This window comes from Lolium rigidum, chromosome 6, assembly GCF_022539505.1.
Source record: "Lolium rigidum isolate FL_2022 chromosome 6, APGP_CSIRO_Lrig_0.1, whole genome shotgun sequence".
Lineage (NCBI taxonomy): Eukaryota > Viridiplantae > Streptophyta > Magnoliopsida > Poales > Poaceae > Lolium > Lolium rigidum.
Genome location: NC_061513.1, coordinates 307,719,174 through 307,791,262, shown reverse-complemented (window position 1 = coordinate 307,791,262; position 72,089 = coordinate 307,719,174). Strand labels below are relative to the sequence as shown.

The 72,089-nt window shown below is 45.8% G+C and overlaps 1 protein-coding gene and 1 pseudogene across 2 annotated transcripts; both read right to left on the bottom strand.

Annotated features, from left to right (window-relative positions):
• Positions 1–25,596: 25,596 nt before the first annotated feature.
• Positions 25,597–35,585, bottom strand: LOC124664560 (annotated as a pseudogene).
• LOC124668162 lies at positions 26,457–28,332 on the bottom strand. 2 transcript variants are annotated; one of them, XM_047205348.1, is made up of 4 exons: positions 28,038–28,332; positions 27,787–27,943; positions 27,166–27,711; positions 26,457–26,747 (listed from the first exon to the last, which is right to left on the bottom strand). In XM_047205348.1, the coding sequence occupies exons 1-3, from the start codon at positions 28,206–28,208 to the stop codon at positions 27,167–27,169; spliced, it is 873 nt and encodes a 290-aa protein (XP_047061304.1). In that variant the 5' UTR covers positions 28,209–28,332; the 3' UTR covers positions 26,457–26,747; position 27,166. The 2 variants fall into 2 exon arrangements, with proteins under 2 accessions (XP_047061304.1, XP_047061303.1); XM_047205347.1 differs by having other exon boundaries at positions 27,166–27,943.
• Positions 35,586–72,089: the final 36,504 nt, after the last annotated feature.

The window sequence follows — 72,089 nt, the reverse complement described above, 5'->3', positions numbered from 1 at the left end:
CAAAACCTATGTTGCGCTACCGCCCCTTTTCCAGAATCAGCAAAAAATAATCCAAACTTTGGCATCGGTGTGCTACGGGGCTTTCTATAGAATCAACATGTGCTACTGGGCCGGCGTAACAAACTGAGACCGGATATGATTCTGATGAAAAGCGTGGTTGTAGTTCCTCCTTCCAATTACCCTAAAAAAAAAGTTCCTCCTTCCAAAAGCAGGATATCACAAATTCATCTAAATTCAGATACATATATAAGTATAACCATGGTGCTTTTAAAAAAATAAGTAAGAAGTCAAAGCGGCATGCAAGGAAAGAAGGGGGAGACGGTCCTCGACGAAAGGAGGAGGACGATGGTGCAACGCCTTGGATTTTCAAATGGAATAGAGGAGTTCCATTCCACCCCAGGGTGTGTGACAAACGCGATAACAACATCATTTATTGAATCAACAAGACACCGCATAAAATTTTAATTGAAAATAATAAACCCGCCGCAACGCGCGGGCATATTTCCTAGTATATCTAAATGCTGAATTCTTTGTCGGCAAGATCTAAACACGTGAAAACACGATTTTTTTTTTTGACCTGGACTACGGCGGGCTTACGCCAGCCTGAACAACTTTATACCAACTCAGAGATCATACAAGGTTCGATTACATAGCTTGAGCGAGAGCAGAGGGACAGAAGCAAGGAGAGGGGGGGACTCGGGGGGATCATAACCATTACACCAGGAATTAAGAAAGGAGGTAGAGGAGGGGGTGGTGCATCTATAGGCCCAGAGCCTAATATCCTCTATACATCTACGGGAAACTGAAGGCAGGTGTTCAGTGACGCCATTGAAGGTTAGGGCGTTCCTCCGCTTCCAGATGTTCCAGGCGATAGCAGTGTTGATGGTGGCTTCCTCATAGGTGCAGTTGCGTTGGAGGCAGAAGTCAGAAAATCCGGTGTAGGCGCCGAGGTCGAAGTCGCGGTGGAAGTGCCCCCAGACTTCCGTTGCTTGAGGGCAGAGGAGCAGCAGGTGGTCAGTGTCTTCATCGAGGGGGCACGAGAGGCAGGCCGCAAAGGTGGAGAGGTGGTGCCGAAACCGCCGTTCATTCGTGGGTAGGCGCTTTTTCCGGGCAAGCCAATAGAAAATCTTGCACTTTAATGGGGCAGCACTCCTCCAAACCATAGGCGCGACGTCATCAATCTGCAAATGCCTGAAAGAATTGACATAGAAACACTTGTTTGAGAGTTTTTTGTTAGAGAGACGAGTGTCGCGTAGGTCCGGAGCGTCGAGGCGGAGTTCCACCAGGTTTAGCTCGATAGCCAAGGCTTGAAGGTCATCCTCCGCGGCAGCAGTGAGGCGCGGTCCAAGAGAGCTGCGAAGCCCCACAGAGAGGGTGGTCTCAACATTAATGTTGGGCCGGGTAGAGTGAGAGAAGAGGTTGGGGAAGCGATCCTAGAGGGTTTGATTTCCCAGCCAACAGTCAAGCCAGAAAGTCGTGGATGAACCATTACCAAAAGAAACTCTAGAGATAGGGCGGAAGGAGGAAAGCCCGGCCACAATGTCCTTCCAGATGGGAGTGTCGAGGTGGTGGCGATCACCCAAGTCCCGAGAGTTGTTCCAACCATACATACGGCGGAACCAGGAGGCCCAGGGTGCTGAAGTGTCGGAGTGTAACTTGGTGAGGAACTTGGACATGAGGGCCGAGTTTTGGGCTGGGAGGGAGATGACTCCAAGCCCCCCAAGAGTCTTGGGGGTGCAGACGTCTTCCCAGGCAACTTTGCATTGGCCGCCATGACAGGTTTCTTCACCGGTCCAGAGAAAAGCACGCCGCCTTTTGTCAATGGCCTCGATAACACCTACGGGGAGGAGTCCAGCAGTCATGGCATGTGAGAGCATAGAGGTGAGGACCGAGTTGACAAGGAGCAAGCGGCCGCCAATAGGGAGACAACGGCCACGCCATCCAGAGAGGCGCATGTCACTTTTGGTCATGATGGGGGCGAAGTCGCCAAAGCGAAGCTTGTAGGGGGAAAGCGGGAGGCCAAGATAGGTTTGAGGAAAGGAGGAGACCTCGCAACCAAAGGTGGCTGCCATGGAAGTGGCAACGGGAATATCAATTTTTATGGGAACAAAGGTGCTTTTGTGGAAGTTGGTGGCAAGGCCGGTAGCAGCAGAGAAATCGTCAAGCACCTTTTTAAGATTGGTGACATGCTCAGGGACCGCACGAATGATAATGAGAGTGTCGTCAGCATATTGGAGGATGGGACAAGAAAGGTCATCCACCAGGGGGTGAAGGAGAAGCCCAGAGAGGGAGGCGAGGCGGAGCATCTGCTGAAGAACGTCAGCAACAATGTTAAACAGGAAAGGAGAGAGAGGGTCCCCTTGTCGGAGTCCTCGCCGGCACTGGATCCATCGTCCAGGGATGCCGTTGAGAAGAACCGCAGTCTGACTGGAATGGTTGAGAAGACTGACCCAAGAGCACCAAAGATCAGGGAGCCCCTTGGCCCGCATGATGCGGTCAAGGGCGTCCCAGCTAATGGAGTCAAACGCTTTCCGTAAGTCAAGCTTAAAAACTGCGGTGGGTGCAGAGCGTCTATGACAGGCCTGAACAATATCAGTAGCATAAACAAAATTTTCTGCGATAGAACGCCCAGAAATGAAGCATGTCTGGTCAGGGTGAACAAGGTAGGGGATGAGCCCCCGGAGGCGAAGGGTGAGGCATTTAGAGTGAACCTTGAGACATCAGTTTTGGAGGGAGATGGGGCGGAAGTTCTCGGGCTTGTTAGCACCTGTTTTTTTTGGGAGGAGGATGATGTGAGACTTATTGATGGGTCGCAGGTCAGTAGTAAGTGAGTGGAAATCAGCGAGAGCAGCAAGCAGATCATGCTTGACAAGGTCCCAATTCCGTTTGAAGAAAGCAGGGCCGAACCCGTCCGGGCCCGGACTGGAGTTGTCATTCATAGAGAAGAGGGCATCTCGAATCTCCTCCAGGGTGAAGGGCGGATGAGGGAGGCGGCTTGGGAGGAGTCGAGAGAGGTGGATTGAACTAAGTGGGAAAGGTTGAGGTTGTCGCTGGCCGGAAGCGGGGTGCCAAGGAGGGACTTGAAGAAGGTGTGGAGAATGGACGCCTTGGCGGTGTGTGAGAAGGTGAGGTTGCCATCATCGGCTTCAAGATTTTTGATTTGATTTTTCTGGAGGCGGCCAGAGGCACAAAGGTGGAAGTAGCGCGAGTTCTCGTCACCGAGGGTGCAGTTTTTGATCTTAGCTCTCTGCCTCCAGTATGTGGCCCGCTCGAAGTTTTTTTGGCTGAGGTGAGTTTTTGCGAGGGAGCGGAGATCGTGTTCCACGGGGGAGAGGTTGCGGTGTTCCTCGAGCCTGTCAAGAAAAGATATGACAGAACGACAGTTAAGCAGGTAGATGGATGGCATCCTTCGCTCTCTGGCCCAAGCGCGAGCAGCAGCCCGAACACGTTTAAGCCGGAGGCAAAGTCGACCAACAGGAGCAAGGTGGGAATGGTTGGGGCCAACACTATCCCAGTTGGTAGTGACGAGATGGGGGAAGAAGGAGTGGGATAGCCAGAAGTTTTCCAGACGGAAGGCAATACTCCTAGGGGCTTTTGAAGAAGCCTCGAGGTGGATGGGCACATGGTCAGAGGTGGGGCGAGTGGACGACGTCAGCGTAGAGTCCGGGAGGGCAAAACTCCACTCAGGGTTGACAAGAACACGGTCAAGGCGGGCGAGGATAGGAGGGTTCTGCTGGTTGGACCAGGTAAACTGGCGGTCTAAGAGGGGGATCTCAAGAAGGCCTAGAGTGTTTATGAAGTCGTTGAAGGAGGCGGCTTCGATGGTGTTGATAGAGACATTTGACTTGTCACGAGGGGATCGGACGAGGTTGAAATCTCCCAGGAAGGCAACAGGTCCCGCAATGGAGGGAAGATCTGTTCGAGGGAGGAAAGGAATCTGGCTTTGAGGGAGTGAGTACACGGCCCGTAGACATTGACAATGGTGAACAGAAGGTCGTTCGAGCGATGGGAGAAGGTGGTAGTGATTGAGAAGTCGTCTATGGAGTGGTGGGTAAGCTCGAGCAACCTGTTGACATAGGCATCCCCAATGGGCTTGCCGAAGAAGGTACCCGGGGTTTACTGAAGGCCCATGACTCGAAGAATATGAAGCCCGGAAGCCCAATTAAGTCTCGGTTTGGAAAGATAGAATTGTATTAGGAATAAGAGCTTGTAACTATTACGGGACGAACTCAAAGAGTTTCCCGATCTTTGCAAACTTGTACATCACGAAACCCTCGGCTCCACCTCCTATATAAAGGGGAGCCAAGGGAGAAAGAGGGGATCGATTTCATTGCCAACATAAACCTAGTTTTCTACCAGTCGAGTACTTTTCCGGCTGAAACCCTCGAGATCTACTTGCCCTCTACTTCCACGAAAACCCTAGTCTACAACTTGTAGGCATTGACAAGTTAATACCTTGTCAATTGGCGCCGTCTGTGGGGATTAGAGGCGACAAGGAGCTGATCTCGATGGCACGTTCAACATCGTCGACATCTTCGGTGGCAAGCAATGCGATGGACTGAGCTAAACAGATCGAAACTGGTCACGTTGATTTTGTTCCTCACCCTCCCGCCCGTTTGGATGCATATGCCTATCTGGAAGAGCCAATGGAGATGAAGTTCGGGAGCTTCTACTTTTGCATCGGGAGAGAAGGATCACATCGTTTAGAGGCACCGATCCGTTCGGGACCGTTAGCGGTTGGTTCTGATTTCTTGGGATCATCATCGTCAACTAAGTCAAGCGGAAAAACCTCGTCGACAAGCAGCGTTACGCCCGCCGTCGGCGGAGATCTCGCCAATCTGTTCGGCGGGATGTCTTTCGGGTCGTTCACGGATTCCGATCTGGACAGCGACTCGGAAAGCATCGACAACTTCAGCTTCATCGACAAATCTACCCTTATTCGGGAGGTCTTCGCCAATCGTTACGACGGTGTCACCGACCCAGAAGATGACCACTCAAGGTCAACATACCATCAAGTCTACGTGATTGGCGAGTCCAGTCATCCGGAGAACGAAACATCAGAGGCTTTCGATGATTTGGGAAATCCATACATCGATCCCGCTAATCTTACGCGAGGTTTAGGCACCAAGTATATCGGGACTACACCACACCAGAGGTTGCAACTACCGCAAGCAGCTTGGGACAGAGCGACAACAGCCTTGAACGGCACAAGTCCGTTGACCACCACCGCTATGGTGGAGGAGTTGCAAGCATACCAATATAGGCTCGCGCGTGCTAGTCGAGAACTGGAGAAGCAAAAGGTGATACTTGAGCAGAGAAAAGCTGCAGCTTCCGCGTCAAGCAGGCGAAGAGCTGAGCTGAGTCGACAATCAGGAACCTCGGGAGATAGTCACAGAGCAGCTCGTAATAGAGGAAGATCTCGGCTGCAGCATATACCTGAGGGCGAGAGGGTGCATCTGGTCCAAAACCTCGACATGTCTTTTATGTCGATAGACACAAGAGGAAACATTATTCCCAAAACACCGAAAGCTGGATACATTGCGACTCAGGCTTACATACTGGCATCCAGGCCACCTCCCGGAGATCCAAGAGAAGCGCTGTATATGGCTATGGCAGGAGTTGGAGTCATGGGAACAGCATTCGCGGGCACAAGTACACCTCCCGAAGGTGCTCCAAGGCAAAATAGTCCACGACCCACGGTGGTAGTGCAAGATCCTCCAAGAACGGGTGATGCGAGAAATACAGCGACACAGGTGCAGATCGATAGAGCGCGGCAAGAAAGGAGAGAACGTCGGCACTCACCAGAGGTAGATGAGGAAGATATGTGCGGGCTCCCTTGCTTCACTCGACGAGTTCGTAAAATTCGGGTCCCGTCTGGGTTTAAATTACCCGACAACTACAAGAAGTTCGATGGTCTGCAAGATCCTGAGGACTGGTTAGTCGACTACCTGGAGATAGTAAAATTGACGGGTGGAACCAAAGCAACTACCATGCAAAGTATTCAGGTACACCTAAGTGGAGCAGCGAGGTCATGGATAAAAAAGTTACCACCTGGATCTATCGAGAGCTGGGAAACTTTCGAGGACATGTTTGTGAAGAACTTCCTATCCACATGCAAGAAACCCGCATCAATAGAGTAGCTGAGGGCCTGCAGACAGAAGTACGATGAGCCAATGAGGACGTACATCCAGAGATGGAGCATCATCAAAAATTTGGCAGAGAACATATCTGACGAAAGAGCAATAGATGCGTCTGTTGCTAGTATCAGAAGGAAAGACCTAATCGAGGATTTGGGCAGGACCAAACCGAAAACAATAGCAACACTCATGGAAATAGCGAATCGCTGGGCAGATGGAGAAGATGCTGTTCAAAATAAATGGCATAGGTCGCCTGAGGATGGCCGCAACCAAAATAATCAAAATAGACGACGCTTTTCTCGACAGTTCTCAGATTATGATGGTCCTGACCAGATATCGGCTGGCTTCCGAGGAAATAACGGAGAAAACCATCGAGATGACTATCAAAGAGGTAATGAACAGCGCAGCGATTACAGGGATGCTCCCCGTTCTAACAGACAAAATAGTGGACCAAGGTTCCAAAGACCGTATGTATCACCCGAGGACCTTTTGAATGGACCGTGCCAGATGCATTTCTTTCTCGACAATACTGGGAAAAGACAGTCGGGTCATCTTCAGAAGGACTGCCGAACTTTCCTAGCATTGCATAGATATGCGGGACATGCCAATGCACAGGCAGCAAACAGAAACCCCCAGGGGCCAAGGAGTGAGATTCACCTTCCACCTCCACCCGCAATTACAGACGAAAATCGACACCAGTTGCAATTAGCGGCAACCCCAGCCAACAACGGCCCTTATATTGACACAACGGGAGCAGTGTCGATGATTCAAAAGGGTAGACCTTCGAATAGGACCCAAAAGGTGATTTCGCGACAAGTTTATATGGCAGAGAAGATGCCTCCACCAACGATTGAGTACCTGAATTGGTCGGGGCAGGACATCGGCTTCACCATAGCGGACCACCCGCAGCAAGTTCCACGACCAGGGACAATCAGCTTTGATCTTGCCGGCGGTGATTGCGGGATTCGACGTTTCACGGGTGTTCATAGATGGAGGCAGCGGCTTAAACCTCATGTACGCGGATACATTGAGGAAGATGAACATATCTTTGGCGAATTTAAAACCAAGCTGACACGCGTTTCCATGGCATCACCCGGAGAAGCCAAGTTATCCATTGGGGAAAGATCAAGTCTCGACGTTCGAGTTCGGATACCGAGAAAATTACAGAAGAGAAAAACTAGAATTCGAAGTTGTGAATTTCCCGTCACAGTATCATGCTCTGCTAGGACGACCCGCTTATGCCAGATTTATGGCGGTACCACACTACACATACTTATTGTGGAGGCTCCCAGGACCCAATGGCCCAATCACAGTAAAAGGCAGTTTCGCGGCGGCGGATAAATGCGACAAAGATTTTCATCGGTCTGTCGAAGACTTTCGGGATGCAAGCGGAATACTTGGCGTCAAGACTAACAACTGACTATGATGTGTTGCCTGATGGAGGGAGGCCACTGAAGGAGCCAACCTTTGATACCACCAAGAACTCGAAGGAAGTACAGATTCATCCGATAGATCCCAAGAAGACGACAGCCATCGCAACAAATATGGATAGCTCATAGGAAAGCGCGCTCGTCGAGTTCCTCCGTGAGCGCTGGGAAATCTTCGCATGGTGTCCAGCTGACATGCCAGGAGTACCCAGGGAACTTGCCGAGCACCCTCTTAATGTGGATCCAATGGCTAGGCCAATTAAACAACCTTTGCGGCGTTTTTTGGAACCAAACCGCAAAGCTATGCTGTCGGAAATTAATCGACTTCGAGAGGCAAACTTCATCAAGGAGCTGCATACAGAAGCCATATGGGTTGCTAACCCAGTCTTGGTCCCGAAGAAAAACACTGACGTCCTTCGCATGTGCGTCGACTTCACGTGTCTCAATAAACATTGTCCAAAGGATCACTTTCCCCTCCCGAGGATCGATCAAATTATCGACTCCACAGCGGGATGCGAACGTCTTTCCTTCCTGGACGCGTATTCTGGTTACAACCAGATCCACTTAAAAGAAGAGGATGAGGTCAAAACAGCTTTCATAACACCTTACGGTGTGTTCTGCTATAAAACGATGCCTTTCGGGTTGAAAAACGCATGAGCTACTTATCAAAGGATGATGCAAAAGTGGCTTACCACGCAGATCGGCAGGAACGTTCAAGTATATATCGATGATGTCGTAATTACAACAAAGCAGGGGTTATCTTTAATCGATGATCTCAAGGAAACCTTTGACAACCTCGACAAGTTTCGCCTCAAGCTAAACCCGACGAAGTGTTCCTTTGGCGTTCCCGCGGGAGAGCTCCTTGGATACTTGGTATCAGCCAGAGGCATTGAGGCGAATCCTGAGAAGATACAAGCAATTGTGACAATGAGAAAGCTGACGAAGCTTAAGGAGATACAACAGCTAACAGGACGTATCGCGGCTCTAAGCAGATTTGTCGCCAGGCTAGGAGAAAAAGCTTTACCCTTTTATGCGCTGATTAAGCAAGGAGAGAAGTTCGAGTGGAACGAAGAAGCAGATAGGGCGTTTGAGCACCTCAAGCGCACAATCTCGACACCTCCAATATTGGTGGCGCCCAAGGAAAAGGAACCTCTACTGTTATATATCGTGGCCACACCTCAGGTGGTCAGCACAGTACTTGTGGTAGAAAGAGAAGAAGAAGGGAAGCTTCAGGGAGTTCAGAGGCCGGTATATTTCATCAGTGAAGTTTTATCGCCTTCAAAACAGAGGTACCCGCATTATCGAAGACTGGCATACGGAGTATTCACAACAGCAAGAAAGTTACGACACTATTTTTCGGCACACCCGATCATAGTAGTCAATGAGGCACCTCTGTCGAACATCTTGAATAATCCAGAAGCTACAGGCCGTGTCTCCCTTTGGGGAATAGAGCTTTCCCCTCGGGACATCACGTATGAAAAAAGAAAAGCAATAAAGTCGCAAATCCTGTCGGAGTTTGTTGCAGAGTGGATGGAGCTGCAAAGTACAGGACCTCCAGATTTATCGAGTACATGGACTATGAACTTTGACGGGTCCAAAAGGGTAGAAGGAGCTGGAGCAGGCGTGATATTAGTATCACCTCAAGGAGACAAAATGAAATATGTGCTGCGGATGACGTTTTCCAATGCATCCAATAATGAGGCGGAGTACGAAGCGCTTTTACATGGGATGAAGATGGCAAAAGCTTGTGGAGCAACCCGACTAAAAAATTTCGGTGACTCCCAATTGGTGGCTCAACAGGTGATGAATCAGTGCGATGCAGTCAATGACAGCATGATAGCATACAAGGAAGTATACAATGAACTCGAGAAACTCTTTGATGGGTGTGAAGTGAACCATATTAGTAGACTCAGCAACGATGAAGCCGATGTTTTGGCAAAACATCGGATCGCAATGTTTAGCAATACCACCTGGCGTATTTTAGGAGGAGATAAGCGAAAGATCAACTAAGGCGAACAAAACATCGAAACAGTCAAAGAAGAAGAAGCTTGAGAAAGACTCGGGGGCTCCAGCAGAATCAGAAGCAAACACATCGGAAGAGGAAGAGGAGTCACATGAGGTGATGATGGTTCAAGTTCCTTGGATGCAGGTTTACGTCGCATACATCCTAAGGAAAGAGATACCCGAAGACCCAGTAGAAGCAAGGCGAGTTATTCGACGATCTAAAGCTTTCACTGTGGTTAAAGGAGAGCTGTACAAGCGAAGTATATCGGGAGTATTGCAGAGATGCGTTACACCCGAAGAAGGAAGAATTATCCTGAAGGAGGTACACGAAGGAGTATGTGGACACCACACAAGCAGTAGAGCAATAGCAGCCAAGGTCTTCAGGGCAGGATTTTATTGGCTCACTACAATAGAAGATGCGAAGGACATAGTGCGTACTTGCGATGCGTGCCAAAGATTTGCGGCAAAACCTCATTCTCCGGCAGCGAGTTGATGCCAATACCTTTGTCATGGCCTTTTGCACAATGGGGTCTCGATATGGTGTGGAAATTACACAAGGCATGGCCAGGAGGATACGTATATATGCTCGTGGCTGTCGACAAGTTTACTAAGTGGATTGAGGCAAAACCAATAACTTCGCCAGATGCAGCATCGGTGGTAAGTTTTGTCAAGGGCATCGTCTTCCGTTTTGGTGTCCCTCACAGCATCGTCACAGACAACGGCAGCAATTTCACCTCCAAGGAATTCAAGGCATATTGCGCAGAGGTAGGCATCAAACTACACTTTGCATCAGTTGCGCACCCGCAAACCAATGGTCAAGTCGAGAAAGCAAACGGTATCATCTGCAATGGTATCAAGAAACGATTGTTGACACCTTTGGAGAAAGCTCGACATACTTGGCCAGAAGAGTTGCCTAGCGTGTTGTGGAGTATACGGACAACACCCAATACAGCGACACAGGAAACTCCGTTCTTTTTGGTCCATGGGGCCGAGGCAGTGCTCCCGATAGAAATAGAGCACAACTCCCCGAGAGTGGTGGAATATGATGAAGAAACTTCAAGAAAAGCACTAGAGGACGATGTCGATGCACTCGATGAAGCTAGAGATGAGGTGCTTGTCAAGAGTTACCAAGTACCGGCAAGACCTGAAAAACTATCATAGTCGACGTTTGCGTCCAAGGTCTTTCCAAGTTGGCGACCTAGTTCTTCGACTCACCCAGGACAGCCATGAAAAGTTCGAGTCACCATGGGTCGGACCATACATCGTCACAGAGGTGATCGCAGGAGGAGCGTACAGAATAAAGGACAAGAAGACAGGGGTCGCAGAGCCAAACCCATGGAACATGGCGCAGCTTCGGCGCTTCTACGCGTAGAAGTCAAAATAGAGATACGCATGTAAACATACAATGTCTCGAAAAGCTCGCGAGTTTTCAGACGCACTCTTTTCCTTTCAGGGCACCGAGTGGGGCTGGAAGGTTTTTAATGAGGCGGGCTCGCGATGCTGCAATATAGTAAAGATATTGGTAACATACATCTTTTCTTCGACAGGCTCGGGGGCTTGCAACCCGCGAGTTGAACAATATATACTCGGTCCTTACAATATAAACTCAATTAAATTGCTTTGGTTTAAAACACCTCGCGAATAACATGCATACATTCGGGGCTAAAGGAGAGAAAACAAGTATACATAGTTCTCGCAACCTACAAGATATTTCTCGCAATATACAAGATATTTCTTTATTTCAGGAAAAACTCGACAGAAGAAAAAGAACTTCAATCATCTCCTATAAGGTCATCTATGTTTACCCTTTCATCTCCCGCAGAAGCACCCATGGAATCAGCATAATGGTTCTCTGTGAAGTACGCAACATCCTTCCGAAGAAGATCTTCAATCATCTTTTCGGCTATAGGTGTCACCGCATCGTTGATCTTGTCGACGTTCCTCCTTCGTTTTCTTAATCGGGCGTGGGAAAGATCAACAACATTGGACATATCAAGTTTTGGGTAGCAGATTTGGAGCATGATCATAGCGAACCTAGCACCAGCCATTAACTGAGCCTTCACAAATCCATGGATTCGACGAACACTCTTAAACTTGTTCATCAATTCGGGAAGAGTTTTGGGCTGAAGATTCCGAGGAAACATGGCATTGTAAACCATGCCAGTGTCTTTGTGTAGAAGTCGAGATATTCCCGAACCTGAGAAGCACGATCCTGAAATCGTACAATTTGTCGGGTCCGGTCCGGGGAAGACCAAAAGCTGGCGTTGTTTTGCTGAGCAAGTTGAATAAGAACCTTGGATCTCGCATCAACACGCTGATCTTCGGCAGTAGCATCCAAGAAGGAACCTAACCGTATCAGGAAATATGATGAGGATCAAAAAACTCATACACGAATAAGAAAAAGAATGCAAAGGGCGAAACTTACCCGCCATATCCAGACTTGCGTCAGTCAGTAGTTCAAGCATATAATTTTCTCGAGAGGTGGCTTGTAAGGCCTCGATAACTGCAGCCTCTTTCAATTCCAAAGCTTCTTGAGCCTGCTGAAGAGTTATTTTCTCCCGTTCGGAAGACTTGCGGGATTGGTCCATGACAGCGATGGTTTGTTTTTTCATGCCTTGAAGTTGTTGTCGAAGTTCAGCCAGTTCTTGCTGAATTAAGTCAGCACACGAAGAATCGTCTAGTAAAACATGGCCAGGAATTCGTTGGGAGCGAGATGCGGCAGGAGAAGTAGAGGATGGTTCACCAGCTTCAGAGTAGTTATCAAATACGAACTAGAAGAAGAAAATATCGACATCAATCATTCAGTAGGAATTTCACTTTTTCATTGATAGTTGAGATATTTACATCAGTTGGGTCCATTACAAAAGATGATTTCTACGATAGTCGCAAACTCATAAGGATGGCAACAACTACAAAAGAGAGAAGAAAATACAAGGAGGTCGGCTGGTCTACTTGACCTCCGGTTTGGCAGTGCTAGTAGATGTAGATGGTTTGTGCCCCAGGAAGGCAAGGATTTTCTTCGAGTGAGGCTTTGCAGCCTTCACCAAAGTCTTCCATTTTTCCTTGTTCATTCCCTTGGGGTCGCTAGCCTTTGCCCAGTCGACGCCTTGGCGGCTGTTGGCAACCAGAGCAATAGTTCCTTCGACTCCGACCTTCAAGTTCTCCTCTCGATAAGCCAGCGCAAGGTCCTCTTCAGGAAGGAAGCGCTTGGCAAGCTCGGAGAAGATTTGCGGCTGCGTCTGCTTGGGGAAGAAATGGGGGAAGAGGCGCGTAAACGCAGCCCATGCATCGGAAATATTGATGCGCGCCAAATCCCCGTGTAGCTCAAGGACTGAGAGGGTGTCGAGAAGACGATTCTCTTCAGCCTCATGCAAGGTGAAATCTTCACCCATTTTTCCTGCTGGAACAAAATTCGAGTTCATCAAAATACGCAGAGAACCTATTTCAGAAGTTTGGGAGATAAGGGTGAAAACTTACTGACAAACCGTCGGTTCTGCGTCTCCAACCGATCTATGATGGTGTTTTCGCGCGCTATTTGTTGAGAGACCTTGTCACTTAAAGCTTCTTCAGCTTTGCGAAGTCTTTGCCGAAGGTCTTCAACAGTAGCGGCTTCTCGTTCAGCCCTCTCGCGAGCCTTCTCGCTTCGCTCAAGCCTAGCGGCGAGATCCTCAGCATGTTTTTTGGCTCGATCAAGGCTCTCTGAGGAGGATCCAAAGAAATCAGTTCCGATACAAAATAATTTGGCCGAGGGAAAAATGAAGCACGCAGAGTATAGTAGACATTACCCCTCAGATCTTCAGCGTTGTCGCAAAACCCAATAAATTGGGTACCGATTTTGATGAGGTGCTTCATCAAAGGCTGCACATAGTGTCGGGTGAAAGTTTAAAAGAGGAAAAACTCGACAGAGGAGCAAAAGAGACTCAAAGCAAAATAGTAGTGAGACTAACAGGAAAACTTACATCTTCTAATACGGAAGTCGAGGGACCTCCCGCAACAATCAGATGGTCATCGCCAGCTTCGATCCTTGCTCACTTCGGCGAGGGGGCTCGGGGGCTGGCTGTAGGAGTCGATGCTTCCACATTTTGTTGGGGAGGAGGCGAAGATTCCTCGGCAGCTCGGCGTTCTTCAGAAAGAACCAAGGTGTGGGATGTACTCGTTAGAGCCGTCCCATGAACCTCGAGTTCCTCTTTTTCCTCTTGTTCGCAATACAGAAAATAAGCGACAATGAAAAAATAAAGTTGAAAAAGAAATAACAGTAAATAAGCTTACGAGCTAACGGAGCCTGCGCCGTCGTAAGGGTTAAATGCACCCTCTTCTTCGGGTGATGTTTCTTCGACAGCAGGTTTCGTGGCCTTGGAGATGCCAGAATCTTCGGTTTCATCCCTCTTCCTCTTGTTTTTGGGAGAAGCAGCGGAAGGAGGGGAGCGCACTGATTCGGAAGCTTCCGATTCAGATCTTTCGGAGGAAGCCGTAGATTTGTGAGATCCTGCGACTTCACTCTCAGAACGAGAGGGAGCCTGCGAATCGTCGGCAACGACGATTCTCTCATCGACCTCCCCACCCTCAGGAAGGGGAGGAAGAGAAGATAGGATTTGATGGTTCTACAGAAGGAAAATCAACAAGAGAAAAGTAAGCAAGACAGCAGTCAAAAAAATAGAAATTTAACTCAAAAGAGAAGTTACTTACTTCGGGGAGGGCGTTGGTGCTGCTGTATGGCTCAACGCGACAAGAGGTTGGAATCTTGTCTTTCTTGCTTAGCGACGAAAAACGTCGGACAAGCTTCTCCAAGTCCTTCACAGAAAGGTCCTTGGATACGCAGTCGACATCTTCTTCGCCAACATACATCCAGAGGGGGTTTTTGCGAGCCTGTAAAGGCTGCACCCTGATCCTAAAGAAGTGTGCAGTGATTTGAACACCCGACAATTCTTTACCGTGGGTGTTCTGAAGCTCATGGATGCGCTTCATCAACGCATTTGTCGCTGTTTTCTCCTCCTCGGTAGCTTCGGTGTCCCATGACCGGCGCCGAAGGATTTTCGCGCCACCATCAAAAGGCGCGATGTTGTGTTCTTGCGAGTCGATGTACTCCTCGCGGATGTATAGCCATCTCCTGTGCCACCCTTGGACGGAGTCGGGGAATTTGACGTCAAAGTAATCGACGTCAGGACGAATGCAGATAACAACACCACCTACATTGTAGGCGATGTTGCGGGAGCTGTTGCGGCGAAGATAGAAGATGCGTTTCCACAGGCCCCAATTAGGATGGGTCCCGAGAAAGCATTCACACAAGGTGATGAAGATGAAGATGTGGAGAATGGAGTTGGGAGTCAGCTGGTGTAGCTGAAGCCCATAGACAAAAAGCAATCCATGGAGGAATTCGTGGATGGGGGTGGAAATGCCGCGGATGAGGTGGTCGATGAATGTTACCCGGTATCCGATGCGAGGCGTAGGGAAACATTCGTCCCCAGGGAAGAGCAGCCCTTCCTCCTTCTTCATCAGCCCAAGTTTCTTGAGCATGCTCACGTCTTGGTTTGAGATCTTGGATCTCTCCCATCCAGAGATCTCAAAATCTTCTGTCGCCATGTTGGTTCCCGGAGCGGCGTGTCTGAGGAGTTTGGTGCGCGGTAGCATGCAAACAAGTGGTGGAGGAAAGTGGAGATGAGAAGAAGCGCAGCGAGCTTGGGGAACGGCAATGGAGTTTTCGCAGAGAGGGGGAAAAGTTGAGCGGCGCAGCGAAGGGGAAGATTGAGGAAGAAGGGGTAGCTTTATAGCAAGCCACCGAACAGTCGCACCGTTGGATAAAAAGGAAATGAATCCGATGCCTTACACGTGTTATCAAGGGTATAATCGTATATTTACTGAGAAGTTACTGGACAGGCGCCGCAGCGCGCGTGCCGGAAAAAGCGGAGGACGTGTGTCCCCCACTCCCACGACGTGTCAAAGGCACAGAGGTTTGGACCCACATATCAGAGACATGACTGGATTCGCGCCTTCCCAATACAGAGTTCGTAGATGTCGTCAGCATCGACGTCGTCATTAAAAAATCTCGAATAAATATTTCAAAATAACGGCAGAAGAACTGTCGAGGTTTCCAATAAGATAACTTCGAGAGCCTTTGATCAAATACAAATATTTGTTCAAATGCTCGGGGGCTACTCTTATCCGAAGTTGAATGATGACTTCTGATAAGAGGATGGCACAAAGGACGTAAGTGTATGGTGATTCAAAAAAGATAAAAATGTGAGCCTACAACCAAGTACAAGCACTTGGCTGTAGCCTCGGGGGCTACTCCCATCGGGAGCGCTGGTCGCGCACCCGATAAAGATGGAAAAATAGGAAAATTGACAATATAGTGACAAGATGGTAAAAAGATGAGCCTACAACCAAGTACAAGCACTTGGCTGTAGCCTCGGGGGCTACTCCCATCGGGAACGCTGGTCGCGTACCCGATGAAATTGAAGGAGTCAAATTGAGTATATTTCGAGTTATGATATAACTATTTATATACTCCCATCGGGAGGTCAAGATAATAAGTCATCATATGACTCGAATAAATGTGCTATTCCAACAGCCGAAAAAGGCACTCGACAATATATTCTCAGAGCGCCTCAGTCGCGGTTAAATCTCTGAATGCCGTAATACTTTACGAAGGTAAGACCCCGGGATCCGTCATGTGTGGCGTGGTAACGCACATGAATACGCTCTACTACTTTTTTCGTATCAACAGATGAGAAGAAAAATCCTAACGGACGCGTTAGGTACCCAATAAAATATGACTGGAGTTCGGCATATGGTAAGACCTTAAGCGGCACATGTCGAATTACGCCAGTATACCGAGATCATATCCAGGGACTTGATCTTGAAGTAGGTTTTTGTGGGATTGCCACGAGAGCAGTTAACTGGTACCTGATCCGTCAGATGAACCAGCCCCATCTACCATTATCCCTGTACAACATATGATTATTTTATGACAATTATTTAGTGACTCGAAGAAGTCATATGTTAATTGTAATAATGGAGATTTTGCTCGATTCTCTGATTCAAGCAAAATCTCGGGGGCTGCTGACATAGGCATCCCCAATGGGTTTGCCGAAGAAGGTACCCGGGGTTTACTGAAGGCCCATGACTCGATGAATATGAAGCCCGGAAGCCCAATTATGTCTCGGTTTGGAAAGATAGAATTGTATTAGGAATAAGAGCTTGTAACTATTACGGGACGAATTCAAAGAGTTTCCCGATCTTTGCAAACTTGTACATCATGAAACCCTCGGCTCCGCCTCCTATATAAAGGGGAGCCGAGGGAGAAAGAGGGGATCGATTTCATTGTCAACATAAACCTAGTTTTCTACCAGTCGAGTACTTTTCCGGCTGAAACCCTCGAGATCTACTTGCCCTCTACTTCCACGAAAACCCTAGTCTACAACTTGTAGGCATTGACAAGTTAATACCTTGTCACCTGTTGTCCCAGGCAGTAATGATCCCGCCTGAAGAACCAACCAACGGTTTGAACACAAAGGATCTGAGGGACTGAGGGAGGAAGGAGGATGCAAAGGAAAGCAGAGATATCGGTAAGTTTAGTTTCCTGTAAGCAAAGAACCGAGGGAGGATTGCAGTCCACGGCCGCACGAACATCGTTCCGCTTTTGACGGCCGCCAAGGCCGCGAATGTTCCAACAATCAAGAAGGAGTTTAACTAACATGGGTACGTAGGAGACACCAAAGAAACAGAGACAAAGAAACGAGACTGAAATAAAGCTAAGTTAACAACCATAGTCAAGGTTACATAGGGTTTCACAGAGGAGACATAAGGGCAACAGCAAAGGCCCGAATTATAACAAAAAAGCCCAGTGCGAAGGGGGGCAAGCGGGGTGCACCCGCACGAAAAGAGAGGCGGGAACCCAAAGTAGTTGAGGCTGGCGCCCTTGCGCCACCGGGTGGTCAGGGAGAGGCGGGCGGCGTCACAGCGGTAGAGGAGCTGCGAGGCACCGAGATCGCCAAGGTAGCCTGGGGGGCCTAACATGGAGAACCATCCAGCGACGGTGGAACCATGGCAAGTCCCAGGCTGCTAGTTGGCAGGTCGCAGGCCCGAGCCAGCGCGTGGACGTCTTCAGAGGCCAGAGGGGCGCCGTCCTCAACAGCAATGGCTAGCAGGTCGTCCGCGGACAGCTCGCCACGGCGAGGCTTTGGTGCAGGCGCAGAGGAGCCCTCATTGAGAGCTTTCTTCCGCTGAATAGCCTTGTCGACGATGGAGACATAGGCCTTGTCTCCGGCCAGCCTAGAGCAGCGGCGAGCAGGCCGAGCCGCAGACGCGGACGGCTCAGCCCAGCACGTGGCACGCACCGGCGAAAGCTCCATGACGAGGGAGGAGATGACCGGCGAGGCAGCGACAGGGCGGCTCGGAGTGGCCGGAGCAGGACTGGAGTCAAGGCTCCCCTCCACCGTCGCCAGTTCGGCATTACTCCCGAGAACGAGAGCGTGAGCAAAAGGCAAAGGCACCTCCATGCCTGGGGCTGGCGCACACACGATTTCAAGACTTGTAAACAACAATACCTTCATAGTTATGCTTGTGGTGCAGAAATTTGACAAATATGTGAACTATCCACATGCAGAGCCAGGTAATTGCAACAATCGGCGCACACAGCCGTTGCCTTTTTTCTTTTTTCGTTCGAACAAGCTAGCATAACATGCAAATCACATAGTTCAGCAAGGTCGATACGTGCAAGCACACACAACCAGCTCAGATGCTTGCTGGTTCAGATACATGGCAAACACTCTCACACAAATCACACCCACACGTAGCCAGCCACGCAGATGCACGCATGCAGACATAGGCAGATGTTATAATTCCAAACGCATAGCAAGGCACTCGTTAAAGCCCCACTCAAAGCACATAGCTGGCCTTATGTACCTGGTCAACGCATGCAGGTATCCTCAGCAAGCCACTGCAACACAAGCCACACACACTACGCAGGCACAGTCGCACAGACCTGCCCTCTTCTTATTTTAAAAGCTACACACACATGTAAGGTGAGAGCCACCATAAGCTCGCACATCACACATTGGCAACAATAGCAGACAACAGCAGGGAGAGGCAATGGATCCATCAATGACCAACGTGCTCACTGAAGGCTCGCAATCCGAGCATGCACATATGCAAACCAAACGAATGATCATCCAGCAGCAGCAACATTAGTGTCATGAGTTCACCTAGGCAATGTGAGAGATGGAGAAAACACATGGTTAATAGCTGAATGCAAACAGGAAACGTGCAGAAATAAAAGCACAAATTTGGATTTAGTAGTATGCATATGTATAGTAAGGATGGCTCCGCTCCGCTCCCCACCCAGCCCTCTAGCCTAGCTTCCACCTAACCCCGCCGCCGACGAGCTCGCCACCGGCAGCCCTCCGTCGAGCCCCTCCCCTCTTCCCCATGGCGTCCCCCTCCGCCTCCGGCGCGTCGGCCACCAGCGACGGCCTCCGCTGCCTCGAATCCACTGATGAGTCCTCCTCCAGCAGTCGCTCCTACCGCGACATCGTGGCCACTGCTTCCCCCGCTGTTGCACCTGCCCCCGCGGCCAGCCAAAGGGCTGCGCCTGCGAGCAGGTCACCGGCAAGGGAGCGAGTTCCGGCCTCCGCTCGGGTCGACCCGCGCTCGGAGATCCACCGCGCCGCCGGCGCCGCCGTCGTGGACGCGGACGGCTTCCAACGCCCGCGCCGCAGGCACCACCAACGACGCACCTCGCCACGGCCCGCGCCCAGCCCTGACCGCCGCCGTAGCATCTCTCCGGCGGGCACGGAGCTGTGCTTCCGCTGCCTCGACCCCGGCCACCTCGTCAGGGATTGCACCAATAAGGTGCGCTGCCGCACCTGCCTCCTCCTGGGCCACTCCTCCCGTGACAGGGAAACCTGCCACCGCGAGCAACGGCTCCGCCGCAGCAGCACCGACCGAGCCCACCGCCAGCAGAACAACGACCAAGGGCGTCCCCGTTCCCCGCAGGCGAGGCCGCCGCCACCACCGCCGCCGCAGGCCGCAGTGTCACCTCTTGCTGCGACGCCACCCCAAGCCACCGCTCCGCCCCAAGTGGCGGCGCCACCGCAGGCCGCTCCCAGCGCGCCGATGCACGTCCTTCTCTCCCGCTCTGTCGAGATGGAGGAGGCAGAGCTCGCGCTGCGCCGCGCCATGGTGGCCACTATCACATGCACCAGGCCGACGGTACTTGCGAGGGACCTGGAGCGTGCGCTCTACGCCATGTTCGACCTCGTCCCCGGTGACTTCACCATCCACCTCCACCACCCCGAGGACTTCCTCATCCTCTTCACCGCCAAAACGACCATGGACCGCCTCGCCGGAGAGCACCTCGTCAACGCCACCGGTTTCTCTTTCCTCCTACGCCCATGGAACAAGCTCGCCCACGCCGGCCAGGGCAGGCAGGATCAACGCGTCGAGCTTGAGCTCCGCGGCATTCCCGCCCAGGCCTGGCATGCAATCTACGGCTGAGCACATTCTGGGGTCAGGATGCTGGATCGAGCGGTTACACCCCGACACGCGGTCTCGCGTGGATATGGCCGTCTTCCGCGCCTCTGGATGAACCAGTGACCCGGCAGCGATTCGCCGCCACGCTATCCTGGAAATCGTCGAGCTGGTGCCATCCAACATCCCGTCCGGCCCCGCAACGCTGCGCACGCTCACCTACCCCATCACCGTCGAGGTGGACACGGGGGGACAGGGCCATGAGCTCTGGCCGCGCTGCCCGGGCTGGCGGCGAAGGACGTGATGGCGCCGATGGTGCCGCCGGCGGCCACACCGGAAACACCGGCCACGGTGGTGCACAAGGCCGCTCCCGGCGTCGAGGCCGCAAGCGGCGCCGAACTGGAGGCGCCCCGGAGGGACATGCCGATGGCATGGCAGTTGACTCCACGGGCTGGACTGCGCCACGAACGGCGTGCGCCGACGGCGTCGCCACTGACACAGCCTGGAGCTCCGGCGAAGCCAGCACGGCGGCGCTCCCATCCCGGGAAAGGCTTGTGGACCCCTGGCCGGACTGTCATGGGCCCAGGCGCCCTCGTCGCCGAGCCAAAAAAGGCAAGTCCAAGCCTGCACGAAAGGCAAAAGTGTGGAGGGCCAAACTGTCCCTTCTGCTATCGAGACCACAGCTGGCGCTAGCGAAGTGGGCGACCAGGCCCTGACCCAGCCATTGGCTGCCACGGCTGCTCCAATCCTGCTGCAGCAAAAGGAAAGTCAAGAAGAGGACAAGGAGTTGGATGGTGCATCCACCAATGAGGAGCGTCGGTATCAGAGCCCGTCCCCGACAAACACGCTTTTGGAAAGCGAGGTGCCTGATTCTCCGATTGCGACCACACGCGCTGCTCCCGACGCAGAACCGTTGTCGGGCCGGGACCATGTCTCTCCTACGCCATCGCCTGGGGACGCTTTGGACGCTTGCACCGTCCAGTCGCCGCTCCACGACGACGCCTGCATGGACCATGCAGAGCCAGTGCCCCCCGCCAATGCTCCAGCTCCACAAGCTTCCAGCTCGTGGACGCCTGACCCTGCCCATGAGCAAGCCCACACGGCCCAGGAGCCCGGCCACGCAGCACCGGCAGCCCAGACTGCGGCCCAAGCACCCAGCACTGTCGCGCAGACAGCCGCCACCGCCGCAACTACCCCCTCGACACCCTCGAGCCGTTTTGCCTCGCCGCCAATCACTCTACGCCGCAGGCCACGACCACCACGGCCAGCGCAGCCTACGGCTGCCTGGACCCTTGGAGATTTCTTGACGGCGGCTACAAAAGAACTCGACGCATCTCTGCCTGCCCCTGGAAGAAGATCGCGACGCCAGCCGCCAAACTTTGCCCCACGCCGGGGTCGCTCCGCATCCGCCACGGCCAATGCGGCTGCTGCGCCGCCAACGGCAGAGCGTCGCGCACACGTGCAGATCCTCCGCACCCTCGGCATCATCGGGACAGATCAAGTCATCACAGCCGAGGCCATGAAGGCCTACGACAATGTCTTTGCGGCGCCGATCCCCCACGTCGTCCTCACGGCGATCGCCGCGCTGGTCGACCGTGAGCTGCCCGCCCAGCTGACGCCCATGCCGATCACCACGACGCCGCCCGGGGGCCGACCGATCGTGGCATAGGCGGCGTGCCAAGTTGCTGTTTTGTCGACCTAGTTCCTATGGATTACGGCCTCAAAATTGTTATTTGGAACATAGTCCGCGCGCGCCGCGTCGCATTGCCATTCGTTCGCTCATTGCAACCACCGATGCATCGATCGTTTGCTTTCAGGAAACAAAGCTTGAGTTGGTCTACTCGTCCATTGTCCTCGAAACCCTTGGCTCAGATTTTGACGACTATGTGTACCTACCGGCCGAAGGCACACGAGGTGGCATCCTCCTGGCGTGGCGTAGCAAGGAGGTCACCATCACTGAGCCAGAGTTTACGGTCAACACGATCACCGCCAAGGTGTCCACCCCTACGAGTACCAACCCATGGTGGATCACGGTCGTTTACGGCCCGCAAGAGGACACCGACAAGATCGCCTTCTTGCAGCAGTTGCGTGACATTCGCGCTAACTGCGATGGCCCATGGATGATCTATGGTGATTTCAACCTGATTTATCGGGACGAAGACAAGAACATCGACGAGTCATCAACGACCTCGCGCTCAAGGAGGTGTACCTCAATGGACGCCGCTATACGTGGTCCAACGAGCAGTCCCCTCCCACCCTCGTCCACCTTGACCGCGTCCTATGCACTGTCGACTGGGAAGAGCACCACTGCCATTGCCACCTCCGCTGCATTGCTTAGGTCGTCTCCGATCATAGCCCGCTACTGCTGGATTGCTCCCCTCTGCCCCCAGTCCACATGCGCTTCCACTTTGAAGACTTCTGGGTGCGGATGCCTGGTTTCTAGGACACGGTTGCTGAAGCCTGGCACTCCATTGAGCCGGCCGATCCCTTCCAGCGCCTTTTTCTGAAGTTACGGGCAACGGCAAGGAAGTTGACTAGCTAGAGCGCGCTCTCGGTGGGCAACATTCGTCACAAACTCGCTATCTCTCGCGAGTTGCTGCTGCGTTTCGATAAAGCGCAAGAAGGGAGGCTCCTGACCACGCACGAGGACTGGCTGCGCAAAGAGATCAAATGGACCTACCTCGGCATGGCCTCGCTTGAACGAACCATGGCACGGCAAAGGGCACGCATTGCATCCCTCAAAGACGGCGACGCCAATACTTCCTTCTTCCACCGCCAATGCTCCTACCGCCGCCAAAAGAACAGGATCAGGAGCCTCACCGATGACGGCCGCGTCCTCACCGAGCACGCAGACATCGCTCAAGCCGCGTTCCACCACTATGACGCCTTGCTTGGAACGGAGGTGCCCAGGGATCGCACGCTCAATTTCGAGAACCGGATGGGGCAGGACCATGATCTGCACGACCTGGACGCCCCCTTCAGCGATGACGAGATCTGGCAGGCCGTGCGACGCCTCCCAGCAAGAAAAGCGCCCGGCCCCGATGGTTTTACCGCTGAGTTCTTGCGCACGTGCTGGCCGCTGATCAAGGGCGACGTGGGCGACATGTTCCGGCAGCTGCACCAGCTCCGAGGGCGCGGATTCGCCAAACTCAATCAAGCGTTCCTCACACTGCTACCCAAGCATGCCGAGGCGGCCAGCCTACGCGAATTCCGGCCAATAAGCCTGATCCACCTCATGGCCAAGCTCTTCGCCAAGGTTTTATCCTTGAGGCTCGCACCGAAGCTTGACGCCATGGTCAGCCCGGCCCAGAACACGTTCATCGGCGGTCGGAGCCTGCACGACAATTTCGTGCTCGTCCGACAATCTGCGAGACTACTGCACCAGCTGGGCGCGCCACGCATCCTCGTCAAGCTCGACCTCGCGCGCGCGTTCGATTCCATTGCCTGGCCCTTCCTATTCGTAGCCCTACGACGCTACGGCTTTGGGAGCCGCTTCCTCGACTGGCTTTCCATCCTGCTCTCCACGGCAAGCACGCGAGTACTGATCAATAGCGACCCAGGCCCACCAATATGGCACCGGTGCGGGCTGCGCCAAGGCGATCCCCTCTCGCCGCAGCTGTTCATCCTCGCCGTTGACACGCTTGGACGACTATTCCGGCATGCGATAGAGCTCGGGGTGCTGCGGGAACTCCACCCCCGCCGCGTGATACCCACGATCTCTCTCTATGCCGACGATGTCATCCTCTTCTGCCACGCCACAGCAGAGGAAGTAAGGGCTGTCAAAGAGATGCTTGAGCTATTTGGGAGGGCTTCCGGCCTCTGCGTTAACTACGCAAAGAGCACGGCCACCCTCATCCGATGCGCGCCGGAGGAGGTGATCACCGCCACTGCTGACTTGGGCTGCCCGCTCGTCGACTTGCCAATCACCTACCTGGGAATACCGCTCACCGTAAGGAAGCCCACCGCAGCCCAGCTGTAGCCAGTCATCAACAGGATCGCGGCCAAGCAGCCAACATGGAAAGCAGGGCTCATGGATCGAGCTGGACGCCTCGTCATGGTGAAATCGGTGCTTGGCGCGATCCCCATCCACCAGCTACTGGTCATTGCGCCAGACAAGCGAACCATCAAGCTGATCACGAAGATTCAAAGGGGTTTCTTATGGGCAGGACGTGCGGCGGCCAACGGCGGACACTGCCACGTTAACTGGCAGCGTGTGGCGCGGCCGCTCAGCCTTGGCGGCCTCGGCGTGCATGACCTGGAACGCATGAGCATGGCGCTTCGCTTGCGCTGGTTATGGCTCAGCCGCACGGACAACCGACGCGCATGGCACGGCCTCGACCTGCAGTTCACTGCAGCCGAGCGTTCCCTGTTCTTCGCCTCCACCACCATGACGGTGGGGAACGGGCTCAGCGCCCTGTTTTGGGAGGACAGATGGCTTGGCGGCCGCTCCATCTGCGAAATCGCGCCACAGCTCTATGCGTGTATCCCTAAGCGAAGAAGAAAAGGAAGGACGGTGGCGGACGGCATGCTCAGACTCAACTGGGCACGCGACATACATGGAGTCGTCGGCCTCCATGAGATCGGCCAGTACCTTGCGCTCTGGCGCATGGTCGAAGCCGTCGTGCTCTCCGAGGCCCAGGACCAGCTAGTCTGGAAGTGGGCGCCCAGCGGCACCTATACAGCCCGCTCCGCCTACCTCGCCACGTTCCAGGGATCCATGCCATGCCCTGCCTGGAAGCACACTTGGAAAGCATGGGCGCCTCCCCGGGTCAAATTCTTCCATTGGCTTGCCTACCAAAATCGCTGCTGGACGGCGGATCGCTTGGCGAACAGAGGCCTGCAACACCATGCTAGATGCCTGCTATGCGACCAAGAACCAGCGACCATGCGCCACCTGCTCATCGAGTGTTCATTCACCAAGCAGATTTGACATGAGGCCTTGGCCTGGCTGCGTATCCCATGCCGGCCTCCGGAGGACGCGGACGCATCAATCTTCGCCTGGCTGGACAATGCCAAGCGCTCAGCTCCGAAACCGATGTGTAAGGGACTGGGGTCTGCTGCGCTGCTGGTGCCATGGATGGTTTGGAAGCACAGGAACAACTGCGTCTTCGAGCGAGGGCGGCCTTCCCCTTGTGCATGACATCCAAAGGCGAGGCTAGGCTATGGGCACAGGCGGGCGCCACCGGGCTTGGCATCGTGTTGCCAACAACCTGGGATGTACACTAGGCTTTCTTGGCTGTCATCTGTAGCCCACCTCCTAGGAGGCTTGTAAACTGGTTTCCCCCTATCTTTTCAATGAAATGAAACGCAAAGAGTCCTTTGCGTTTTCTCGAAAAAAAAGATATGTATAGTACCTGAGGAAGGAGGCCCTGGGAAGTTTCTTCTTAAAACGTTGACCAACGGGGGAAGATTCCCTCCCTTGGCTATACGTTGTTAGATAGATGATGAGACCTCTCCAACAGCGAATTTATACGCGCTAGATAACACCCCGTTTTAATTCGATCCTCTTGGGACTCGAACTCGGGTGGGCTGGCTGCGCACTCGCAAGCCTTACCACTGAGCTAGCACTCAGTTCTCATGGGAAGTTTATTCTTCTTGTAGTAGCGCGAGTGGATTGGCGCCTCGAAGTGGTCCTTGCGGTGGTCAGCCTCCCACTCCAGAGAGTCCCACACGTCCTTCTCGATCTCGAGGGTCGGCTTCGGGCCGCCACGGATGGCAGCCTGCGCAGACTCCAACATCCCCTGATCTTGATGGTCTCGAGCTTGGGGGCCACCATCTTGACCAGGCATATCTTCTGCAGTTTCGGGAGGTCGTGCAGGTGGATGGTGGTCAGATTCGAGCATAGTACACCGAGGGAGATCATTTCCTTGGGGTAATATTCATCCAGCTCAAAGACATGCAGGAGGTTTGCCCCAGTGGATGATGTGGAGGGTCTCCAAGCTTGGGAAGGAAGACACCCACACAGCGAGCACGAACTGGAGCCTAGGACATGATTGCAGGTGTAGATGCTGTAAATTTTTGAAGGAAACGAAGTTGGCTGAGTGCAAATAACCATGGCGTGAACCTTTGCTCCAAATACAACAAGCCATCATGAGATCCGATGCCCACAAGGTCTCCAAATTAGAAAATCCGTAGAAAATCGAAGGAAAGACATTATCCAACTTCGGGCACTTCTCCACGCGGCACCACCTAAGGCCTTGTTCGGTGCCAGTGTATTTTTGTGTTTTGAGGAGTGTTTTATGGAGTGTTTTGGGTGAAAACACTAACCACCCAAAACACTACCCAAAACACTACAAACCCTTTTCACCTAAAACACTTGTCAAAACACTTGTTTGGAATACTGGTTTTAGAAACTAGTGTTTTCTAGTGTTTTTAATATAAATAGATAAAAAGATAATCTTTTTGACTGTAGATGTGTATCACAAATAAAAATCAAATCTTTGTAGCACACTAGAAGATCATAATCTTGCAACCAGTACATAAATGTATTACAGCCATGGTACAATTAGCTCATGGCATCAGATCTCATAATCTATTTTTCGGAGATATGAAACAAATAGAGGAATTCAAAGTGGATAGGCACATGGTTCTGAGCAAAGTACTGAAACTACAATATGTTGAATAAGGCACCAACTCGGCCCGGGACAGTCCTCTTAAAAACATGCTTGTTCCCTTCAATATCACAAGAAAATCAGTCCAAGCAACTTGTTTCCTGCCAGGAAACAAGATGTAAACCATCAAATACTAATATCCAACCACATGCATTAGCTAGTTGTTTCATGGCTACAATACTTTGGTAGTAGAGGTGCATACAAATGATCAATCTAGGCAACAAAGATATACATTAGCATTACACATGCAAGAAGATACATAACAGCTCTTGACTATGAAGATAGATCCATCACACAAATAATTCTCCCTGTCAAAAAGAAAAATATGTCTTCTTTCAACAATACTAGATCTACCACTGTCATATTGTCATACATACAGAAACTTGAAAGCATTTGCAGAATTTCTGAAAGATGCAGTGCCTGTGGAGTGTGGAGAATTTCTGAACTAATCAAGCAAGCAAGCATAGTAAATTTGATGGTTTCTAACAGGCAATTTAGAGCGCAAGAGTAAAAACATACCTCATGGTAACTTGGCTATCTGCGCAAGGAGCCACGTCATGGCGGTGCCATCTTTATCATCTTTATCATCAACAAGGTTGAGAAATATTTCACGATTGTCGGCAATCTTGAAGACATCCAATGCAGGGATTTTAATAGAACCTGTCATACCATCCAATGTCTTCAGTGCATCCATGCATCTGGTAATAGAGAACTTCTGTAGAGGTTGTTCTTGAGTGACTTCCTTTTCACGCACTTGCACCATCCTCTCCATCACTTGCACAATTCCATCGGAATTCCTCTTCTTAGAACTCCTCTTTGGTATCTTTGCAAGCTTGTTCCTTGCAGCAGCAACCCTTTTTCCTTTCACTTGGTGTTCCACCTGAGTCATACTCTGAGCACTTGGAGCCGGATCCATAACTTCGTGTTCATCTTCACTTTCTCTCTCAGCTATATCAGCCTCGGTATCTCCTTCAGGTTCATCATCATCACTTATTACTTGCGTCAGATCCTCCCTTGATGTAGTTGAGGTTGAAGTGAAGTTAAAATTGCCTTCAGCTATGCTCCCTGCAAAAAGAGCCAACAAAGCAGTCAAACAATTGAGTAGCGCCGAACTAAGTACTCGGGCGTCAGTAGCGGAACCTTCCCATCCACACGATATGAAGGTCACATTCAGGTCAAAATCGCAGGCAAACATAACATTCTGGCTTAGTGACCCTTTCCTATTCCTCCACGGAGCTTGAAGTTGAGGAGACCTAGTGACAGGAACATGTGACCCGTCTATGGCACCTAAACAATTCTGCAAATGGGAAGGAATGGTAGTCATTGTTCTTTATATTATCAGAATAAGATAAGAAAAGAAACTTTTGAAGTGACAAAGAAAAAAATGAAACCTCAAAATATGGGAAGAAGCGGTCATCATTTGCGATTTTGGAATGTGGCCCGTCAATGTGTCGAGGCCTCAGAAAACGACTTGCTAGGATGGGAACAACATCAAAAAAACTAGTTGAGGTAATCATGGAATGTTGAGGCGCTATGCTGAAACGCCACATGTAGATCCTCATACGATGCGTTGTGTGATAGCATATACAGGAAAAAGGTCAACTTTTCTTCGACCTTTATGGTGTCGCTATCTGATACAAGACCTTCAGTTCTAAGATAAGATGCAATCCATCTAAAGATTTCTGGTTTCATCCTAAAAGCAGTCAAGCAATCTTTAAGATGACCATTAAGAAGTCTCCTAACTTTCCTTCGCCATAAGTGATGGAGGAATGACGTTTAGTCTTTTCCGTATTTTTCGTGTAGAGGTACAATATGCGGTAGAATGGAGAAGAATAAATAGCTCATCATCATCATCCCTCTTCCTCTTCCTAATCCGTTCTAGGCTTCGTTGATCCATTTAAGACTAACGGAAAGCAATAAGCAGTCACAAACATGCATAAAGCAACAAACATCCATAAAGCAGTAACGAAAAGCAATAAGTAGGTTGTGGACTTACCGAAGTCCGGCGTGCTCACAGGTCCCAGGAGGGCGGCTGCTTGTCAATTCCCGCAAGAATCCGTGAATAGAGACCCTGCAAAAAGATTCAAAACAAACATGCTATGACATCTGACGCCTTCTTGCTATCACGAGCATGCAAGTACATTCACTATAAACTAAGCTATACCACCAACAAGAAATTACAATCACTGTAAACAGGCTGCAGGGGTTTCACCAAGGATTGTACCTATGGTTGTTTGCTTAGTTAGCAGTGAACTAAGCTTAGTATTCTATGCACTCGATCTGCACAACTAAGTAAAGTAACCCAGGCAAGTTAGGAACGAAATAATATAACAGCTATACAAAAACGAAACTACAATCTGGTCATTTTGAAACCACCACCCAATGGCAACGGAGAGTTGCTCCACCACAAGCATGTAAATATATACAGATAATACTGGGACACCACGAATTTTTAAAGGCAACACACTTGAGTCCCCATGTAAACATATACAGATAATAAAACAAGAAGTAGTTGTGCATATGATTTGAGTCAAACATAGTGCATAATTGCTAGCTACTAGTGCAGCAGCTTAGTGCAGCAGCTTCTAACATGTAACTGAAATATAAAAGAAAAGATTCACTTTACACATTATCCTGGTTAACAAATTAAATAGATTTTATTCATGGCACGATTATCTCTGAAGTCTGAACAGTAGTATGCATTGAGGAACTAAGCTACTATGAAGATAGAACTCAATGCTGAATCAAAAACAAATATCCAGATCAAGAAATTGTTGACTACACATCAGAACTAAGCTACTCTTTCTTGAAACCATGTCCATGATGTACTTTTCAACTGCATTGAAATATATTTTGTAATAAGTCACAGCCAAGTATCAACAATTCGCAGAGTACTGTGCAGTTCAAACTCTATGTAAGAATTAGTAAACCGAAAATTCCAGGAATAATTTGAAGCCATTGTACTTATACAGCGTGCACCGCACATGACACGGTTCGATCTCACTAAACCAGCTCATTATAGAATCCTTCTAACCTGGAAACTTAATTGCCCAAAATTCTAGCAGTTCAATAGGATTCTACTACCTGCTCTTTCCATTGTATTCCTCACCTCTCAACCTACAATCTGATTACATGGCTTTATATAACCAGACCAACACTACCTAGGAGCACACACGCACACAGTTTGCATGTAACAACTCACTAGCTAATTGACCCAGTAATATCTCCACTAGTTAACTGCCCACGTACACTTGAGTGAGAGCTAAGTCTGCAGAACGTTGGATTCCACGCACAGGAGCAAGTCTCAACTAATTGCTCCCGTTTCTTGCTCCACGCCGATCTGCACACGACTCAGCTACTCCGTCTCCGCAGTACACCAACATAGATCAACCAGATCAAGAAACACAGACAGTACAAGCAAATCAAGAACCCCAGAATTCAAGAACCCTAGAAATCACAATCAAGAACCCTAGAAATCAAAAGATAAGATGCATCTAGAACTACAGGGAGAGGAGTCGGCGGGGTGGATGGAACTCACAAATGACTCCAGCTTCGGACGAGAAGAGGGGCGGCGGCAGGAGCTCTCGGTCGGCGGCGGCAGGAACGTCGGCGGCGCCGCGGGAGCGTCGGCCTTGCTCTTGCGGCGGGACGGCGTGAGGGAGCGTCGGCGGCGGCGTCGTCTTGGAGCGTCGGCGGCAGTGGCGGCGCCGGCGTGGTCTTCCACCGTCGTCCCCCGCGTCGGCCTCTCGTCGCCCGCGTGGCCTCTCCGCCAGCCCGTAGAAAACGCGAGGTGGGTGACGCGTTTTAGTTCCGCCCCGGCCCGACGGGTTTCGGCGGGTTTCGTCGGGCCTAAACGGGCCGAAACCGGCCTACTGAGCAGCCCAGGCGCGTTTTGAAGTGTTTTGGGGTGTTTTCATCGAGCCCCAAAAAAACACCCCAAAACCGGCCCAAACACTGCTAAAAACACTGGCACCGAATTGGGCCTAATGTGGCTATACCACCAGTGGTCAGGTTTAGGAACAATAGCATGTATCGAGACATCGTGCACATACATGGATTCGGTATAACCTCCCATCAGTACACCTAGTTCTCCCTCCAATCCGTTCTCCACATAGCAGCTCCCTTCACCAATCTCTATATGTCAATCCACCTGTGTAGCTGGAGGTTGCGGGAAAGCCTGCATAGGGGCATCACCAACCATACTAAGGATATCACTGTACTGGCTTACTGGAATACGCTGTTGCGAGCTCCCTTGATCACAGTGGTCAAACTTTTCATTGTTGGTTTCTTCAAACTGAACAAACCCATCAGACACGGGTGAGGAGGTGAGATGAATATTATAATAAATATTCGCAAATGTGCACCTTACTGTATAAGGAGTGAATAATTGCTCAAAAGAGCGGGTAATCCTGGTATCCACAATAACAGCATACACCTGCAACTGAAAGGACTTGGTCTTGTCGATGGATGGCCTAGGACACATGTTTCCAGCTCGCGTGTCTATGCACATCAACTCTAGGTCTGGAATGTTACAAGGAGTATCTCTCTTGTACAAAAAGTTGATCGCACGAAGGTGCTTGCATCCTATTAGAAAGAGCCGCTTGAGCCTTGGGACTTCCACAACCATAGTCTCGAAGTCAAGTATCTTGATTGCGGTTCTAGAGAGGTCCAGTTCCACAAGGTTGTTTAGCCCATGCAAGAACAGATTAACCAATTTTGTGCATCCTTCTAGGGAGATTTTGGAGGTACTGATATCCTTCTCATCTTCTGCAGTAGATGGGCGGAAATGTTTCGGAGGTAGCTCAGCTGTTGGTGTACGCTGGAAAGCTGGCCCATATCCATCAAAGCTAAAAGACTTGAGGGAAGGAGGAAGCCGACCAAGTGCAACAATGTTTTCTAGTCTATCACAGCCATCAAGTATGAGCACCTGCAAGCTACTCGCCTTTGATAGGCTTGTTGGAATATTTTCCATGTCACGGTTCCCCGACAAATCAAGTATTTCCATACATGTCTTATCCATAAAGGAGCTATCAACATCCTCTGACGTCTCCCATGGAAATGGTGGTTTCAATAATTGGAGACTCCGAAGGTTAGGGCATGCCCAATGCACTGCCCTAGAGGTACCGCCTCACACCTTTAACTAGGTTCGGATGGTCCAAAGTAGGTTCGGATGAGGAGGCAGCCTCCTCTTCAGGAAGTGGGATCTTAAGCCTTAAAAATATGGTTTTGGAGAGAGAAAGAGATACATAGTGTCATATTTGTGGGGTCCCTTCTCTCTTTTTTCTAACTAAAGTTGTAGCTTCCATTGGAGAGATAAAATTCACCATGTTGATTTTGACAACTTTTTTGTATGGAGCAGCTAGTTGTGTATGCCACCATTGCTCATGCCCTTAGTTAGCCGCCCTTGTAGGTCAGCAGTGTACTGCCAGCCCCTAACTCCCTCTATATGTAGCTCCCTGATATTTGTCATGAGGTCCATCTTTTTTTGAGATAAGATTTCATTCCAATCAGTATGACGCAAGTCCAACACTATCAGACTATGCAAGCAGGTCCACTCTGTATGGTTCTCTTCTTTACCTGCTTTGCTATGTGCACAGTGTTCTAGACCAAGGAATCTTAGACCATGACACTTCAAGAAAGGAGGTGATGCAAAATTGAAGGCACAAGAACACAGAACTAGCACACCAAGCTTGCTGGAATGTTCAAAAAATCCATTCGGTAAAGTTGGTGGGTAATCAGATTTTTCAAACACCAAGAAAGATGATGCCACTGCAGGTATAGTTTGCATACCATGTACTCCTGTATTCCTTGATGTGACTGAAATCCAACGGTATGGGCCTTCTTCATAGACATCACCATCTTTAATTACCAGAAAAAGAAGCTCCAGATGTTTTTTAAACATGTTAAGAACAACACCATGCAAATATTCATCACACTTCCAATTTATCTTCGATGCAACGCATTACTAATATCACTTGCTTTGTCCCCTTGTATGATTGCATCACACATCCAATAGTTGGAAGCATGAGAAGCAAATTTAGTGGCGGTGTAAAATATACAGTACAGCAATAAGTCATAGAGACAACAATCTTCAACCATCTTTTGGTCAATATCCAGCAAACATGGAATACGAGCAATTATGCCAGCAGCTTCTTGACGCAGCAGTCCACAAAACTCTGAACTTGATAATACCTTAATATCCGCATGATACAATAAAACATCAGTATATGCTAGATTGTTCTTAAGCCAGGAGCAGCCACGACTTGTGGCTAGCCATCTTCTGCTGAAGGTCCATATCATCTTTTTGTTGCAAAATTCAGTGAATTGTGGAATACCAAATCTTGTTACGTCAACTTCATCATCAGATCCATTTAAAAAAATCATCATAAATCTATGACTTGTTAGGGTTTGATAAATCATCAAAGAGACACTTAATATCACATCCCTAGAGCCCTGGTCCACTCCACGGAAGTCATCCTCTTCATCCTGCTTATCAAACATGTCCTTTACTGATCCGTCAAGTTTCCGTTCTTTTGTAATTTCTCTCTGCATTGCCCGTCTATTTTTCCACTCAGAGCAATCTATAAAGATTATTCTATCAAAGCGTAGTTCCGGAGCAGTTTTCCTAGACGGAAGCTCTACTGCAATGGATCTAAGCACAGCGGTTGCTCCAAATTCATTCCAACCATCAACATAGAAAACCTTATACATGTGGAGAAGTCCGTGAAGATCGAATAATATTTCTTCCCTGGCTTTCTCAACATCGTGGGCATAGTAGCTCTGAAGTAAAACTTGTTAATAAGTTATGATGTCTTTGGTAGCTGCAGAACTAATTTAACATATCCCAACAGTGCATCTTAGCACACTGCTGAATCAGTATTTAAGCACTCATTTGAATCAAAACTACTGTTATGAATGGGTTCATGGCAAATTAGTTGCCGTGAGTAATACTTAGGTGTCCAGTTCACCAATGGGCTATCTTCTTGCTAGTTTATGTACGTTATGCTGCGTTTCAAGTTTCTGCTTAGTACACCCCTACAAGTTTAGTTTTATTGTACCAACTAACGTAAAGTACATACTTGATCATGTCAGATATATAGCACATTAGGTTACAAAAGGCTCTGGGTTCATCAGAGCTACCTGGATCTATTATATTATTTTTTCTTCTAGTGCTAGCATAGCCTTTAATTAATGAACCGAGTCTGCTGAGCTATTGCTCCAGTATACTATATGTAAGTACAAGTGTGCAACTACTAACAACAAAATCAACCACGGGATGTAAGACAATTCCTGCATGCACTCCACAAGAATAAAAATAATTAGGTTTAGTCTAAGCCCTTCTGGAATATCTATGACCCCAGAGGGGAAATTTTGTATGAATTATATTTGATGGTGAAGTGATTGTAACACCAGGCATTCCCAGTCATGTAAACATAATGGCATACACATAAATGAAAGGCTCAACATTATTAATGTACAGCTAAAACGCACATGCATGCATGGACTACTCTCTGAACGTAAAAATGCGCAAGCTCGTATTACCAGCTCGTATGGACGATCCATGATGAATCCCTCTGTCCAAGACCAAGAAAGTAAATCAGCGGCAAACTTAATCAATTTTCAACTAGTGAGAACCCATGATGAATATATCCCTCGAAGAATCTCTCTTGCTCCGCCTGCATATATATAGGGTACGAAGTATATAAGATTAATCTGGTAGTACACAAACTACTTTTTAGGTTGTTTGTACAATTATTTTCACATACTATTTTTTGCATACAAGCAAACGATATTTCGAACATATAGTCCAAACTATTACTCAACTTGTATTTTTTTCATGCAACTTGATTTAAAGGACATTAGATATAATATAAGAACATATTCAAACCGACAAAGTATCATATATACTTCTATATGGTAGTATGTGAGATATGGGTGTAACTACACCCAGGAGTAGGAAGTATATTTAACCTATATGTTAACAACATCGAAAACATGTTACACGTCTCTCACCGCAGCTAATTAACCAGCACTGCTGCTTGGTTGCATGCCATTTATTGGCAGAAATATAGTTAAGATGTTACGAAGAAAGTAAGGGGGCAAATGCCAGAGTTTGCCAGTAGCAAATCCTAACTAAGAACTTACTAAATACCTCGGGAGCAGACAAGTGCAGAGTGCCGAAACTGAAGTGTTGATTGAAATTCCTAAAGTAGTCTGATATTCTTCACCTTCAAACTATGAATCCACCCTAAAATCTCAGAGCAGAGACGCGAAGTATGCATATGCACTCAGGAGTATGAGATGAGGATTTGCTTGGTGTCTCCTCTCTACGGCCAAAGAGTGCATACGGATTCCTTGCTTGCTGTCTTCACAGTTCATATATGCACTCTCCCTGGTTTCTCTTTCTCTTTGCAAAAGCATGGAGCCAAACATACATGCTGCTTTGCTTTTTTGCCTTTTTCTTTCTGAAGACGATTCAGATGCTCTCGCAGCAGTAGTATGAGATGTCTTTGCATCCTGGTTTGCGCCAGAGACAGATGAACAGTGAACAGCCAAAGTACGGTGATTCCTTCTCCTCTTTTGCTCAAAGGTAAAGATTAACAACCGGCCGGGATCCAATCTAGCATGGCATGTTGGCCGGACGCCATCCCGTGAGCTGGCTTACCTCCTCTAGTCCGCGCTGCTGCCACGAACTCCAGGTCGTCCGCCACCGCTTCCTCCTGCCCGCTGCTCCCGCGCACAACCGGATCTCCCCTTCTCCCCCACGGCCAGCCAGCAACCCTCTGCGGAATTGCGCCGCGCCGCCGCGTGACGATCCGATGGTTGAGCGACCTGATGAAAGAGGCGCATTTGATTCGTGGGGTGTGGGTGAAACTAGACGGATGGATGAGACGAGCAGATCCATTTTAGTGGTTTCCAAGGGAATAGGGTTCGACCCTTTGTCGATATGAAAAAGAGACGGAAAGAAGAAGAACAAAGCAGTGCCACATGGATATGGTTATTCTACTACCGAGTTCATATGTTCCTACTCCAATAAATAATTTGGAAGAAATAGCAAATAAAATTAAAAAATTACACCCAGCATCTGCAACAACATCATGCCCTAATGGCATAAAGGATGCACACAGCCAAAAAAAAGAGAAAAGAACTACAAAAAAAGAAAAGTCCCGCTGCAGAGATCCATAACCTGAAACAGCAACACTGACACCACCAAGACAACACCAGAAGATCAGCTTCTCCATAAGCGACGTCTTCAAGAAGAAAACAGTGCACAAACGTTGTCATCGCCCGATCATAGATCTTAGGTTTTCACCCTGAAGAAAGTCATCACTCTCAAAATAATGTCTTCAACAAGAACATTGACAGGCACAACCAATTAAGGTCAGACCTTGGATTTTCATCCTGAACCCTAAACCCTAACACCGTCGGCAGCCAACACCGCGGAGAGGACAAGGGTTGAACCGATCTAGGGTTAGTACCCAACCGGCCCAACCTCCTGGACCTCCGCCGCCGGCACATCGCGCCGCCGGTGGCCACCACCACCACCACCCCGACCCGGGACTCCGCCCGGATCGCATCGCCACGGACACGCCACCGCCGCCTCAGCAGCTTGTGCGGCCGACCATGGCTACCAGCGTCCCCAGACCAGTCTACTTGACTTTGGACTGCCGAAACCCGGGACGGGTTGCATGGCCGGCCGGCACGCCATGTACTACTAGACATAGATCAAATATGCCTGGTCATCTTTCTTTCCTCTGATGGATAAGCCGAGCAGATCCATCTTGGTGGTTTCAAAGGGAGCAGGGAACGGCCCTTTGTCGATTTAGGAGAGACGGAAAAGAAGAAGAACAAAGCAGTGCCAGATTTGGGATTGAATATGTGCATAGGGCTTCATTCAGATGAACGGACGAGCCTAAGTAGATGATATTGTGAAGACACCCGGGGAAGAACGTGTTTGAGTCAGAAGCACGGCGGGTGGTGGCCGTGGTGTGGGGAGATCTGGGGGAGCTAGTGGTGGACGCGGAGCTGGTGGTGGCCGTGCCCCTCCAACGACGACTGCGACAACGAGCGCGATTGCGAACTCCCTCGGCACTGCTCCTGATCTGGTTCCTGTCAAGGCGTAGTTCCCACAACCTATGATGCAGCAGATGGGGGGGGGCTGGTCAAGGTATGTACCCAATGATGCAACCCAACATGTGGAACATGCCAATGACGCAGTGGCCGCAGTTCTTTGGGAATCAGCAAATTCCTCCGTCTGGCTTCAACCCTTTGATGATGATGCCGCAAGGGATTGCTCCTAGCCTTCCCCAACCAAATAGCCAGAGTAGCAGCGCTAGCCTGATCCCTTCACAGCAACAAACCTCTGGTAGCAATAAAAACAAAAAGAAGATTCAGAAAGGAGCTGCTTCTGATGGTTCAAAGAATAGTGGGGATAGGAATGGGAGTTCTATGCAGATGAATATTGCTTCTGGGCCTGGACATGTATTGGACCCTAAGTTAAAAAATGTGACCTGCTATAACTGTGGTGAATTGGGACACTATGTTGGGCTTTGCACCAGGATCAAGAGATGCTTTATCTGCAGCAAAACTGGGCACCATATGGACAACTATCTGATGTGGTATTCTCTGCTTCCCACTGCTCAGTACTGGGGGAGTGCCAACCCTGGTTTGGGATTTTTTCATGTGGAGGTAGAGGGGCCTGAAGCTGTCCAATGGCTGAACATGGATAGTGTTGGTGTGGTGGTGGTAAAAGAAGGAGAAATTTCTGCTGAAGAGCTGGAGAAATGCTTCAATGACATGTGGAAGGTCAACTGGTTCTGGCAAATTCGACAGCTAGGTCCTAAGAGATTCTTGGTGAGGTTTCCTCCTAGTAAGAGAGTCAAAGAGTTAGTGGAGTATCCCTCCATCAACCTCAAAAAAGATGGTGTGGTGATATACTTTGTTAACTGGGAAGGAGAAGCAGAACCTTTTGAGGAATTCCAGGAGGTGTGGGTGAGGATCACTGGCATCCCTGCTAAGTGGCTCACCTGGAAGACCATATGCCAAGTATCTACCACTCTTGGTGTGCTTGTTAATATTGACTGGCAAGGCATCTTCAGAAGCTTTTACAAAGAAGTTAGAGTCAAGGTGTCTGTGAGGGACAAGTCTAAGATCCCTTCCAACAAGCTATTTGAGATGAGGCAATGTTTTTTCCTGATTGACTTCCTGGTGGAGAATGATGGTGAAGCCATTGACCTGGATGAAGATGATGATGAGGATCCTGGGCAGACCAATGAAGAAAACAAGCTTGATGATGATGTTGATCTTGGGGATGACTTCAGGGCCCTGGACAAGAGCAAATCTGGGAGGAGTAACAGCAAGATGGAGACTGAACCTTCCATTCCTTATGGTGGAAAGACTGTCTCTAGGTCTGCTACTCAACAGAGTCTGGAGACAAGTGTTCAAGCTAAGGTCTTTGGTAAGGAGGCTCACATCCCTACTGATGGTGTCCTGGTGATAAGAAGTGCTGAGGAGAATATTGGGAAGAACTTGATTCAACGTTTTGATGCTGAAAGTGATGATGATGGGGAAGATATCAAAGATGGGGAGGAAAGCCTGGTGCGCAACAATCCTGACCCTCCCATGCCTCCTATGGCATGGAAGGAGAAGAAGCAGTGGGGGCATGTTCAAGCTACTAGGATGAGCTCTAGAATTCCAAGGGATGGCAAGAGTGTAATTGAAAAAGCTCAAGACCTTAAGAGAGAAAAGAACCTGGAGGTTCCCAAAGGTAATAAGACTTTTGGTTTTTCCAATTCCTTTGTTGTCCTTGATAATCATACTTTACTTGGTAAGGCAAAACATGCTGGCATTAGTCTGGGTCTTAAAACAAATAATGTTGATGTTGTCATTGATAAGATTAAAGAGGTTGAAATTAAAAGACTTGATGATTTTCATCTTTCTAATCCTGCTAGTTTTCTTCCTAAGGGCATTAGTCTATCTGTGGAAGAATTGAGAGTAGGTTTGGAGGATGGAAATGAGATGTTATCTGACCAGGATGATTGATGACCCACAAGTATAGGGGATCGCGATAGTCTTCGAGGGTAGTATAACCCAATTTATTGATTCGACACAAGGGGAGGTAAAGAATACTTATAAGCCTTAACAACTGAGTTATCAATTCAGCTGCACCTGGAAAAGCACTAGCAACAGGGGTGATGTGAAAGTAGCAGTAATATGAGAGCAAGTAGTAACATGATAACACGCAGCGAGTAATAGCAATATGAGAGCAATGGCACGAGAAGATAGTTGATACTACTTCCAATGACATGTAGAACAAGTATATAATGATGACAGATGGACCGGGGTTCCCAGCGATCTACACTAGTGGTAACTCTCCAATAACAAGTGTTGGGTGAACAAATTACAGCTTGGGCAATTGATAGGATTGATAAAGCATTAAGAAAGAACATCAAGATTATTAATCATGTAGGCATGTTTTCCGTATATAGTCGTACGTGCTCGCAATGAGAAACTTGCACAACATCTTTTGTCCTACCAGCCGTTGGCAGCCGGGCCTCAAGGGAAACTACTGGATATTAAGGTACTCCTTTTAATAGAGTACCGGAGCAAAGCATTAACACTCCATGAAAACATGTGATCCTCACATCACTACCATCCCCTCCGGTTGTCCCGATTTCGTCACTTCGGGGCCTTTGGTTCCGGACGGTGACATGTGCATACAACTTGTAGATACAATCTAAGCAATAAGTATAGAGCTCAAATCTAAGATCATGCCACTCGGGCCCTAGTGACAAGCATTAAGAATAACAAGATTGCGAGCAACAATAACTTCACAAACTTTATAGATAGACTAATCATAATGTATCATCCATCGGATCCCAACAAACACAACACCGATTACATCGGATGAATCTCAATCATGTAAGGCAGCTCATGAGACCATTGTATTGAAGTACATGGGGGAGAGTATACCGACATAGCTACTTGCTAGAACCCGTAGTCCATGGGGGAACTACTCACGGAGCATGGCGGAGGCGATGGCGTTGATGGAGATGGCTTCGGGAGCACTTCCCCGTCCCGGCAAGGTGCCGGGACGGAGTTCCGTCCCCCGAATTGGAGTTTCGCGACGGTGGCGGCGCCCCGGAGTCTTTCTGGAGTTTCGTCAATTGGTACTCGCGTTTTTAGGTCGAAAGGGATTTTATAGGCGAAGAGGCGGCGCAGGGGGGCACCTGGGGGCGCCACACCCTAGGCCGGCGCGGCCTAGGCCTGGCCCGCGCCGCCATGTGGTGTGGTGGCCCCCTGGCCCCTCTCCGACTCTTCTTCGGTGTTCTGGAGCCTTCCGGAGAAAATAGGAGGTTTGGCGTTGATTTCGTCCAATTCCGAGAATATTGCCCGAACAGCCTTTCCGGAACCAAAAACAGCGAGAAAACGAGAACCGGCACCGTGGCATCTTGTTAATAGGTTAGTTCCGGAAAATGCATGAAATCATCATAAAGTGCAAGCAAAACATGTAAGTATTGTCATAAAACAAGCATGGAACGACGAAATTATGGATACGTCGGGGACGTATCGGCATCCCCAAGCTTAGTTCTCGCTCGTCCCGAGCAGGTAAACGATAAAAAGAATAATTTCTGTAGTGACATGCTACTTACATAACCTTGATCATACTATTACAAAGCATATGAAATGAATGAAGTGACTCAAGGCAATGATCTATAGTTGCTAACAAGTAGATAACATATAGCAAAACTTTTCATGAAGAGTACTTTCAAGACAAGCATCAAAATTCTTGCATAAGAGTTAACTCATAAAGCAATAAATTCAAAGTAAAGGCATCGAAGCAACACAAAGGAAGATATAAGTTTCAGCGGATGCTTTCAACTTTCAACATGCATATCTCATGGATATTGTCAACACAAAGTAATATGATGAATGCAAATATGCAAGTATGTAAGAATCAATGCACGATTAACACAAGTGTTTGCTTCTAAGGTGGGAGGAAGTAGGTAACTGACTCAACATAAAAGTAAAAGAATGGTCCTTCAAAGAGGAAAGCATCGATTGCTATATTTGTGCTAGAGCTTTGGTTTTGAAAACATATAGAGAGCATAAAAAGTAAAATTTTGAGAGGTGTTTGTTGTTGTCAACGAATGGTAATGGGTACACTAACTACCTCGCCAACCGAACTTTTAAGAGCGGCTCCCATTTTATTTTATTTTTGGGTGGCACTCCTTCCAACCTTTCTTTCACAAACCATGGCTAACCGAATCCTCGGGTGCCTGCCAACAATCTCATACCATGAAGGAGTGCCTTTTTATTTAGTTTTATTATGATGATGACACTCCCCCCAACCTTTGCTTACACAAGCCATGGCTAACCGAATCCTTCGGGTGCCGTCCAACAATCACAAACCATGGAGGAGTGTCTATTTTTGTTAATTAATTTGGGATCGGGAATCCCATTGCCGACTCTTTTTGCAAAATTATTGGATAAGCGGATGTGCCACTAGTCCATATGAGAGTCCGTCAAAAGTAAATGACAAGGTTGAAAGCTAAACACCACATACTTCCTCATGAGCTATAAAACATTAACACAAATTGAGAAGCATTTTGAATAATTATTTAAAGGTAGCACTCAAGCAATTTACTTTGGAATGGCAGGAAATACCACATAGTAGGTAGGTATGGTGGACACAATTGGCATAGTGGTTGGCTCAAGGATTTTGGATGCATGAGAAGTATTCCCTCTCGATACAAGGCTTAGGCTAGCAAGGTTGTTTGAAGCAAACACAAGTATGAACCGATACAGCAAAACTTACATAAGAACATATCGCAAGCATTATAATACTCTACACTGTCTTCCTTGTTGCTCAAACACTTTTACCAGAAAATATCTAGACCTTAAGAGAGATCAATTATGCAAACCAATTTCAACAAGCTCTACAGTAGTTCTCCACTAATAGGCTTAGACTACATGAAAAAACTTAATCATGATCTACTTGAGAGCTCAAAACAATTGCCGAGTGTCAAATTATCCAAGACATATGAGGCATTTTCCTTTTCCAACCAAATAAGTGTTGTAGCTTCCAACTTTTATCATTGAACATTAAAAGTAAAACGAAGAACAAGTGTTCATATGAAAAAGCGGAGCGTGTATCTCTCCCACACAAGGATTGCTAGGATCCGAATTTATTCAAACATAAACAAAACGAAAATAAACACACGGACGCTCCAAGTAAAGCACATAAGATGTGACCGAATAAAAATATAGTTTCGGGGGAGGAACCCGATAAGTTGATGAAGAAGGGGATGCCTTGGGCATCCCCAAGCTTAGACGCTTGAGTCTTCTTGAAATATGCAGGGATGAACCACGGGGGCATCCCCAAGCTTAGACTTTTCACTCTTCTTGATCATATATCATCCTCCTCTCTTGACCCTTGAAAACTTCCTTCACACCAAACTTCTCACAAACTTCATTAGAGGGGTTAGTACTCAAAAAATTTGAATCCACCTTGGTCCTGTAGTGGCACATTGCAAGAACTCAATAAAACATTAGCTACAGCCCTCTACGTCTAGAAAACCTCGCTTAAAGTCCACAAGAGACAATGCAAAAACGGAGACAGAATCTGCCAAAACAGAACAGCCAGTAAAGACGAATTTTAATAAAATACTTCCGTTGCTCAAATCAGAAAACTCAAAACTAATGAAAGTTGCGTACATATCTGAGGAACACGCACGTAAATTGGCATATTTTTCTGAGTTACCTACAGGGAAAACAGCCCAGATTCGTGACAGATAGAAATCTGTTTCTGCGCAGAAATCCAAATCTAGTATCAACCTTCTATTAGAGGCTTCACTTGGCACAACAAAACACAAAACTAAGATAAGGAGAGGTTGCTACAGTAGTAAACAACTTCCAAGACACAAATATAAAACAAAGTACTGTAGCAAAATAACACATGGGTTATCTCCCAAGAAGTTCTTTCTTTATAGCCGTTAAGATGGGCTCAGCAGTTTTAATGATGCACTCGCAAGAAATAGTATTTGAAGAAAAAGAGAGCATCAAGAGGCAAATTCAAAACACATTTAAGCCTAACATGCTTCCTATGCATAGGAATCTTATAAATAAATAAATTCATGAAGAACAAAGTGACAAGCATAAGAGGATAAAACAAGTGTAGCTTCAAAATTTTAAGCACATAGAGAGGTGTTTTAGTACCATGCAAATTTCTACAACCATATTTTCCTCTCTCATAATAATTTTCAGTAGCTTCATGAACAAACTCAACAATATATCTATCACATGCAGCATACTTTTCATGATTTCCAAACACATAATTTTTATCAAGTTCAAGAATAGTGGAATAAAAACTTTCAAACTTACTTTTATTAATAATATAACAAGGTAGTTGATCAATCTCAATAGATATGGGACTCATAGAATAAGTCAAGAACTCTCCAATCCCATTTTCATTAGTAGTACAATTAATATTATCAAGTAACATAGGACCGTCATCTAGAGCTTTATCATAAACATTTGCCAAGCAAAATTCTTTAGTACCATGCATTTCGACATCGGGCACAAACAAAGCATTATCATAAGATTTATCAAAGTAGCATGGATTATCATAAATAACGAGTAGCATAATTATTCTCACAAGTTTTACTCATAGGCAATATTTCAAGAGAATCCACAGGAACATAACATTCAACCTCTTTCGGTAAGCATGGAGGACAATCAAATAGTGTAAGAGATAAAGAGTTACTCTCATTAGAAGGTTGGAATGGGTAGCTAATCCATTCTTCCCCCTTTTGTTCGTCGCTCTCCTCTTCTTTTTCATCCAATGAGCTTTCAGGTTTATCAATTTCTTCTTCCACAGGTTCCTGCAAATTGTGAGTGCATTCTTGTGCATTAATGTGTCTCTCTTTATAATCAAGGATATAAGGATTCCTACTGTAGCATTCTATGCAAGAATTAAGGATAGTAGAGACATAATCTTTAAGGCCCTTACAAACAACACAAGTTTCATAATTCTCAACCATGAAGGATTCTATCTCGGAGGCTCCCATAAATAAGACAAATTGTTCTACCTCTTCGAACCCATAATGAATATAGCAATTCCGATTATAGTTCTTAATTAAAAATTCCTCACTAAAGCCACATTGAAATTTAAGATGTTTAGTATCCTGTTGAGAGCAACAGTTTATATCATGGCATTCAAGCAAGATTTTAGCAATTGTATTCAATTTTTCTATCATAGCACTCATTATTTTACCAGTTCTTGATTCTCTATAACAATTATAACATTCTATAAGCTCCAAGTAGGTTGTAGGTTCTCCCATAACAACAGTTTTTAATTTTTAGATTTTTCAAATTTTTATGGATTTTTGGGTATATGGGGAAAATAAAACAAAACTGAAATAAACTAGACAAAAGTAAACTAAGCAAACTAATACTAGACAGAAATAAACTAAGCACAAATAAACTAGACAAAAGTAAACTAAGCAAAACAAAATAAAGTAAAACAAAAACAGCGAGAGAGGTAGAGTGTACTCCCCAGGTGAACTTATGAGTAGAGCTAATTTTCCCCGGCAACGGCGCCAGAAAACAGTCTTGATGACCCACAAGTATAGGGGATCGCGATAGTCTTCGAGGGTAGTATAACCCAATTTATTGATTCGACACAAGGGGAGGTAAAGAATACTTATAAGCCTTAACAACCGAGTTGTCAATTCAGCCGCACTGAAAAGCACTAGCAACAGGGGTGATGTGAAAGTAGCAGTAATATGAGAGCAGTAGTAACAGTAACAGAGCAGCAGTAATAGCAATATGAGAGCAATGGCACGAGAAGATAGTTGATACTACTTCCAATGACATGTAGAACAGGTATATAATGATGACAGATGGACCGGGGTTCCCAGCGATCTACACTAGTGGTAACTCTCCAATAACAAGTGTTGGGTGAACAAATTACAGTTGGGCAATTGATAGGATTGATAAAGCATTAAGAAAGAACATCAAGATTATTAATCATGTAGGCATGTTTTCCGTATATAGTCGTACGTGCTCGCAATGAGAAACTTGCACAACATCTTTTGTCCTACCAGCCGGTGGCAGCCGGGCCTCAAGGGAAACTACTGGGATATTAAGGTACTCCTTTTAATAGAGTACCGGAGCAAAGCATTAACACTCCATGAAAACATGTGATCCTCACATCACTACCATCCCTCCTAGGTTGTCCCGATTTCTGTCACTTCGGGGCCTTTGGTTCCGGACAGTGACATGTGCATACAACTTGTAGATACAATCTAAGCAATAAGTATAGAGCTCAAATCTAAGATCATGCCACTCGGGCCCTAGTGACAAGCATTAAGAATAACAAGATTGCAGCAACAATAACTTCACAAACTTTATAGATAGACTAATCATAATGTATCATCCATCGGATCCCAACAAACACAACACCGATTACATCGGATGAATCTCAATCATGTAAGGCAGCTCATGAGACCATTGTATTGAAGTACATGGGGGAGAGTATACCGACATAGCTATCGCTAGAACCCGTAGTCCATGGGGGAACTACTCACGGAGCATGGCGGAGGCGATGGCGTTGATGGAGATGGCTTCCGGGGCACTTCCCCGTCCCGGCAAGGTGCCGGGACGAGTTCCGTCCCCCGAATTGGAGTTTCGCGACGGTGGCGGCGCCCACGGAGTCTTTCTCGGAGTTTCGTCAATTGGTACTGCGTTTTTAGGTCGAAAGGGATTTTATAGGCGAAGAGGCGGCGCGAGGGGGCACTCGGGGCGCCACACCCTAGGCCGGCGCGGCCTAGGCCTGGCCCGCGCCGCCATGTGGTGTGGTGGCCCCCTGGCCCCTCTCCGACTCTTCTTCGGTGTTCGGAGCCTTCCGGAGAAAATAGGAGGTTTGGCGTTGATTTCGTCCAATTCCGAGAATATTGCCCGAACAGCCTTTCCGGAACCAAAAACGGCAGAAAACAGAACCGGCACTCGTGGCATCTTGTTAATAGGTTAGTTCCGGAAAATGCATGAAATCATCATAAAGTGCAAGCAAAACATGTAAGTATTGTCATAAAACAAGCATGGAACGACAGAAATTATGGATACGTCGGGGACGTATCAATGATCACATTAGTGATGCACCTGATGAAGTTGAACCCTGGACATTAGTCCATAGTAGGAAAAGAGGTAGAAGGAAATTGATCTTTAAAAATGGTTGTAGCTCTAATTTGGAACCCTAGGGGCCTGAATAGGCCTGATAAAATAACTAGAGTGTATGATCTCATTAGAGAAACATGCCCTGATATTATCTGTTTTTCTGAATCCAAAAAAGAGGCCTTCTCTAGCTTACAGTTGCAACAATTGGATCCAGGGGGTAGATTTTCCTGGAACTGGTTGCCAGCTGTAAAAACTGCTGGAGGAATCCTTGTTGGCATTAGTCATGAAATCTTTGACATAATTAGGTGGGATGTTTTATCCTACTATGTCTCTGTACAAATTAAAGCAAAGAAAGACAATGTTATTTGGAGAGTCATTGCTGTTTATGGCTCAGCTTATGAAGAACACAAATTATATTTTATTAATGAGTTGCACAATGTCCTTGCTAGTTGGAATGGCCCTACCTTAGTTGGTGGTGACTTCAATCTCATTAGAGAAAAATGTGAGAAGAATACTGGCAACATTAATCAACACTGGGCTAACTTGTTTAATGATTGGATTAATAAATTCAATCTGATGGAACTTAAAAACCCTAGTAGACAATTCTCTTGGGCTAATAACCAAGATAATTTGGTTATGGCCTTGTTGGACAGAGTTTTTGTCTCTACTTGTTGGGATGCTTTATTCCCTGCTAGTAGTCTTACTTCTAAACCTAGGGTTGGCAGTGATCATACTCCCCTGATTGTGGATACTGGTGCCTTAAAGAATCCTCATAATAAGCAATTTAGATTTGAAAAATGGTGGCTTAAAATTGAGGGTTTTGATCAGGTGGTTGCTAAGTTCTGGCAAATCCCTTGTCATCACAAGAATTCCCTTGATAGATGGCAATTTAAGTTGAGAAATACTAGGAAAGGCCTAAAAGGTTGGTCAGCTAATATTGAATCTGCACAAAGGAAACTTAAGCAGGGTCTGGTTGCTGAGTATGACATGCTTGATATCCTTTCTGAAACTCAAATTTTATCTCCAGCTTCCAAAAAAAGGATGAAAATCATTTCTGATGATTTGACTAGAATTTGGGGTAATGAGGAGATAAAAGCTAGACAACGATCTAGAGAAAGATATATTCTAGAGGGTGATCGTAATACTGCTTATTTTCATGCTGTAGCAAACCAGAGGAGGAGGAAGAAGCAGATTTGTCAGTTGAAGGGGGAGGCTGGAATGGTTGAGGATAACAAAGGTATGTTAGATATTGCTGTTGCATATTATAAAAACCTCTTCTGTAAAGAACCTTGCATGGATATTGATTTGATGGACGACTTTTGGGACCCTGAGTATATGGTGTCTCAAGAGCATAATAACATGCTTAATGCTGATTTTTCTGAGAAAGAGGTTAAGGATGCTATCTTTGGTTCTTATGCTGAGGGTGCTCCTGGCCCTGATGGTTTTTCTTTTCTTTTTTATCAACATTTTTGGGAGCTCATTAGAGCTGATTTCATGGCCATGGTTAAGGATTAGAATGAAGGGAACCTTGATCTTTATAGGTTAAATTTCTCCCTTTTGACTTAAATTCCAAAAGAGGCTGATGCTGTAATTATACAGAAGTTCAGACCTATTGCCTTAACCAATTGCAGTTTAAAAAAATTTCTAAGTGTGCCACTAACAGGCTGGGGGTGGTTAGTGAGGACCTTATATCTCCTAACCAAACAGCTTTTATCAAAGGGAGATACATTCTTGAGAGTGTTGTATCTGCTCATGAAGTCATTCATGATGTAGTCCATAGGGGTCAGTCTGGTTTTATTTTCAAACTTGATTATGAAAAGGCATATGATAGGGTTGATAGAGATTTCCTTTTGAGAGTTATGAGGATGAGGGGTTTTAGCCCCAGGTGGATGTCCATTGTTGAGGGGCTTTTACACAATGGTTCTGTTGGTGTCAGGATTAATGACTGCAATAGTCAGTTTTTCCTAACTAGCAGAGGTGTGAGGCAGGGGGACCCTATCTCCCCCATTCTCTTTAATTTTATGGCTGATGTTTTCACCAAGGTGCTGTGCAAAGCTGCTGGTGATAGGCAAATTGCTGGGCTTATGCAAAATCTGGGAGGGGGAGGGATCATTAGTATGCAATATGCTGATGATACTCTTCTCTTTCTAGAAAATAAGTTGCAAACTGCCATAAATTTGAAGTGGATCCTAGCCTGTTTTGAACACATGTCTGGGATGAGAATAAATTTTCATAAATGTGATCTTGTTCCTATTAATGTGTTTGAGGACGATGCTCAGCTCATTGCCCAGTCCTTAAGTTGTAAGCTGGGGGAATTCCCTATGAATTATCTAGGTGTCCCTCTTCATCACAGTAAGCTTAGAAAGGAGGATATTCAACCTGTTGTTCACAAGATCCTCAATAGAGCTGGTGGTTGGAGAGGGAAACTTCTTAACCATGCTGCTAAGCTTGAATTGGTTAAAAGTGTTCTGGCTAGTATTCCTTTTTATCTCCTTAGTGTGATTAAATTCCTAAAATGGGCCGTTACCCTTATTAACTCCCAAATGGCTCATTGCCTATGGGACAACTATGAGGGACACCATAAGTACCATCTAGCCAATTGGGGTTTGGTTACTAGGAGGAAGGAGTTTGGAGGTTTGGGCATTCCTGACTTAGCAGAGATGAACATGTGCCTTTTAGCCTCTTGGATTAAAAGATATCATTTAAATGAGGATAAGTTGTGGAAACAAATAGTGGATACCAAGTACAGCTTGGATAACCCTAACTTATTCTCTTGCTCTTTAAGTGGTGCATCTCCCTTTTGGAAAGGGGTAATGTGGGCTGCCAAAGCTGCTATAATGGGTTTCCAATGGAAGGTTGGGGGTGGTAGGAATATTAAGTTCTGGGAAGATCATTGGTTTGGTTCCTGTTCTCTGGCCATTCAATACTGGGAGATCTATTTCCTAGTGAATGAACAGAATAAGTCCATTGCTGATCTTTGGGATGGCTCTTCCCTGAAAGTTACTTTTAGGAGATGCTTTGACCATAGATTAATGTTGCAATGGCTTGAGATTCAACAAATTGCTCAATCTATTTCCTTAAATAGTACAAAAGATAGCTTGATTTGGATGTGGGAAGCTAATGGTCTATACAGTGTAAAATCTAAGTATGCTGTGATTAATTTTGGAGGTATTAAACCTGTTAATATTCATTGTGTTTGAAAATCAAAGTACCCCCCAAAATTCATTTCTTTCTTTGGTTGCTTTTTCACAACAAGTTACTCACTAGAGATAATTTGGTTAAAAGGCAGAATGTTGATGATTTAACTTGTGTGTTTTGTAATGAAGTGGAGTCTTGTCAACATCTCTTTTTTGACTGTGTAGTGGCTTCAAAACTCTGGAAAGATATTGTTACAGCTTTGGATCTGGACCTTAGAATTTCAAAAATGCATGACATCTCTTCTCTCTGGGAGGATAAAAAGAAGAACAACAAGATTAATATGATCTTTGCTGCTGTGTTGAGAACCATCTAGATTACCAGAAATGACTTTGTCTTCAACCGTTCTCAATGGCTTGGCATGCAGGGACTGTGGCGACACTTGGTGGGCAACGTTGTTCAGTGGAGAATACTGTTGAAGGAAGAAAGAAAAGGAGAGCTGACGGCGATGCTGAACAAGGTGGAGGGTACAGCTCGACTGCCACCGCTGTTGTTGTGGCCGGAGCCTGGTTAACGCCTCAGAAGAAAGCGAGATCAACACTCGATGTTTGTGAAATGAACTGCTTGAGAGGTTTCGGCCCGCTGCTGATCACTGCTGAGGATCTGGGGAGGACGCTGGAGGCAAATGATTTGATCCTGGTGGGTGACGGCGCAGGGTTCCAAGTTATGAATCGTCCTTGAGTTTGTTTCGAGTTAGTCTTCAGTGATGTTTGTGCTTAGTGTGGGCTGGTGTTTCTCATGATGGTTTCCCTGCAAAAAACGTTTTCTGTTTTGGGTTGTGCTGTGTAAGATATGTGTGGGTGTGATACGTCTCAAACGTATCTATAATTTCTTATGTTTCATGCTAGTTTTATGACAATACTCACATGTTTTATATACACTTTATATCATTTTGATGCATTTTTCGGCACTAACCTATTAACAAGATGCCGAAGCGCCAGTTCCTGTTTTCGCTGTTTTTGGTTTCGGAAATCCTACACAGAAATATTCTCGGAATTGGACGAAACAAAAGCCCACGGTCTTATTTTCCACGGAGCCTTCCAGAAGTCCGAAGAGGAGACGAAGAGGGGCGACGAGGCGGCCACACCCTAGGGGGGCGGCCCCACCCCTGGCCGCGCCGCCCTATGGGGTGGGCCCCTCGAGCGTCCCCCGACTCTGCCCCTTCACCTATTTATTCTCTCCGTCGCGAAAACCCTAGTACCGAGAGCCACGATACGAGAAAAGTTACGGAGACGCCGCCGCCGTCAATCCCATCTCGGGGGATTCTGAAGATCGCCTCCGGCACCCTGCCGGAGAGGGGAATCATCACCGGAGGGCTCTACACCACCATGCCCGCCTCCAGACTGATACGTGAGTAGTTCATCCTTGGACTATGGGTCCATAGCAGTAGCTAGATGGTTGTCTTCTCCTCTTGTGCTATCATGTTTAGATCTTGTGAGCTGCCTATCATGATCAAGATTATCTATTTGTAATGCTACATGTTGTGTTTGTTGGGATCCGATGAATATGGAATACTATGTCAAGTTGATTATTGATCTATCATATATGTGTTGTTTATGATCTTGCATGCTCTCCGTTGCTAGTAGAGGCTTTGGCCAAGTTGATACTTGTAACTCCAAGAGGGAGTATTTATGCTAGATAGTGGGTTCATGCCTCCATTGAATCTGGGACGATGACGGAAAGTTCTAAGGTTCTGGATGTGTCTGTTGCCACTAGGGATAAAACATCAATGCTTTGTCTAAGGATATTTGTATTGTTTACATTACGCACGAGTACTTAATGCAATTGTCCGTCGTTTGCAACTTAATACTCGGAAGGGGTGCGGATGCTAACCCGAAGGTGGACTTTTTAGGCATAGATGCATGCTCGGATAGCGGTCTATGTTCTTTGTCGTAATGCCCTAAGTAAATCTCATATTAGTCATCATGATATGTATGTGCATTGTTATGCCCTCTCTATTTGTCAATTGCCCAACTGTAATTTGTTCACCCAACATGCTATTTATCTTATTGGAGAGACACCACTAGTGAACTGTGGACCCCGGTCCATTCTTTTACATCTGAAATACAATCTACCGCAATCATTGTTCTCTCGCTGTTCTTTGCAAACAAACATCATTCTCCACACCATACGTTTAATCCTTTGTTTACGGCAAGCCGGTGAGATTAACAACCTCATCGTTAAGTTGGGGCAAAGTATTTTGATTGTGTTGTGCAGGTTCCACGTTGGCGCCGGAATCCCGGTGTTGCGCCGCACTACACTCCTCCACCAACAACCTTCATGTGGCCTTCATCTCCTACTGGTTCGATAACCTTGGTTTCTTACTGAGGGAAAACTTGCTGCTGTACGCATCACACCTTACTCTTGGGGTTCCCAGCGGACGTGTTCTTTACCATCACAAGCAACTCTTTTCTGGCGCCGTTACCGGGGAGATCAAGACACGCTGCAAGGGGAGTCTCTCACATCCAATCTCTTTACTTTGTTTATTGTCTTGCTTTACTTTATTTTATTTTCTGTCTTGTTTGCTTTCTCTATATCAAAAACACAAAAAATTTAGTTACTTGCATTTACTTTATTTAATTCAGTTTGCTTTACTTATTTTTATTGTTGTTAAAATGAATACTCCTAAGAACACTAAGTTGTGTGACTTCACTAGCACCAATAATAATGATTTCATATGCACACCTATTGCTCCACCTGCTACTACAGCAGAATTTTATGAAATTAAACCTGCTTTACTAAATCTTGTTATGAGAGAGCAATTTTCTGGTGTTAATACTGATGATGCTGCTGCCCATCTTAATAATTTTGTTGAACTTTGTGAAATGCAAAAGTATAAGGATGTAGATGGGGATATTATAAAACTGAAATTGTTTCCTTTCTCCTTAAGAGGAAGAGCTAAAGATTGGTTGCTATCTTTGCCTAAGAATAGTATTGATTCATGGACTAAATGTAAAGATGCTTTCATTGGTAGATATTATCATCCTGCTAAAATTATATCTTTGAGAAGTAGCATTATGAATTTTAAGCAATTGGATAATGAACATGTTGCCCAAGCATGGGAAAGAATGAAATCTTTGGTAAAGAATTGCCCTACCCATGGACTAACTACTTGGATGATCATCCAAATCTTTTATGCAGGATTAAATTTTTCTTCAAGGAACCTATTGGATTCAGCTGCTGGAGGTACTTTTATGTCCATCACTTTGGGTGCTGCAACAAAGCTTCTTGATGATATGATGATCAACTACTCTGAATGGCACACTGAAAGGACTCCACAAGGTAAGAAGGTAAATTCTGTTGAATTAACCTCCTCCTTGAGTGATAAGATTGATGTTATTATGTCTATGCTTGTTAATGGTAGTTCTAATGTTGATCCTAATAATGTTCCTTTAGCTTCATTGGTTGCTTAAGAAGAGCTTGTTGATGTAAACTTCATTAAAAGTAATAATTTCAACAACAATGCTTATAGGAATAATTTTGGTAACAACTATAGGTCATATCCTTCTAATAATGGTAATGGTTATGGTAATTCTTATGGTAATTCTTACAACAATAGTAGGAGTGTACCCTCTGGTCTTGAAGTCATGCTTAAAGAATTTATTAGTACACAAACTGCTTTCAACAAATCTGTTGAGGAAAAGCTTGGTAAAATTGATGTTCTTACTTCTAAGGTTGATAGTCTTGCTCGTCGATGTTGATCTTTTAAAACTGAAAGTTATGCCTAATAAAACTAAAGATATTAAGTCATTTGCTACAGACAAACGCTATACAAGTTCGAATTAATGACAATATTAGAATGATGGCTGAATTGCATGCTAGGTGGGAAAGAGAAGAAAAACTAGCTAAAGAGAATAATGTAGCTAAAGTTTGGACTATTACCACCACTAGTAATGTTGATGCTTCACATGTTGCTAAACCTCCTACTATCAATGGTAAAATAATTGGTGTTGGCAATATTTCTACTTCTAATACAAAGCATGCAAAATTGCCTGGAACTGCTGAAACTGTTTGTGATAAAAGTGCTAAAATTTTTCAGAGTATTGGAGACAATGATCCCATTGCTTTAGATCATAATGGTTTTTATTTTGATAATTGTCATATCTCCGAAGTTATTAAGTTCTTGCAAAAACTTGCTAGAAGTCCTAATGCTAGTGCTATAAACTTGGCCTTTACAAAACATATTACAAATGCTCTCATTAAAGCTAGAGAAGAGAAATTAAAACTTGAAACTTCTATTCCTAGGAAGTTAGAAGATGGTTGGGAGCCCGTCATTAAAACGATGGTCAATGATTTTGATTGTAATGCTTTATGTGATTGATACGTCTCCGACGTATCGATAATTTCTTATGTTCCATGCCACATTATTGATGTTATCTACATGTTTTATGCACACTTTATGTCATATTCGTGCATTTTCTGGAACTAACCTATTAACAAGATGCCGAAGTGCCGATTGCTTGTTTTCTCGCTGTTTTTGGTTTCGTAAATCCTAGTAAGGAAATATTCTCGGAATTGGACGAAATCAAAGCCCAGGGGCCTATTTTTCCACGAAGCTTCCAGAAGTCCGAAGGAGAGACGAAGAGGGGCGACGAGGGGGCCACACCCTAGGGCGGCGCGGCCCCCCCCTTGGCCGCGCGGCCCTGTGGTGTGGGGCCCCCATGCCGCCTCTTGACCTGCCCTTCCGCCTACAAATAGCCTCCGTGACGAAACCCCCAGTACCGAGAGCCACGATACGGAAAACCTTCCGGAGACGCCGCCGCCGCCGATCCCATCTCGGGGGATCCAGGAGATCGCCTCCGGCACCCTGCCGGAGAGGGGAATCATCTCCCGGAGGACTCTACGCCGCCATGGTCGCCTCCGGTGTGATGTGTGAGTAGTCTACCCCTGGACTATGGGTCCATAGCAGTAGCTAGATGGTTGTCTTCTCCCCATTGTGCTGTCATTGTCGGATCTTGTGAGCTGCCTATCATGATCAAGATCATCTATATGTAATTCTATATGTTGCGTTTGTTGGGATCCGATGAATAGAGAATACTTGTTATGTTGATTATCAAAGTTATGCTTATGTGTTGTTTATGATCTTGCATGCTCTCCGTTACTAGTAGATGCTCCGGCCAAGTAGATGCTTGTAACTCCAAGAGGGAGTACTTATGCTCGATAGTGGGTTCATGCCCGCATTGACACCGGGACGAGTGACGAGAAAGTTCTAAGGTTGTGTTGTGCTTGTTGCCACTAGGGATAAAACATTAGTGCTATGTTCAAGGATGTAGTCACTAGTTACATTACGCACCATACTTAATGCAATTGTCTCGTTGCTTGCAACTTAATACTGGAGGGGTTCGGATGATAACTTCGAAGGTGGACTTTTTAGGCATAGATGCGGTTGGATGGCGGTCTATGTACTTTGTCGTAATGCCCAATTAAATCTCACTATACTCATCATGATATGTATGTGCATTGTCATGCTCTCTTTATTTGTCAATTGCCCAACTGTAATTTGTTCACCCAACATGCTCGTTCGTCTTATGGGAGAGACACCTCTAGTGAACTGTGGACCCCGGTCCAATTCTCTTTACTTGAAATACAATCTCATCGCAATACTTGTTCTACTGTTTTTTGCAAACAATCATCTTCCACACAATACGGTTAATCCTTTGTTACAGCAAGCCGGTGAGATTGACAACCTCATCTGTTTCGTTGGGGCAAAGTACTTTGGTTGTGTTGTGCAGGTTCCACGTTGGCGCCGGAATCCCTGGTGTTGCGCCGCACTACATCCCGCCGCCATCAACCTTCAACGTGCTTCTTGGCTCCTCCTGGTTCGATAAACCTTGGTTTCTTTCTGAGGGAAAACTTGCTGCTGTGCGCATCATACCTTCCTCTTGGGGTTCCCAACGAACATGTGAATTACACGCCATCAAGCATATTTTTCTGGCGCCGTTGCCGGGGAGATCAAGACACGCTGCAAGGGGAGTCTCCACTTCTCAATCTCTTTACTTTGTTTTTGTCTTGCTTAGTTTTATTTACTACTTTGTTTGCTGCACTAAATCAAAATACAAAAAAATTAGTTGCTAGTTTTACTTTATTTGCTATCTTGTTCGCTATATCAAAAACACAAAAAAATTAGTTTACTTGCATTTACTTTACCTAGTTTGCTTTATTTACTACTACTAAGATGAATAATCCTGAAGTTGAAGTTCGTACGTTTAAGCAACAAGGGGGAGAATGTTTAAGAGATGCTTGGTATAGAATTAGTAATGCCCATAATAGGTGCACTAAGAAACACTCCACTACTATTTTACTCAGGAATTTTTATGTTGGTATCTCTAGCTGGAATAGGTATGTTCTTGATAGTCTCGCACAAGGTAACTTCCTAAGTACTCCTGCATTAGAAGCTAGTTGCATTATTGAGAGTTTATTTGGAATACCCCCTGTTGATAAAGTTAAAACTGAAATCTCTCTTGAAGATGTTATGAAAAAATTGGAAACCATAGAGAAAAATTCTCCAAGTATTGAAGCTAAATTGGAAATATTACTTGATAAAACTGATGAACTTGATAAATCCTTAGGAGGAATTGATGAAAGAATTAGTGTCCTAGGAACTAGTGCTGTCCATGATGATCAAATCAATAGGATTGACGAACTTGAAAAAGCTATGGGAACCTTGGGTTCAACATTTTCTTCTCTTAAATATAAGGAGAAAGCTTATGTGGGTAAGGAGCAAAAGTTTATGTATGTCTCTAAAGTGCCTAGACCAAAGAAGTATTATTATAGGCCTAAAATTGACAAAGCCCTTAGTACCACTATGGATGGGGGAGCTCATGATAACAATGCATCATCTCTCGATAATACTTGATGCACACTTTCTGCGCCTAGCTGAAAGGCGTTAAAGAAAAGCGCTGATGGGAGACAACCCATGTTTTTACCTACAGTACTTTGTTTTTATTTTGTGTCTTGGAAGTTGTTTACTACTGTAGCAACCTCTCCTTATCTTAGTTTTGTGTTTTGTTGTGCCAAGTTAAGCCGTTGATAGAAAAGTAAGTACTAGATTTGGATTACTGCACAGTTCCAGATTTCTTTGCTGTCACGAATCTGGGTCCACCTCCCTGTAGGTAGCTCAGAAAATTATGCCAATTTACGTGCATCATCCTCAGATATGTACGCAACTTTCATTCAATTTGAGCATTTTCATTTGAGCAAGTCTGGTGCCATTTTAAAATTCGTCAATACGAACTGTTCTGTTTTGACAGATTCTGCCTTTTATTTCGCGTTGCCTCTTTTGCTATGTGGGATGAATTTCTTTGATCCACTAATGTCCAGTAGCATTATGCAATGTCCAGAAGTGTTAAGAATGATTGTGTCACCTCTGAATATGTTAATTTATATTGTGCACTAACCCTCTAATGAGTTGTTTCGAGTTTGGTGTGGAGGAAGTTTTCAAGGATCAAGAGAGGAGTATGATGCAACATGATCAAGGAGAGTGAAAGCTCTAAGCTTGGGGATGCCCCGGTGGTTCACCCCTGCATATATCAAGAAGACTCAAGTGTCTAAGCTTGGGGATGCCCAAGGCATCCCCTTCTTCATCGACAACATTATCGAGGTTCCTCCCCGAAACTATATTTTTATTCCATCACATCTTATGTGCTTTTTCTTGGAGCGTCGGTTTGTTTTTGTTTTTTGTTTTGTTTGAATAAAATGGATCCTAGCATTCACTTTATGGGAGAGAGACACGCTCCGCTATAGCATATGGACAAGTATGTCCTTGGTTTCTACTCATAGTATTCATGGCGAAGTTTCTCCTTCGTTAAATTGTTATATGGTTGGAATTGGAAAATGATACATGTAGTAATTGCTATAAATGTCTTGGGTAATGTGATACTTGGCAATTGTTGTGCTCATGTTTAAGCTCTTGCATCATATGCTTTGCACCCATTAATGAAGAAATACATAGAGCATGCTAAAATCTGGTTTGCATATTTAATTTCTCTAAGGTCTAGATAATTTCTAGTATTGAGTTTGAACAACAAGGAAGACGGTGTAGAGTCTTATAATGTTTTCAATATGTCTTTTATGTGAGTTTTGCTGCACCGGTTCATCCTTGTGTTTGTTTCAAATAAGCCTTGCTAGCCTAAACCTTGTATCGAGAGGGAATACTTCTCATGCATCCAAAATACTTGAGCCAACCACTATGCCATTTGTGTCCACCATACCTACCTACTACATGGTATTTTCCGCCATTCCAAAGTAAATTGCTTGAGTGCTACCTTCAAAATTCCATCATTCACCTTACAATATATAGCTCATGGGACAAATAGCTTAAAAACTATTGTGGTATTGAATATGTAATTATGCACTTTATCTCTTATTAAGTTGCTTGTTGTGCGATAACCATGTTTACTGGGGACGCCATCAACTTTTCATTGTTGAATTTCATGTGAGTTGCTATGCATGTTCGTCTTGTCTGAAGTAAGGGCGATCTACACTGAGTTGAATGGTTTGAGCATGCATATTGTGAGAGAAGAACATTGGGCCGCTAACTAAAGCCATGCTCCATGGTGGAAGTTTCAGTTTTGGACAAATATCCTCAAATCTCTAATGAGAAAAGAATTAATTGTTGTTGAATGCTAAAGCATTAAAAGAGGAGTCCATTATCTCGTTGTCTATGTTGTCCCGGTATGGATGTCTAAGTTGAGAATAATCAAAAGCGAGAAATCCAAATGCGAGCTTTCTCCTTAGACCTTTGTACGAGGCGGCATAGAGGTACCCCTTTGTGAAACTTGGTTAAAGCATATGTATTGCGGTGATAATCCAGGTAGTCCAAGCTAATTAGGACAAGGTGCGGGCACTATTGGTACACTATGCATGAGGCTTGCAACTTATAAGATATAATTTACATGATGCATATGCTTTATTACTACCGTTGACAAAATTGTTTCATGTTTTCAAAATCAAAGCTCTAGCACAAATATAGCAATCGATGCTTTTCCTCTGTGAGGACCATTCTTTTACTTTCAATGTTGAGTCAGTTCACCTATCTCTCTCCACCTCAAGAAGCAAACACTTGTGTGAACTGTGCATTGATTCCTACATACTTGCTTATTGTACTTATTATATTACTCTATGTTGACAATATCCATGAGATATACATGTTACAAGTTGAAAGCAACCGCTGAAACTTAATCTTCTTTTGTGTTGCTTCAATACCTTTACTTTGAATTATTGCTTTATGAGTTAACTCTTATGCAAGACTTATTGATGCTTGTCTTGAAGTGCTATTCATGAAAAGTCTTTGCTTTATGATTCACTTGTTTACTCATGTCATATACATTGTTTTGATCGCTGCATTCACTACATATGCTTTACAAATAGTATGATCAAGATTATGATGGCATGTCACTCCGGAAATTATCTCGTGTTATCGTTTTACCCGCTCGGGACGAGCGGAACTAAGCTTGGGGATGCTGATACGTCTCCGACGTATCGATAATTTCTTATGTTCCATGCCACATTATTGATGTTATCTACATGTTTTATGCACACTTTATGTCATATTCGTGCATTTTCCGGAACTAACCTATTAACAAGATGCCGAAGTGCCGATTGCTTGTTTTCTGCTGTTTTTGGTTTCAGAAATCCTAGTAAGGAAATATTCTCGGAATTGGACGAAATCAAAGCCCGTGGGCCTATTTTTCCACGAAGCTTCCGAAGTCCGAAGGAGAGACGAAGAGGGGCGACGAGGGGCCACACCCTAGGGCGGCGCGGCCCCCTTGGCCGCGTGGCCCTGTGGTGTGGGGCCCCCGTGCCGCCTCTTGACCTGCCCTTCCGCCTACAAATAGCCTCCGTGACGAAACCCCCAGTACCGAGAGCCACGATACGAAAAACCTTACTGAGACGCCGCCACCGCCGATCCCATCTCGGGGGATCCAGGAGATCGCCTCCGGCACCCTGCCGGAGAGGGGAATCATCTCCCGGAGGACTCTACGCCGCCATGGTCGCCTCCGGTGTGATGTGTGAGTAGTCTACCCCTGGACTATGGGTCCATAGCAGTAGCTAGATGGTTGTCTTCTCCCCATTGTGCTATCATTGTCGGATCTTGTGAGCTGCCTATCATGATCAAGATCATCTATATGTAATTCTATATGTTGCGTTTGTTGGGATCCGATGAATAGAGAATACTTGTTATGTTGATTATCAAAGTTATGCTTATGTTTTGTTTATGATCTTGCATGCTCTCCGTTACTAGTAGATGCTCTGGCCAAGTAGATACTTGTAACTCCAAGAGGGAGTACTTATGCTCGATAGTGGGTTCATGCCTGCATTGACACCTGGGACGATGATGGAAAGTTCTAAGGTTGTATTGTGCTCGTTGCCACTAGGGATAAAACATTAGTGCTATGTTCAAGGATGTAGTCACTAGTTACATTACGCACCATACTTAATGCAATTGTCCGTTGCTTGCAACTTAATACTGGAGGGGTTCGGATGATAACTCGAAGGTGGACTTTTTAGGCATAGATGCGGTTGGATGGCGGTCTATGTACTTTGTCGTAATGCCCAATTAAATCTCACTATACTCATCATGATATGTATGTGCATTGTCATGCTCTCTTTATTTGTCAATTGCCCAACTGTAATTTGTTCACCCAACATGCTCGTTCGTCTTATGGGAGAGACACCTCTAGTGAACTGTGGACCCCGGTCCAATTCTCTTTACTCGAAATACAATCTCATTGCAATACTTGTTCTACTTGTTTTCACGCAAACAATCATCTTCCACACAATACGGTTAATCCTTTGTTACAGCAAGCCGGTGAGATTGACAACCTCACTCGTTTCGTTGGGGCAAAGTACTTTGGTTGTGTTGTGCGGGTTCCACGTTGGCGCCGGAATCCCTGGTGTTGCGCCGCACTACATCCCGCCGCCATCAACCTTCAACGTGCTTCTTGGCTCCTCCTGGTTCGATAAACCTTGGTTTCTTTCTGAGGGAAAACTTGCTGCTGTGCGCATCATACCTTCCTCTTGGGGTTCCCAACGAACGTGTGAATTACACGCCATCAGTGATCTTGGTGCAAGTATTTCTGTTATGCCTAAGAAACTTTATGATATGCTTGACTTGCCACCATTGAAATATTGTTATTTGGATGTTAATCTTGCTGATAATTCTATAAAGAAACCTTTGGGGAGGATTGATAATGTTCACATTACGGTTAAAAATAACCTTGTCCCCGTTGATTTTGTTGTCTTGGATATTGAATGCAATGCATCTTGTCCTATTATTTTGGGAAGACCCTTTCTTCGAACTGTTGGTGCTATTATTGATATGAAAGAAGGAAATATTAAATATCAGTTCCCTCTTAAGAAAGGTATGGAACACTTCCCTAGAAAGAGAATGAAGTTGCCTTTTGATTCTATTATTAGAACAAATTATGATGTTGATACTTCTTCTCTTGATGTTACTTAATTTACACTTTCTGCGCCTAGCTGAAAGGCGTTAAAGAAAAGCGCTTATGGGAGACAACCCATTATTTTACTTCTGCAATTTTTGTTTTATATTTGAGTCAAGGTGCTTGTTACTACTGTAGCAATACCTTTGTATCTTTACTTTATTGCATTGTTGTGCCAAGTAAAGTCTTTGATAGAGAGTTGATACTAGATTTGGATTTCTGTGCAGAAACAGATTTTTAGCTGTCACGAATTTGAGCTGTTCTCTCTGTAGAAGAATCTAAAAATTCTGAAAAAATTTGTGAGTAATCCTCAGATATGTACGCAACTTTCATTTAATTTGAGCTTCTTCATCTGAGCATGTTAAGTGCCTCGAAAAAATTCGTCTTTACGGACTGTTCTGTTTTGACAGATTCTGCCTTTTATTTCACATTGCCTCTTTTACTCTGTTGAGTGGATTTCTTTGCTCCATTAAATTTCAGTAGCCTTGGGTAATGTCCAGAAGTGTTAGAAATGATTGTGTCCTCTCTGAACATGTGAATTTTTGATTATGCACTAACCCTCTAATGAGATTATTTTAAGTTTGGTGTGGAGGAAGTTTTCAAGGGTCAAGAGAGGAGGATGATATAATATGATCAAGAAGAGTGAAAAGTCTAAGCTTGGGGATGCCCCCGTGGTTCATCCCTGGATATTTCAAGAAGACTCAAGCATCTAAGCTTGGGGATGCCCAAGGCATCCCCTTCTTCATCGACAACTTATCAGGTCACCTCTAGTGAAACTATATTTTTATTCTGTCACATCTTATGTGCTTTACTTGGAGCGTCTGTACGCTTTTATTTTTGTTTTTGTTTGAATAAATTCGGATCCTAGCATTCCTTGTGTGGGAGAAAGACACGCTCCGCTGTTTCATATGAACACTGGTGTTCTTAGCTTTACTTTTAATGTTCATGGCGAAGGTTGAAAACCGCTTCGTTTATTGCTATTTGGTTGGAAACAGAAAATGCTTCATGTGGTAATTAGTATATTATCTTGAATAATTTGATACTTGGCAATTGTTTTGAGCTCTCAAGTAGATCATGTTTAAGCTCTTGCATCATGTATTTTAAACCTATTAGTGGAGAACTATCGTAGAGCTTGTTGAAATTTGGTTTGCATGATTGGTCTCTCTAAAGTCTAGATATTTTCTGGTAAAAGTGTTTGAGCAACAAGGAAGACAGTGTAGAGTCTTATAATGCTTGCAATATGTTCTTATGTAAGTTTTACTGTACCGGTTCATACTTGTGTTTGCTTCAAACAACCTTGCTAGCCAAAGCCTTGTACTGAGAGGGAATACTTCTCGTGCATCCAAAACCTTGAGCCAAAACTTATGCCATTTGTGTCCACCATAACTACCTACTATGTGGTATTTCTCAGCCATTCCAAGTAAATTGCTTGCGTGCTACCTTTAAAAATTTCATTCCTTGTCTTTGCAATATATAGCTCATGGGAAAGTAGCTTAAAAACTATTGTGGTAAAGAATATGTCGCTTATGTATCTTATTTCTTATAAGTTGCTTGTTGAGCGGTAACCATGTTTCTGGGGACGCCATCAACTATTCTTTTGTTGAATATCATGTGAGTTGCTATGCATGTTCGTCTTGTCTGAAGTAAGGGTGATTTGCCATGAGTTGAATGGTTTGAGTATACATATTGCTAGAGAAGAACATTGGGCCGCTAACCAAAGCCATGTATCATGGTGGAAGTTTCAGCTTGGACACTAATCCTCAATCTCTTATGAGAATATTATCTCGTTGTTGAATGCTTAAGCATTAAAGAGGAGTCCATTATCTGTTTTCTATGTTGTCCCGGTATGGATGTTCTCAAGTTGAGATTTATCAAAAACGAGAAATCAAATGCGATCTATCTCCTTGGACCTTTGTACAGGTGACATAGAGGTACCCCTTTATGACACTTGGTTGAAACATATGTAATGCAATGATAATCCATGGAAATCCGAGCTAATTAGGACAAGGTGCGAGCACTATTGGTATTCGATGCATGAGGCTTGCAACTTATAGGATGTTTTATGCATAACACATATGAATTATTACTACCGTTGACAAAATTGTTTCCATGTTTTCAAAATAAAAAGCTCTAGCACATGAGTAATCCCTGCTTCCTCTCGCGAAGGGTCTTTCTTTTACTTTATGTTGAGTCAGTTTACCTACTTCTTTCTATCTTAGAAGCAAACACTTGTGTCAACTGTGTGCATTGATTCTTACATACTTGCTTATTTGCACTCATCATATTACTTTGTGTTGACAATTATCCATGAGATATACATGTTAAAGTTGAAAGCAACTGCTAAAACTTATATCTTCCTTTGTGTTGTTTCAAAACCTTCTATTAAGAATTTATTGCTTTATGAGTTAACTCTTATGCAAGACTTATTGATGCTTGTCTTGAAAGTACTATTCATGAAAAGTCTTTGCTACATGATTCAGTTGTTTAGTCATTATCTTTACCATTGCTTTGAATCACTTCATTCATCTCATATACTTTACAATAGTATTGATCAAGATTATGATAGTAGCATGTCACTTCAGAAATTATCCTTGTTATCGTTTACCTACTCGAGGGCGAGTAGGAACTAAGCTTGGGGATGCTTGATACGTCTCAAACGTATCTATAATTTCTTATGTTCCATGCTAGTTTTATGACAATACTCACATGTTTTATATACACTTTATATCATTTTGATGCATTTTCCGGCACTAACCTATTAACAAGATGCCGAAGCGCCGGTTCCTATTTTCTGCTGTTTTTGGTTTCAGAAATCCTACACAGGAAATATTCTCGAAATTGGACGAAACAAAAGCCCATGGTCTTATTTTCCACGGAGCCTTCCAGAAGTCCGAAGAGGAGACGAAGAGGGGCGACGAGGCGGCCACACCCTAGGGGGCGCGGCCCCACCCCTGGCCGCGCCGCCCTATGGGGTGGGCCCCTCGAGCGTCCCCGACTCGCCCCTTCGCCTATTTATTCTCTCCGTCGCGAAAACCCTAGTACCGAGAGCCACGATACGAGAAAAGTTACGGAGACGCCGCCGCCGTCAATCCCATCTCGGGGGATTCTGAAGATCGCCTCCGGCACCCTACCGGAGAGGGGAATCATCACCGGAGGGCTCTACACCACCATGCCCACCTCCGGACTGATGCGTGAGTAGTTCATCCTTGGACTATGGGTCCATAGCAGTAGCTAGATGGTTGTCTTCTCCTCTTGTGCTATCATGTTTAGATCTTGTGTGCTGCCTATCATGATCAAGATCATCTATTTGTAATGCTACATGTTGTGTTTGTTGGGATCCGATGAATATGGAATACTATGTCAAGTTGATTATTGATCTATCATATATGTGTTGTTTATGATCTTGCATGCTCTCCGTTGCTAGTAGAGGCTTTGGCCAAGTTGATACTTGTAACTCCAAGAGGGAGTATTTATGCTAGATAGTGGGTTCATGCCTCCATTGAATCTGGGACAGTGACAGAAAGTTCTAAGGTTGTGGATGTGCTGTTGCCACTAGGGATAAAACATCAATGCTTTGTCTAAGGATATTTGTATTGTTTACATTACACACCAGTACTTAATGCAATTGTCTGTTGTTTGCAACTTAATACTGGAAGGGGTGCGGATGCTAACCCGAAGGTGGACTTTTTAGGCATAGATGCATGTTGGATAGCGGTCTATGTTCTTCGTCGTAATGCCCTAAGTAAATCTCATATTAGTCATCATGATATGTATGTGCATTGTTATGCCCTCTCTATTTGTCAATTGCCCAACTGTAATTTGTTCACCCAACATGCTATTTATCTTATTTGAGAGACACCACCAGTGAACTGTGGACCCCGGTCCATTCTTTTACATCTGAAATACAATCTACTGCAATCATTATTCTCTACTGTTCTTTGCAAACAAACATCATTCTCCACACCATACGTTTAATCCTTTGTTTACAGCAAGCCGGTGAGATTGACAACCTCACTGTTAAGTTGGGGCAAAGTATTTTGATTGTGTTGTGCAGGTTCCACGTTGGCACTGGAATCCCTGGTGTTGCGCCGCACTACACTCCTCCACCAACAACCTTCACGTGGCCTTCATCTCCTACTGGTTCGATAACCTTGGTTTCTTACTGAGGGAAAACTTGCTGCTGTACGCATCACACCTTCCTCTTGGGGTTCCCAACGGACGTGTGCTTTACCGTCACAAGCAGGGTTTGCGGGAACTGATGATCTTTCTGACGATGTATGTGTCTGTGGCTGGCTTCAATATAATTGGAGCCGGGGCGATGCCCTGTTTCTCTAAAAAAATCATGGTTTCGTTTCATAAGGATTCGTTCACTCAAACATACAGATATTTTCTTACCAAGAGAAATATGGCCTAGCTCTAAAACGGATGCACCTGAGTGCAACTTTCAGTAAGAAAGAACAACATTTTGTTATGTTTTTACAATTTTACATGAAAGAGTTGAGTTTCTCCATTTTGACATGATCGGGCTATGAATGGGGTGTGCTATGTCCGTGGGGCCGTTGTCCTCACCAAACAAGAAACTTAGAACTAGTGTTAAATAGGGAAGATGGTTTCTTCCAAGGCTAAATAGGTAGGGGTGTAAACGGATCAGATCGGATCAGATTTTGTCCATACCATATCCTTTACCACATATTTTCTCGGATTCGGATCGGAGGAGATATTGACCGGTTTCGGATTCGAATACGGATATACCGGACTGCTGATTCGAATCGAAAACGGGGCGAACTCGGACGGAAACTAAAATAGTCGGATATATGCTCTCATCGGTAGATATATATAGTTCTTGCAAATCTTGAGAGAGATTTAATCTTTTAATCTTCTGTAGTTAAGAAAAAAGACACAATTTACACTAAAACTCAAGCATCTTTAGAATTTAAAGGTAAACATGCTCGCCAAGTAAATTCGGTAACTCAATAACTAGTAACCTTGTGAGATTGGCCTTAGCTTTTGACACAAAATCAGATTATTCGGTTTAAATCCTTCGGATTATCCTAATTAAATTTTAGATAAATCATATCTACATGCTATTTGTTATACCATATCATGTACTGTATCCGGGGCATCACTTCGGAATAAGATATCCTTATCCATCAGATTCTTTAAAATCGAATATGAATACCTTAAAATAGATTCGAAGCCGATTTCGGTGCGGAAATTATTCTATCCGTTTACACCCCTATAAATAGGGAACTATATTTTAATTAATCTAGTGTCAAATGTGGAATTTTTTCTTATATTTTTACTGGGGGTGGCAATCGATTGAAAATTTTGTAATAGTAACATGCAAGTAAAGAATTATTATTCATTAAATTGGATTCAAATAGAAGAGTTGGGTCATATTCTTTTTTAGAAAATTTTAAGAGGATACTTGGCATATAAGCAGATTGAATAGAGGAGTATGGGATCACCGGTCAGAGTATGTAAGATGACAAAAAAAGTCAAAGGTTGAATGTATATTCTAAGAGAAGATTGCTAAAAAGCGTTGAAAGGCTGCGGCTCGGGGTGCCTAACAAAGGCTCAGGACTCTTTTAGGTGGGCCGCCCAATATCGGTTACATTTTTAATTTTTTATATATTTAAACAACTTTCAAGTTTGGATATATTTCAAAAAATCAATAATTTAAAAAATAAACAAGTTGAACAAAATTTAACTGAATTTGAGTAATTTCAAATCTGAAAAAACGAACCGCATCACAAAAACCAACAAAAGAAACGCAAAACAAGGAGCGAAAAGACGCTAATAACTGCACAGTAGCGAAAATCCGCGCAAAAAAGAAATATCCAAGACCACCGAAAAAACGCCGTTCCGTAGGGGCCTTAATGGGCCGGCCCACCAGCAGAACCTCGAAGGCGTGCAGTATTGTTGCATGCAGCGGGCATGCAATGTAGGGGGGGGGGAGGCTCCTATACACCGACCGGGTCGGTGCGGACGCGGTGCCGCACACCCCCCGACCCGGCGGTTGTGTAGTGGGCGGCGACCCATCAGGTAAGGTCATTTTTATTTTTCTTATTCTACTTCTTTTTCTTTTCTGTTTACATATTTTCATTTTTTAAAAAGAAGAATTTTTAAATCCGTTTTTAATTCTGGAATTTTTTTTTGTATTTTTAAAATAATCTTTCAAAAAATAATTTTTTAGAATATCTTTTTTCAAAATTTGAATATTTTTTCGAATGAACATTTTTCAGAATGAACATTTTTCAGAATTTGAACATTTTTTAGAATGAACATTTTTCAGAATGAACATTTTTTGGAAAGAACATTTTTCAGAATGTACATTTTTCAAAATTTGAACATTTTTCAGAATGAACATTTTGTTAGGATTCGTAGCATAGAAAACAAAAAATTTCCTATCGCAAGAATGAACAACAAGCCAAGATCCAATCAAGAAGATGGTAGCAACGAGGTGAAGATCAACATACCCTTGAAGATCGCAAGGCGTTAACGAGATCAGATCTCGTGGTGGATGTAGACGATCACTTGCCGCTTACAAAAGCGCGTAGAAGATCTTGACGGTGCCACGAACGGGCAGCACCTCCGTACTCGGTCACACGTTCGGTGTTGATGAAGACGTCCTCCTCCCCGTTCCAGCGGGCAACGGAAGTACTAGATCCTCCTCGGAATCCCGACAGCACGACGACGTGGTGGCGGTGGTGGTGGAGATCTCCAGCAGGGCTTCGCCTAAGCGTTGTAGGAGAAGTATGAGGAGGGGGCAGCTAGGGTTTGGGAGAGGGGAAGGCTGGGGCGCCGGCCTCAAGGGGGCAGGGGTGGTGCGGCCAAGGTGTATCTTGTCCCCTCCCTCTCTCCCTCATTATATAGGTGGATCCCCAAGGGTTAGGTCAAAATCTTCGAATAAGACCCCAACTCCAAAACCTTCCATATGGCCAAAACTAGGGGGAGTGGGACTCCCCCCTTTCCTTTGGTGGGGTGGCCGGCCACCATGGGGAGGAGTCCACCTGGGACTCCTCCTCCCTTAGGCTGGCCAGCCAAGGTGGGTGGAGTCCCTCTGGGACTCACCCTCCATGGTGATTTCTTCCGGACTCTTCTAGAACCTTCTAGAACCTTCCAGAAAAATACCGGATCATTTTCAAACCTAGAAAATGACTTCCTATATATGAATCTTATTCTCCGGACCATTCCGGACCTCCTCGTGATGTCCTGGATCCCATCCGAGACTCCGAACAAACATTCTAACTCCATTCCATATTCCATATCTACTTAAACGACATCAAACCTTAAGTGTGTCACCCTACGGTTCGTGAACTATGCAGACATGGTCGAGACTCTTCTCCGACCAATAACCAATAGCGGGATCTGGATATCCATAATGGCTCCCACACATTTAACGATAACTTAGTGATCGATTGAACCATTAACATACGATACCGATTCCCTTTGTCATGCGATATTTTACTTGTCCGAGGTTTGATCATCGGTATCTCCATACCTTGTTCAACCTCGTCTCCGACAAGTACTCTTTACTCGTACCGTGGCATGTCATCTCTTGTGACCAAGTCACATGCTTGCAAGCTAATCAGATGACATTCCACCGAGAGGGCCCAGAGTATATCTATCCGTCATCGGGATGGACAATATCCCACTCTTGATCCATATGCCTCAACTTATACTTTCCGAATACTTAATCCCACCTTTATAACCACCCATTTACGCAGTGGTGTTTGATGTAATCAAAGTACCCTTCCGGTATAAGTGATTTACATGATCTCATGGTCGAAGGACTAGGTAACTATGTATCGTAAGCTTATAGCAAATTGAACTTAATGATATGATCTTATGCTACGCTTAATTGGGTGTGTCCATTATATCATTCATCTAATGACATAACCTTGTTATTAACAACATCCAATGTTTATGATCATGAAACTATGATCATCTATTAATCAACAAGCTAGTTATACAAGAGGCTTACTAGGGACTCCTTGTTGTTCACATAACACACATGTATCAATGTTTCGGTTAATACAATTATAGCATGGTATGCAAACATTTATCATAAACATAAAGATATATAATAACCACTTTATTATTGCCTCTTGGGCATATCTCCAACGATCTCCCACTTGCACTAGAGTCAATAATCTAGATTACATGGTAAGGTACCTAACACCCATGGCATTCTGGTGTTGGTCATGCTTTGCCCTAGGGAGAGCTTTAGTCAACGGATCTGCCACATTCAGATCCGTGTGTACTTTGCAAATCTTTACTTCACCATCTTCGATGTACTCGCGAATCGAATGAAAACGCAGCTTGATATGCTTCAGACTTCTTGTGTGACCTTGGTTCTTGTGCATTGGCGATGGCACCCATGTTGTCACAATAGATGACTAATGGGTCCAATGCACTAGGAACCACACCAAGTTCAACAATGAACCTCTTCATCCATACCGCTTCCGATGAAGCCTCCGAAGCCGCTATGTATTCAGATTCAGTTGAAGACTTCACCACCGTGCACTGCTTGGAACTCATCCAGCTTACTGCAGCACCATTCAATATAAACACGTACCCAGACCGAGACTTAGAGTCATCGGGATCGGTGTTCCAACTTGCATCGGTGTAACTCGGTTACAACGAGCTCTTGGTCACCGCCATAACAAAGAAACATATCCTTAGTCCTTTTCAAGTACTTCGGGATATTCTTGACCGCTGTCCGAGTGTTCCATTCCTAGATCACTTTGATATCTCGCTGGTCAAACTAACAAGCATGTGCGATATCCGGTCTAGTACACAGCATGGCATACATGATAGAGCCTACTCGCCGAGGCATAGGGGATCCGATTCATCCTCTCTCTTTCTTCTCGTCGTAGCCGGACCTTGAGTTTTACTCAAGACCTTACTCGGAAACATAGGCAAGAACCCTTTCTTGCTTTCATCCATTCTAAACTTCTTTAGAATCTTGTCCGGGTATGTACTCGTGAAAGCCCTATTAGGCGTCTTGATCTATCTCTATAAATCTTGATGCCTAAAATGTACGCTGCTTCACCAAGGTCTTTCATTGAAAAACATTTATTCAAATAACCTTTTACACTGCTTAATAGTTCTATATCATTCCCAATCAATAATATGTCATCTACATATAATATCGGGAATGCTACGGAGCTCCCACTCACTTTCTTGTAAATACAGGCCTCTCCATGACACCGTATAAACCCGAAGTCTTTGATCACCTTATCAAAGCGTCGGTTCCAACTTCTGGATGCTTGCTTCAGTCCATAAATGGAACGCTCAAGTTTGCATACCTTGTCAGCATTTTTAGGATCGACAAAACCTTTGGGTTGTACCATATACAACTCTTCCTCAATGTCACCATTAAGGAACGCCATTTTGACATCCATCTGCCAAATCTCGTAATCGAAAAATGCAGCTATTGCTAACAAAATCCTCACAGACTTTAGCTTCACTACAGGTGAGAAAGTCTCATCGTAGTCAACTCCTTGAATTTGTCGGAAACCCTTTGCGACAAGTCGAGCTTTATAGACAGTTATATTACCATCAGCATCTGTTTTTCTCTTGAAGATCCATTTATTCTCGACAGCCTTGCGGCTATCAGGTAAGTCTACCAAAGTCCATACTTGGTTATCATACATGGATCCCATTTCGGATTTCATGGCTTCATGCCATTTGTTGGAATCTGGGTGACATAGGCATCCCAAATGGGCCTGCCGAAGATAGTACCCGGGGTTTATTGAAGGCCCAATATCCGAAGAATAAGAAGATTCGGGAGCCCAAGATGTATTAAGGAAAGTTAGAATTGTAGTAGGAAGTGTTACTTGTAAATCTGGCGGGATGAGTTAGAAACCGTCCCGGACTCTGTAACTTGTACAAAACGAAACCCTCGGCTCCACCTCCTATATAAAGGGGAGTCGAGGGACGAAGAGGCAATCGAATCATCGTCTACAAACCCTAGTTTTCATAATCGTCGAGTACTTTTCGGCTGAAACCTTCGAGATCTACTTGCCCTCTACTTCCAAATAAACCCTAGCCTACAATCCATAGGCATTGACAAGTTGATACCTTGTCAATTGGCGCCGTCTCGTGGGAACTAGAGGCGTAAGGATCTGATCTCGATGGCACGTTCAAGATCTTCGACATCGTCAACCGCAAGCAACACAATGGATCGAGGTAAACAGATCGCTCGCTGGTCTTGTCGATTTTGTTCCTCACCCACCCTCCCGTTTGGATGCATATGCGTATCTGGCGGAGCCCATGGAGATGACGTTCGGAAGGTTTCACTTTCGCGTCGAGAAGGAGGGATCGTATCGTGTCGAAATTCCGATTTCGTCGGGATCGTCGGCGGTCGATTCCGATTTTTCAAGCTATGCATCGTCAACCGAGTCAGGAGAAGAAGAAACTTCGGCGACACGCTACGTCAGCACCAGAGCAAGAGAGAAACTCGCCAAGATCTTCGGCGACATGTCGTTTGAGTCATCTGCGGACTCATATATAAGCGATGGCTCAAGCGATGTCGACAGTTACGACTTCATCGACAGATCTATCACAGTGGGCAAGGTCTTCATCAATCTCAATGATGATGTCGCCAAACCCAACATAGATCTGAGTACAAAGTATCATCAGATTTATGCCATTGAAGATCAAGAGGAAACATCTGAGGCTTTCGACGATCTGGGAAATCCATACGTCGATCCCTCCAATCTGCGACAAGGCCTGGGCAACAAATACGTCGGGCCAGAGCCGCGAGATAGAGTTCAACTTTCACGAGCAGCGTGGGACAGAGCCGCGAGAGCTATGAACGGTACAGAACCAATGGCTACCACAGCCACACCGGAGGAATTACAAGCATATCAATATAGGCTCGCACGAGCTGCCGTGGAATTGGAAAAACGAGACAGCTGAGTTGAACGAGGAGAAAGGAGGCAGCTTCGCATCCGACAGGAGAAGGGCAGATCTAAGTCGACAATCTAGAACTTCGGGTGATAGCCACAGGGAGGCGCGGAACGGAGCAAGATCAAGGCTGCAACACATACCCGAAGCGTAAAGAGAACACTTGGTCCAAAACCTCGACATGTCCTTCATGTCGATAGATACAAGAGGAAACATCATCCCTAAGACACCAGAAGCTGGGTATATGGCGACACATGCTTTTATCCTTGCATCTAAACCACCTCCAGGTGATCCAAGGGAAACACTGTACAATATGGCGGTAGCAGGAGTTGGAGCTATGGGGACAGCGTTTGTATCAACGCCTCCCGAAGGAGCGGCAAGGCAAAATAGTCCACGACCCGCAGCAGCAACAGCGGCAGCACTCGAAGGACCAAGTGGAGCAAGAGACACAAGCAGCACAAGCAAGGGTCGACAGAGCGCGGCAAAGCAGAAGGGATCATCGGCAATCTCCGGAGCTTAACGACGAAGATATGTGCGGCTTACCATGCTTCACGAGGAGAGTCCGAAAAACTCGAGTCCCCTCAGGATTCAAGTTACCCGATAATTTCAAGAAGTTCGACGGCCTTCAAGATCCAGAGGATTGGCTAGTCGACTATCTGGAGACGGTGAAGCTCACAGGAGGAACCAGGGCAACGGCCTATGCAAAGCATC

Coding starts and splice junctions, on each gene's coding strand:
- LOC124668162 (XM_047205347.1), bottom strand. CDS start 28,208: ATGAGGATCTACATGTGGCGTTTCAGCATAGCGCCTCAACATTCCATG. Junction 27,944..28,037: donor GCTTCTTCCCATATTTTGAG/GTTTCATTTTTT, acceptor TCCCATTTGCAG/AATTGTTTAGGTGCCATAGA.